Source organism: Saccostrea echinata, unplaced genomic scaffold, assembly GCF_033153115.1.
Source record: "Saccostrea echinata isolate AGI-Se365-2 ecotype Australia unplaced genomic scaffold, CSIRO_AGI_Sech_v1 ptg000009l, whole genome shotgun sequence".
NCBI classification, from domain to species: Eukaryota; Metazoa; Mollusca; class Bivalvia; order Ostreida; family Ostreidae; genus Saccostrea; species Saccostrea echinata.
This window is the reverse complement of record NW_026889758.1, coordinates 47,136,266-47,200,773: the sequence shown is the minus strand read 5'-3', so window position 1 is coordinate 47,200,773 and position 64,508 is coordinate 47,136,266. Positions and strand designations below refer to the sequence as shown.

Here is a 64,508-nt window from a genome sequence, read left to right as displayed (position 1 = left end):
AAAAAAAAAAAAAACCGGGGCGGGACACTTTGAGAGGGGTGAGAGAGGCCCTAGGGAGTTATGGTATAAAATTTCATTGCAAAAGCTCAAAAGCTTCTTGAGATATCGCCCGGAAACGAAAGTGTTACACACAGATGAAATGTATAAATTTACGACCTTGAACTTTGACCTTTTGACCTCAAAATCAATAGGGGTCTTCAGTAGGCCATAGGGAGTTGCTGTGTAAAATTTCATTGCAAAAGCTCAAAGGATTCTCGAGATATCGCGCGGAAACGAAAGTGTTAAAACAGACAGAATTTATTACCTTGACCTTTGACCTTTTGACCTCAAAATCAATAGGATTCTTCTTTAGGCCATAGGGAGTTGCTATGCAAAATTTCATTGCGAAAGCTTAAAGGGTTCTCGAGATATCGCGCGGAAACGAAAGTGTTACAGACAGACAGAAATACAGGCGGACGGACGGACGGACAGACAGACCCAAATTAATATCCCCCACTTTCAGTGTAAACGGGGGACAAAAAGCGTGTTATATTAACAATTGTTTTCATTATAAAATCCTCCTTAAAATTTTCAGACGTCCTTTCTCGGAATTTAAAAAAATAAATGATTTGTTTTTGTGAAAATAAAATTGTCATTCTGCGTTATTAGAAGAAAGGCAATAAATTCTAGGATTGTGAAAATATCCCAAAGGAACATTTGTAAACCAATAAATCATCAAGTATTTTTAGTGTCTCGCATACAGAAAGCATTTCAGCAAAATTGTTTCGATCAACAGCGAATTCTGCAATTAATTTTTTTTTTCATTTGCAAAGAATCTGCTTTGCTGAGTATTTCTGTGAGGTACCATTTGCTTTAATTAACTCCTCTGTTATACTATATACAGTACGATTTAAGTAAGGAGTTAAAAGCATAATCGTTTTAAAAAAGCAGCTACTCAAACATTCACTTTATATTCTATTCGAATCCCACTGAAACCATTATATAAATGTTCGTTTTATTAGGGAAAAAGTAGCGTTGAATTTTTATTTATTTGCATTCATTTGATTTTTTTTTTTATTATGGTGCTGTAGATATAATAAACTCACAGAATAGTGTTGAACTTCGGTATATCGAAAAATGACATCTCGAATACTATTGATATTTCGAAGTGATTTCGAAGTCCCAATCACTTTCTTTATGTATTTTAATTAACTTCAGTATCTCAAATCTTTGGATATGACGTATTTTTTTCCGCGAATCTATATCGAGTTGAAGATAAAAGGTTTGACTGTATATGAAAAACTACAATTTCAAAATTTCAAAGGAAATGATTACTACCTCGTTTGTTGCAATTTTTTAAACACTGATCTTATCTGGCATATGAACTATGTTGTTTACCGAGTATACTGGTAATTTGGAAATTATTGAGACATTTACTTTAACTACAAAGAGGAAAGAGGTAAATTTATGAAAGTACACCAGAATTTTATCTAGAACAAAAAATACTGATAGGAGAAATATCTTGTTGGTAGCATCATTAGATAAATACCTGTAAAATTCAAAACTTGCATATGTCCACTCTGTAATCTCAAAGTCATTGTTTTTTCGCATTGACATGAGAAAACGTCAACCGTTTCTTTTTTCACTTGAGAAAGTTCTAGGAACCAAAAAGGCACAAATTCTCTCCATTTTTAAGGCCCCTTTATAAACTTGTATGTTGATTTGAACATATTTTATTGTATAATATACCCAATTCAAAAGCTAGGATTGGATACAAGTTCTTTCAACTTAATAAATTGTTGCTACCCCAACGTCAAATATCCAAGCAATATCTCTTATAGTCTGACGCGTAACATATACTGATGGTCGTGCAGCTCTTTTGCTTTCGCTAAATTGTTTATCAGAAAAAAAGTTTAATAACTTCCTGAATCCTTTCACACGTTTCCTCTATATTTTATTTGTTTTAGAAGGTCCTTTGTCTGAATAGGAGTGCCACACAGCTCATAATATCAGAATTAATGTATCCCCTATAATAACGAATAATGAATTTTTATGCATTCTCCGGGTAAACCAGGTGTAGTAAGTAGTGGTTACAGAATTCCTGTATATTATATATACTTTTCTTTGGGTACCATCGTATTTGACCTTGACGTTGACCAGTTTTGCAAAATTTTACCCAACTTTAACCTTGGTCATAACCGTTGAACAATTGGCGCTAGGGCTTTCATACATCACATGTGTAATCCTTGTGATAAGACCTTCCTTTGGATACCAACAACTTTGACCCTTTGACCTTGGAGTTTGACCTTCTTTTGAAAAACTTTAACCTTGGCCACAACTTTTGAACGGTTGGTGCAAGGGCTTTCATATTTCACATGTGTAGTTCTTTTGAGAAGGCTTTTCCTTCGGCACCATTAATTTTGACCATTTGACCTTGATGTTTGACTTACTTTTGAAAAACATTCACCTTTTCCATATCTTTTCAATGGTTGCTGCTAGGGCTTTCATATTTCACAGGTAAATCCTCGAGACAAGACACCAACATATTTGATTTGCGTTTGAGAAAGTTTATCCTTCGCTATAAGTTGCCATTTTGGGGGGAATGTTTCACAAACACATCTTGTTTTGTTTATTGGTTTTTAATTTTGAGTTTCCTTGACCAAGTACCACTAATAGTGTTCGATGCATTCATGTATTCATTCTATGAGAGGCTTATTCCAATTGATAACTTCTATTTCAACCATGTGATTATTGATATAGCCAGAGTGGATAATACTATATCCAGCTATGAGCTTTGTTGTTCACATTTATACATGCTCTCACTATTAAATTTTGCTGTTGGGAATCACCAAAGCTCAACGGGATATATAATTTAGTTTTTATGGCCCAAATTAACAACAATCTAAAACCCAATAGAGAGCCAGACAACTCAACAACAACGAATTTAGCGAACAATCATGAGATTAAAAATATTGTGTGTGGTTTATAAAAATGTTAGTTTTATAATTATTCCTAAGTAGTGACAGTTTTATAAATTTTCTTTAAACATTAGAATTATCAAATGCTTCGTTCATTGATGAAAAGGACTCTATTTCAGATGACTGATAGTTTGTGACCTGCCACAATGTAATAGAGTATTTTTGTCATCATTGGAGATTCAGTTTCTTTTTTTTCCAGGTGAAATTAAATTTTTGCAATTTTTTATTTATGATATCAATGGTATAATCCTGTTAATGATTCCCAACTCCAAAAATTATAATTTAGCATATTTCTGTTTGTTGTTTGGTTTGTTTTGTTTTTAGATTTTGATAATGCACTAGGAAACAACTTGCAGCCTCAGACCTTCCATAATTGGAACTTTTTCCATGCGTATACATATGTGTGTACACTAACTTTGGACACTGTACATTTCTGATTAAATTATAAAATTAATATCACTCCTTTCATCCTTTTGATGAGATCATGGGTGATTAAAATAAACTTGACATAAAATACTTTTTCAATGTTTATTTTTTAAAAATTCTTATACTAGATACTATTCAACATGTTCAACGGGAAACAAAAATCGGTTTCCAGTGATTTACGATCAAGAGGGGCATGGAATTAACGAGGTTTCAAGTTTACAATATTGCAATTTTGCTCCCCATGACACCTTTAGCTAACAAATCCGAAATTTATCCTCCTTCAAATCAATATGGAGATAGAAAGAGCATGATTTTCGCTCATCGCCCATGAGACTATTTCATCAAGAGATGTAACGAATTATGAAACGTTTAATGATTTACATCCATTAGAAATCCCTCGTGTTGATTCAAATTGTCAAATCCATAAAAATCGAATTTCGCCCTTTAGCAATCCCACCTCTTTGCTACAAGTGACGGCGTGGCTGCTGAGACTGACAGCTGGCATATAAAGGAACGGCAATCTGAAAATGACATCACTGATTCATCGCATTGCACCTGCGCAGGAACCAACAGCAGACGACACACACAATGACGGTAAGTTTATCATCTGCTTGTAAAACGAACATTTTGATATTTATTATATTTTTTAAAGAGTTATTGTAATTATAAAAGTGAAGTGTTCAAGAGAATTTCTAGATTTTTCAGCTCAAATTTTATTTTTTATCATTTTTTTTTTTTGTGTGTGTGTGTGTGTTTTTTTTTTTTTTTGTTTTATTTAGTCCTTTTAATTTTTTTGTTATATGAAAGTACAATAAAAGGAAATTTTGAACTATATTTTATGCAGGTAATTATGTAAATATAAACATTAAAACACACCATGATCTCAATATCGACAAATAAGGAAATTTTATACTTTGTTCACATATAGTGTAGCCATTAGGCCTCCATTGTACGCTATTGAAAGTGTCATCCATACTTTGTCGAATTATCTCAATTCATCTCCGTATTGCATATTAGTATAACTTGAACTTTGCAAATGGGCTCATCAAATCAGATAACCTAGGTTCCGACTCTATTTTACAATACAATGTTAATATATGTACTGGTAACCTCTGAGAGATCCAAAGATAGAATTCAAATCCCCTTGGTCAAATACACGTCCTTTTCTCATGATGTTTTTCTTATACTAAGGTTATTGTGCTTGCCTGATTCCACAATAAAACAATGAGTCGATTAAAATGAGCCTGTAAATCGACTTAGGGGGGTCAGTCGGCCACAAATAGAATTAGGCAAAAGAAACAATATACAAGGGAATTTGGCTGCCTTTGGCGAAATTACACATTATTTAGATAGATTTGAAGTATATAGCCATATCACTAGAACATTTCCATATCTTTACAAACCAGAATATGCCAACAACAATACACATAAACGAAGGCAGGATAGAGAGAAATGGGCACTGGCTCTGAGCTTACTTTAAATTGAGTTTTTCACTAATTATGATAACATTCTAACATAAGTTGGAATTGAAAATAAATAAGATTCAAGCAAATTTAGTACACCATGCAGTTCAAAATTTGAGACCAATCAGTATTGGAAATGAAAAAAAAAAGATAATGGTTATATCGAGGATTTTTCAGAAGTATATTTAAGATATCTACTTATACAGCATAACTAAAATCTGGAAAGAAAATTAAGGTTAGAGTGCATATTACTGAGCAACGGTACAATAAGCTTGACCTTCTTCCACTTAAACTTTTATATTAATCACTTTAAACTCAACCATATTTGTTCAGATGTAAGCATGGCTATAAATATAATTTTATTCCATGTAAAATAGTTCAAATAAAATATATGATTGAAAAAAAAATTGCCAATTATTGTGTGACCTTTTTGCACTAATAAAATACCATATTTTGGGTATTTAAAATTTAAACACTTAATATAAGATTTTCTTATATCAAGCTTTTCAAGTTATGAATCAAGTGTTAAGAGGTAAGAAGTATTGTGTAATTTTACAGAACGAAATATACATGTAAAGTTTAGGCCAGTGTTGTAAGTTTGAGATATGTGTCAAATTAAGCAAATTTCAGGCTAAAAACTGAGTTAATTTTATGTTGACCTTTTTAAAAAATATATATCCGCAATTTTTGGCAAAGTATGTCGATAAATGTATAAAATTTATTCTAAAAATATCATCTAAACTCACATTAAATATTCATAGCGCACAACAACGTGAAAATTTCTGTAAGTAAAAATATGTAGGGCCAAAGTTCGAACATTTTCAATAGATCAAATCTGTATATTCTGCGAATTTTCTTAATATCCTTCTACCACAAGAAATAGTCCCCTATAAATCTCATGTCTTGCCGATTTTTAGGGCTTTTTTTTTTTATTGAATGTTGTACAATTTGTATTGTTTTTTTTCAAATATATTCTTTTTCTCAAAGGTTGACTAGTGCCAATCTCCCAGGCATAGTTGTCGTTCGTTACTCCCCAGGCATAGTTGTCGTCCGTTACTCTTTCGGCGATGGTAGTGACCTTAAGTATTAAATTGGGGTTTTATATCAGGACCCTTTTTGCTGTAAAATTTCTATTCATTACATTTTTAACAGTAAAATAATGTTATTTAACTGTTGAATAAAATTCATATTTTCACAAATAATATTTTCACAGTGTGAAACTAACAAGTGGTATTTTCACAGTGTCAAAATAACAAGTAGATATCCACAGACCAATGGCAGCACACGTTCGCCACTGCCATTTGTGATAAGTTTACAAAAAAAATGTTAAATTATTCTTTCATATTTTACCATTAAAGGTATCATAAAAGGTAAAAATAAAGTTATCTAATTGTTCAAACTTACGAGTTCTTTATTTTGCATTCCTCTTAAGCACCAATATTCTACGCAATTTCGTTTTAAATTTTAATAAAGGGACATCTAAAAGGGACAAAATGAAAACATGGAAATGTTATATGAGTATTTGGGTGACACTAAATCATACTGATGAAAAAACAGCTAGGTCATATAAGTCATTTTGATATTCAAATCCCCATGTAGTTTTAATTTTAAATTTGCTTAAGTCATGAATATCCTTTGGGATAAGTAAATAGAATATTCAATATTCTGAATGTACATGGATTATGGACATGGAATTTATGCATGTACATGGAATTTATTTCACTCGTGAGACGAGTTTTTTTGCATCTTCACGAGTGAAATAATTTCCATATTCAACTATGAAATATTGAATATCCTCTAGATATATCCAATAAATTCTTTCTTTGAATGTTCAGCAGATGACTGAATATGTTCAACATTGATTACAGTTATGTGTTGTTATAGGTAAATTCGACCGGAGTTTGGACTGTCGAACGCATCAAAATAACCCAAGAGATGCTTCTGTTCTATTTTGTTTTCCTCCCCGCATGCATTTGTTTGGTTAACGTGAATACAATTCACTTCATTTGGGAAACTTATTATGTCTGTATTCAAGCTACTCTGTGTAAAAGAAAAGTAAAAATATATATATATATATAATACACTCTACAAATGTATAAATCTGACTGCCTCAAGGGTGAAAACGTGTTTTGTTCTACTGTAACATGTAAGTTTCTCATTCGTTATCATTTTCACGCGCCTAATCCGTAACTTTTGTATGAGTCCGTGATTAATACAAGTATAATCCTAACCCATTACCATAAATACTTCTGTGAAGTGCAACACAATTATATCTTATTCTCAGACATCTTGTTATGCATTGTTCCAGATTCCATTATTGGAAGTCATAACTTTTCCTTCTAGTTCTAAGTCTTTTAGTTTACATTGTATGCCTTCCTTGTTCAAATTAAAAAAAAAAAATCCGATTATACACTTCTAGCCATTGGCAGTCGTTTGGACACTTTGTTCATTTTATCATATACATTTACCAAAAAAAAAAAAAATAATAATGATAAATAAATAAATTAAAAAACAAAACAAACCAAAAAAAACAAAAACAAAAACAAACAAACAAACAAACACAAAACTTAAAAAAGTATAATTGAAATCAATTCTGATACCGTTCTGATGAGGACAAATAAACATCATTAACCTTTATGTGGCAATGGAATAATGTCTTTAATACTATACTGAATGATGAAAATAAAAATATATCTCACTATTTTTCAATTGACCATAACTTATTGTCTAATATATTGTTTTTCTGACGATTGTTTTAAACATTTAATATTGTTAAGAATTGCAAGCATAGAGCTGAAACACCACATGATATGTAAGATAAATTGCAATATACCCTCGGATATTAATCGCCAGCAACATATTACGTGATCCCCATAAATGTAGACCTATATTAATATCTATAGATACAAATGTAATAAAGGGATCAAGTTAAATCAATCATTGTATGTAACCGGCCTCTGTGAATTCAGAGTGGGAGTCCATAGATACCAGCAGAGTGATACTACCACACACTGTTTTCATATCCCTACGTATTCTTCTTCACCCTTTTCATTTACTCTATTCAGCAATTTTGATGAACTTTAAAAAAAATTCAGAATTCATGATGTCCTATTTTGATCATTAGATTTATAGCTATTCAAGAACAAAAATCGATTGGAGGAAAACCGCATTTACTCGCTGAATTTTTTATGAATATAAAGGACAATTGCTACTCAAAAATTATATTTATTATACTTGTATTACGGATAATAATACAGAGGAAAGGCATGGCGTCCATTATTAATTACTGAGTATTTTTGGAGAGACACAAAATGGAAGGCCACAATTATTTCTGTTATTAATCTAGATGGTCTAACTCCATTGGGAAATAACTGTCGACCGAATCTCATGATTAAACTTTGTTGAACTTATCCTTTACTTGGAATTCCGATCCTTTTAGAGGGTGATCAGGGTTTTAAAAAGGTTCTACAACTTTTGTTTCCCTGCTCCTACAAGACTAGAAATGTTTTTTTTTTTTTTCATAGTTTAATTTAATGATGATTGGTAAATGTAATCTTTGAAAATTAACGCATTCTGTTTTTTGGTCTAATACTAGCTCTCTCACACATATCCCCCCTCTGTTTAATAAAAATAATTGTAATATGGCAAACATCCAAAGTATACTAGTATTCCAGGGTTAAGTAAATTATATACTTACGTCAAATGCATGCGCAATTTATATTTCAAGGGAAAACAAAAAAGCAAAGAAAAGCATTTTAAAGTTTCATACCATTCTGATCAATTAAGCCTTCATTGCCAGGAATGAAAAAGCAATTTTCAGTTTAAATCGAATTTTGACTAAGCAATGCCATAAAAGTAAGAAATAGATACTCAATTAAAAGATGAATTCCGAAATCCAATCCTAATTCTTTTCACCATATCACCGAAGGTGTTGAAAAAAGTGATGAAGTTTTAAAAATAAATTCATCGTGTTCAGAAAACATGTTATTTTTGTAATCTGATATTTCTTTTATGTTATTGAACACGTTTCGATTTTGAATGAGATTTCTAGTATAATACTGCATTTATTATGCCTTTAAGATCACACATTCTCCCGTCTAATTTACCAAATTATTTGGGAAATGAATCTCTATTAAATTCAGTATTATTTAAAATATATAAGCTCTCTTTTTTGGATAAAGTACGCATTTTTTTTAAATATCAGTAATCAAAAGGTGATAAAAGTCGAATGTAGTACACGTGTACATGTATCACCTTATCCTTGGCCGTTCCTCAGCGTGATTGTATGTGGGGTTTTTTTGTAAAGTATATTTATATCTGATTAATCTAGTTAATATATATATATATAGATATATATATACCCAGGATAAAGTACAAAATGATATGCTAAGTATTGTCTTCAATTTCAAAATTTGCAAATAAAACGCGAGGGTCCTTATATAAAATTAACTTCAACACTATGAAAATGGGAATGTGCAATAGGTTTTTATCTGAATTGTTCTGCGTTGAATATTGCTTTCACAAATTTTAAACAAGATAAAAAAAGGTTTGTCAAATTCATCTAGAAAATACTTTCTCCATAAAATATAGTCCCCTTCAAATGCAAGGAATCATTCTATTATTTTTTAAAGTCATTTGATTTGTTACAATAATGTAGCACAGTGTGTTATAATAAAAAAAAATATTTATTTATTTTTTGACTAAATTTGAAATATGCATTTTTCAATTTCAAAAGCCATGAAGTCTACCAAGTGACTTGATCTAAACACTCCTCACTGAAGAGTTCTAAGTCTATCGTATAGTTTTATGCAGCTACAGTGATTTGCCCTTTCATGTAAAATAGAATACAGAGAAAATCTATCGTGAATGACACAATTTGAAATAGATTAAAGTATTCTCACCATTGTATTAGACCAAGACAAAATAACTGAAAACTTAATTTGCATGTAATTTCTCAATATAAGTAAATAACAATGATTTCCATTTACTAATACTTCATTGTCTTTGAACGTTTTTCCTGGAGAAATATGGCAAGTACCCTATATTGAAAATATAAACAAGATAATCTCAGTATGTACACATTTATTTAATACAATTTTCTCAAAGTCCAAAAAAAAAAAAAAAAACAGTCTTCATTAGTGTTTAAAACTTCCTTAATCCGTACATTCATTCTACACTATATGCGCTTATTTCAATTTGAAAATGCTTTATATAAAGATGTATAAGATACATCAGATTTCATGCATGTCATGTTTAATATCACACTAAAGATATCGAATCTTAAATGATAATTATTTGCTACGTTTATCAAGCCATTATTTCCCCTAAAATACATAATATACACACGTATTATGATTTTATTGAATTCATTCATTTCTTGCCCAAAGTCTCTCTTTTTTAAATGGAATTTCTCATCCTTTTAATCAATTTATTATTTTCTAATGTGGTTTACTTTTATTCCTCAATTGTAATCATTTGAAATTTTGAATACACTTTCGTACAATCGTACTATCATTGACCTTTAAATACGTTTTCAATCCAATACCTACTTAATTATTGTTGAATTTCCCTATCAGAAATCACCTTGTAAAGAGCTGGTTATGAATTCCATCGACTTATTTAAAAATCATTCAAAACTTAGGACAAATGGAGTGCTATATAAAACAGTTGTGATTATACAAATCCAAGAATTTTCAGTCAGATAATTCAAAAGTCAATTTCCATTTAATTTTTATTACAAATACAGCTAAATGTTAAGAATATCATTTGATAATTATTTTTCGAGTAAGAGATGATTAGCTTCATTTTGTGTTTATTATTGGACGATTACAAATGAAGCCATTTATAAATGTTTGCTCTTATACTAAGTGACAGGTGCCAGAAGCAAACCATTCTCTTCTCTAGTTAACATTGCTGAACGAAAAAATAATCATAACAGTTTGTTATTCAAAATAAGCTTGTCATTGCTCCAAAAATTACTTAATTTGTCTTTCTGAAAAATAACGATTCAATATTGCTGGTTGTTATTTTTGAAAAATTGATGATACTGGTTCCCATTACTCGTAAGCTTTAATTTTTTATATTCATTTTCCTGTTAATATGCGTCTGTCCGTTCCTAATCTAAACGATGGTTACAATATTATGGCTTCTAAAGTAAAATATCCTTACCTCTTTCCCAGCGCTTTGCCCTGCGTCTTATGTTAAATAGGCCTATAACAATTGACACTTTGTGTTTTTCTAAATAAGACTAGAGAAATGAATATATATATTTTTTTTACAATGGAAATGCCAATTAAAATTCATATTCGGTCATAAGAAAAAGGTAAGTGTATTACAATGCAGATTAGTTGCAAAGTCCCCCCCCCCCTCCCCCCCAAAAAAAATCAACTGACGAAGATATCTTTTACTGCTTCCTAAGTTTTCTGTTTTTCAAACCACTCTTTTTCATTTCTTTCAGGCTGTATTGAATAGTCTCTGTCTAGCTCTATGCATCGGTGTCTTAAATGCTGCTTTAGTGCCACGCTGCTTCCAGAAGTGCTATGAATGCAAGCACCAAACGGATGATTACGATATTGGTTCTTGCCAAAACAGCTGTTTAAAAGGAAAAATTGACTATCAATGTAGTATGTTCTCCACAGCTACATTCAAGAGAAGTTTTGAAAAACGCGCTCTTGAATGTAAGAAATACTGCTATTACTGCAAACTTACATACCCAGAATATAATGGGAGTAAATGTGTAAACGAATGTCAGATGTCCGGTGGATTGAAAATAGATCTGAACTGTATAAATTATTGGTAAAATTTCTGGAACATTTTGACGATTTTACCTATAAGACTTTTTTAAGTTTGATGATTCGGGCCTTTGGCTTGTTGGTAGCAAGATTGTAACAACTGAAGTGTTGAGGAAATTTCGAATGGATTTAAAGCATCATTTTCTCTACTTATTGACAAACAAATGTCTCCTTTTGCTAGGTTTTAATGTTTTTAATATTCTTGAGAAATATCAATTACAAATGCACATGACTAGCTTTTGTCTGTATGTTTGATGCTATACAATTTTAAAGCATAAAATTTAAGTTGTTAAATGTTTTGAATTTAAGTTGTTAGAAAATAAAGCTATCTGCTTTAGTTGCTTTTCTATTATTTCCTCAGGGGAATTTGAATTCTAAAGAAAAAAAATGAGTTTGGAAAAATGTGATAAATGCCTTCAGAATGACCCATTTGTAATAGAATTCAATTTCTAAATTTAAAATTGCCCAATCGCATCTTCTCGAACTTTTCCGGCAAGCTCGGAAAAAAACCTGTCGGAAAGGTCCGAGAAATTGCGATTGAACATTACCTTGTGTAAATGACAACGTATGTGATCCAGACTTTTATACATACTTGAATAGCCTGCTTATTTGGCCATAACAAAGTAATGTACCGGAGAACAATTCAAATCTCTTGTCCAAATGATGTTTTGGATTCAGGAGAAGTCTTCTGGTTATAAACTGCCTCTGTGCCAAGTATAACGTGTCAGTGTTATGTACTTAAAAATAAAATATGCACAAGGATGAAGTTGTGGACAAAGAGACAGAGGGGCAGATCAAGATCAATATCCCCCACCCTAGATCTTTGATCTTGGGGGGCATTTTTAACAAGGTTATTACAAAACAGCTACACCCATCAAAACTTAACCTGTGTCACACTCACCCAACCACAATAAAATTGTAGTTTCTTTATACACGTATATCCCTATGAATCCCCCCCCCCCTTCAAGAGGTGGCAAAAGCTCTCATTACACATATACTCTCTGATCTCTTGCAGGCACCTTTGTACGCCTTCTTTCTGAGTCTAGCCATGTCTTTTACATCCTCTGAGGCACGTGTGCCACAGTGTCTGGACTTATGTGACGAGTGCAGAGACTTTGCAGATGGGGAATACAATGTTGGACTCTGCCAGAGGAATTGTTTCCTCGGCAGTACGGACCCTCACTGCAGTAAGTTCCTGACTGGCAGTATCAAAATTGCCTCCGCCTTAAAAATCCAAGCGTGTGTCGATTACTGTAAGCTTTGTCAAATCACCTACGAACAGTACGCTGGGGGAGATTGCGTGCTCAGTTGCGAAGGTTCCGGTGGAAGAGAACAGGATCAAAACTGTTTAAATTACTGGCCATGGAAAAAATTATGATAACCATATTTTAAAAAATACAGGATGATATTTGCTGATACTTATCATGCAAAGGATTATAAGTTAAAAAAAAAACAGGTTATGTCAATTGTATTTCTTTGATGGACGACAAAATTTAACAAGGAGGGTTTTGATGATCGCAAATTCTAAATGCGCTTAGTGTCAAATGATGTTCACTGTCAATGTTACAAACTGAATCAATGTGGAGGACAGGACAAGGAGTAATTATGTGCTTAATCTCAATGAATTTATGCACAAAAGCGATCTAATTACCTATGTGACTTTACGTAAGATTCTGGTGGCGTTAATTCCATTTATTACGGGTATCATTTTAACATCAGAAGACAGTGGTTGTCATAAGTAAAATTTATTTCATACACTGAAATAGGCCCATTTTTAATGTTCACAGAGAAAAAAAAACATTTTATTAATAAGTTTTTGATGTATTGGAAAGTGGGTTGGTTATTTGCTTTAATCCCAAATGAATTTTTTCATTCTTGTTTGGTCGCCACCAATGGCCGAATGAAGGCTGCAAATTTTGATCTGTACTCGGCACTTATGGCCATTGAGCAGTGAGGAAACTTTTCGTGCCTACGGGACTTCACCTTACACGGTCTTATCTGAAGGACTGATCTCGTACCTTAGTGAAATTCACGATACGCAAGGATCAACTTCTTACCCTCTAGATTGGACTCTAGAGTAAAACCTCTAACGACTGCTCCACGCGGGCGACTTATAGAATTTATAGTAAACTCTTAGAAATTATAATGAGGATACATGTAGAAGTAAAGTTGTCCGTAGAAGACGCTAAGGGCACACTTATTTAAAATAGCATTTAGCGAAATAAGAATAAAGTTGTAAAAGACAACATGAAATGAATAACAAGTAAAACTTTTTCAAAATAGCAGCAACCTTAAACGGTAAACTGACCTACACCTATCATACTGCATTATTCTTGAGGATTTCTTGGCCTATTATTTTTTCATCAGCTTTATACACACATTATCCCTACCATATGAAAGGCAGTGTAAAACAAAGAAAAAAAAGATAATAAATACAAGTGTAATGTTTCGATGCAATAAAGAACATTTCTTTTGACCATTGAAATATAGAAACCCTTTTTAGTAATTACTATAAAAAAATAAAGTGTAATTAGTTTCATTTATTGCTATATTCTTTTGTTAGTTTTGTAGATTTTTTCAAGATTAAAAATCCTGAAAAATTGTTCAGTCAGAAAATTAAATCACCAGAAAATTATCTCCCTTGCCTTGAACAGCATTTCAACCAATGAAATAATTGAAAATTTTCACATCAAGCAATTTTTACCAATCACATAAGAGATGAAGTGCATATTCCGAAGACTGTTATAAATACTTCAACTCTGTATACCGTCTTCCAAGGAAGAAAATCAGTAAAAGGGCACTATTCAGAGTCTGATAGAAAATTAAAAAAAAAAAAAACTTTATCGTTTTTTTAAATTCTTTTTTTTTTTTTTTTTTTTTTGGAAAACTCCAAACAACTTGTTACCATTCTATGTTATTTTACTTTTTTACTTGGGGTATCCTTGGTAAAATTCTTTGTCTTGTAGACCTTTCTTTTTTTCGCACAACGGACAGACTTAATTTTGAATTTGTCGATCATCCAGAATATGTATCGGTCTCAGGCTTTAAGGTCAAACACTGACTCAAAACTTTGATGCTGATTACGATAGACGAGAGAATTGGAGAATAAAGATGCTTTATTCAGTATGTTTGAAAAAGAAGTCAAAAATGTGACTTGCAACAACAGTTCCATAGACAATTGCAAATACAGCGGATGAAGAAAAAGCTCACACGAAACAAATGACAACCGAAAGCATTCTATAGAAGCATTTATTTAGGTTGCAGAAAGGTTTTTACAACCGATGTAAAAGATTGACTGCGCGTGATGTTATCAGTGGTTTAAAGATCAGATGGTTGTCAATCTGATGCAAAGTTATTTCCAACGTAACGGAGATTTAGCGTCAGCTCACTGTTTAAAATATTGGGAAAGTCGTCCATCCCCATTTTTTTCTTTAGACCAGTGAGATACAGACCTGCAGCTAACAGAATTAGAGAGCGCAAAATTTTCGTCTGGCTCCTAACTTTGTGATAGCGAAATATAAGAATCTTATACCCGACAAAAAAGGTATGTTAGGAAAAGGAGACGCGCCATGGCCCTAGAACTTTGAAATTCTGGTCATAGGAGATATGGGCCAACAAGGCGTGCAAAATGCCTATAGCTTGTGCGTTAATGTTAAATAAAATATCAAAGAAAATTTTATTATAACAAGAATTTAATTTTTCACTCTCTTATTTCTCGCACAATAGGCATTTTTCTCACCTTGTTCACCCATATTCTTTGTTCCTATCACAACTGAACGCCGGTGGACTACACATCTTGACCACAATGGTGATCACGTGGATTTAAATTCCAATAACAGTGTATTTACAATTCTCTTTGTTAATGACTGGAATAAATTTATCAGTTACATGGTGAATTTAGTGTATTTTAAATATGTTATCATGGTTAAAAAGTAAGGCATTAAAGTGCTCAAACTGAAAAATGATTACAGGTTGAAAGAAGCGTAACCATAGCATAGAAATTCCTGGAAAATTATGCTCACACTTTTTTAGGGGTAAAATTCACATTTTCTTCTTTTATGTTTGCATTCATAAAAAAAGGAAAAAAATTGACAGCGTATGCTGTGTTTGACCATAGAACAGCATGGTAGAGAAGTCGGAGTGTTTTCTCTAGGGTGTTTCTTTGGAAAGTTTTTTTTAAAAAAAAAAATCAAAATAAGTTAAAAATATTTGTTTCTTCTGGTAAAAAATGCTGTGCCTAGATTGATAAATATATAATTTATACAGATGTCTTCTATGTGTAACCAAGGCATTCAATATACACCACATGACTATTGCAAGATTGTATCGCAAACTCTGTGCCAATCGGAAGTGTGGTGGACTTGATACAGATGCAAAAGCACTGGGTGACTTCTAGGCGATATGATAAACATATCACTCTTCATTATTAGAGAAACATGGATACCACTGCTGTTACAAACCCACTGACCATCATTGGTAACTTCTTCAACTTCATATCAGTGCAAGGATAAAAGTGCGCAATTGGTTTTGGAAAATTGGTCTGCGGTCATGAAAGCCATTTGGGATCTTCTCTTGAAACCAAGACTTCGGCAAATTCTCCTGCATCGGGCAAAATGGCATATTAGATTTACTCTTGTAGATTAGATAAATGTTCTGTTTTCATATAATATTGTACTGCTGTCTTAAGAAATTTTGTTTAGTTCATATACTACTAGATAAATATAAGAAGAGAAGCAAAAATGTGTAATCATGAAAGACTGATAAATCTTCTCTTAATCTGCCAGAGTAAAGTAATATCCGACAACGATTATTTTCTTGGATCACTTTTGGCGAGTTGAATAAAAAAAACAGAAGTCTCTGATGAGACTGTAGCCCTACTGGTTTGTACTTATAACAAAGGAAGATAAAAGTAGCACTTGGACTTGAAACTTTGCAACAGCAATAAATAGAATAATGATCCTTGGTTAAGTCTCTTTTTGTCGCATTTATTGCAATCATCAAAACTGTAGGAGGAGTAGACTTTTAAAAGAATTTTCTATTTTTAGTAACCATGGCAACACCGTTCAGTGATATCAAAAACCGATACACAGAATTATGTATCTTAGTAAACTCTACTTGTGTGCCAAGTTATACTGAAATCAGACCAAAACTGTAGAAGGAGTAGGGTTTTGAAAGAATTTCACAGAAATTTCTGTTTTTAGTAACCATGGCAACATCGTTCATTGATATCAAAACCCGTATACAGAATTATGTATTTTAGTGTACTCTACTTGTGTGCTAAGTTATATTGAAATCAGACCAAAACTGTAGGAGGAGTAGTGTTTTGAAAGTACTTCCCAGAAATCTATATTTTTAGTAACCATGGCAACACCGTTCATTGATATCAAAAACCGATATACAGAATTATGTATCTTAGTATACTCTACTTGTGTGCTAAGTTATATTGAAATCAGACGAAAACTGTAGGAGGAGTAGCGTTTTGAAAGTACTTCCCAGAAATCTCTATTTTAAGTAAACACGGCAACACCGTTCATCGAAATCAAAATCCGATACACAGAATTATGTATCTTAGTGTAGTCTAACTTGTGTGTGCCAAGTTAAATTGAAATCAGACTAAAACTGTAGGAGGAGTAGTGTTTTGAAAAATTGTTTACAGACGGACAGACAGACAGACGGACGGACGACGGACACCTTACTATCGCATAAGCTTTTCTGGTCTCTGACCAGTAGAGCTAACAAAACAATTTCTTTGAATATGCTAACCTTTATATTCATTGTGTACATGGGTAAACATACTGATATATTGATAAATACCATGCAGTATGATGAGTATCTCAAATAGAGATTGGAAATGTTTAATTGAGTTTAAAAAAAAAACAACCAAAATTGGTTCCATCCCAATTCAACACAAGGTTCAGAACAAGCTAGCATACATTTATTAGTAACTGACTTCTTTCCGTCTTAACACATTCGTAATTCTGATTCAAATTAACACTTACACTTCAAACTCGGTACACATTCTAAAACTCGAATGAAGGCCAACTGTACAAAAAAATATTTTACCAGTATGTCGTATCGTAATTTTTTAATCAATGGATGAACATGAACTGTCATACAAACTTTACACAGGGAAAGAAGTCAAGAAAAATGCCCATGGTTCGACAAAATTAAATCTCAGTCAGGGCAATATTTTCTTTGATAACGTGAATGTATACTTTCTTTAAAATCTTCACAAAGTGCTACAATCTCATAAGTATTGAAATTATCCGTCTATGAAATAGCAAGTACATACCAAAGAGGACAAAACTGACCATTTCCCCCATACAATAACTCAGACTGGGTCATCACTTTATTTTAAGTTTTGAAGGTACATTGTACATGTATATCACCAAAATATGCGTAAAAAAAAATTGATTTTTTAGGGTTAGAAAAACATGGAGTAAGGACCCACTCTACCTTAAAAAGATACCGTATGAATATGTTTTACTATAAAGTAATTTTAGCTTTCTTTAAAGTCGCAATTTTTTTTAAAAAATAAATCGCATTAAATTCCACTCGTCGTTTATCATAAAGATAACACAGATAACTCTAATAATCTAATGCGCGAATTACTAATAACAGTTGTTTCTCACACAGTCTGATTAAAACCAAACCTTAACTAGCTCCTTTTTATTTTGATTGTCTCGAGAAAAAAAAATTAAAGAACTAGTGAAGGTTTGATTTTAATAAGACTGTTTTATAAATATTCTTTTAAATATCGGGTTCGATGCCATATGACAGTGTAGAAATTTCCTTCAAGACTAAGATCAGGGACTGATGAAAACGACTTGCACATTTTGTTTTTTAATCAGTTATTACAACTTATATCTCATATACCACTTTTTATCAAGTTTTAATTGAATAATTCACAAATGATGTATTAACAATCGATTGTTGCCAGTTTCATTAAATATGCTAGTAACTTAGATTCGCCAACCGTAACCACCATGTACTCTCCTATTTCCTATTTCACGGCTGTGTATCGAAGCAGACTTTTAATTAAATTGATTAAGATAATTACTATTCGAGTGAAATCTAAATACACAGACATCATCTTATACCTAATGTAATATAAAAGGAGTAAGTATAAACTCTGGTGTAGGCGTTTCGGAGTTTATTTGCAAAAAAATATCAATTTATAAGTATAGATATTAAACAACTGCATATAGAACTTATTCAGCATATCCTGCAAATTCATTCCCTTATCAGTTCAGTTCAAACAACAAAACAGGACAATTTATTTTTCAAGTTTATTAAAAAATTGTTGAATAATATTTGACCATTTTTACTATTATATATATCTTTTTTTTAATATTGCTATTATCAAGATAAAACATCTGCTTTGGAAATCACTCATTCCAACATTTTGACCTGAACATGCAATTCATTGAAATATACAATATTTAGCAAATGTTGAACAATGTAAATATGTTAATTTCAAATTTCAGGCAATGTTGGTTTCATTGACTGTGTTGCATGGTAACCATGCACCCATGCACCATTGTTTCTTCGCTCAAAGACTCTGATGAGACAAAACATTGTAAATATGTAGATATTCTATTTTGAAATGATGATTACATAAGCTTTTTTATACAATGTTTATTGCATTGCATCAGCAAATGTAACAAAAAATGTGACCTTTTGTACTAACACTGTATATCACTTAATCCTTTATAAAATCTTATTAATATTTAGACATGTCATTAAAACAAATTAAAAAATAGTACTCTTTTAATACATAGAATATGTATTATATAATTTATATAACTTATTCTTCTTCAAGTGTACATTCAAATACTTTGAAATCTTCTATATCAATGATAAAGTAATCCATATTATAATAATATACAGAAAAAGATAGACACAGACTGACCATCAGTATATAAATAAAACATCAGATGTAGAGCAGAAAGCACCCTACTAAGGATTTGATCATTCTATACAAATATAATGATTGCTGTCCACAACTTATGCATATTTACGCCACTTCTCATATCACATGATTAATGCACCCATTCTTTTATCCAAACCATAAAGGCACCATGATAATTAGTTCATTCATAGAGTTAAGAAAATTTCTTTCTAACAGCTCTTGCATAATTTTTTTAAGACCTTTAAGCCAACGAAAATACATATCATTATGAACCATCTATTCATTCAGCTAAATTTGTGATTAAAATTAATTTTATCAATAATCTATATATAACTGGATCTAGAAAATCAAATACATGTATGGTAAAAAAAATTTTGAGTAAATCATAGCTGTTGGAATTTTTATTTAAAAAATGTTAAAATGTTTACAGTCACCTGAAATATCAAATTATACCCTTGAAAAGTATATCCTTATTTCTCAGACATTAAAGTAATCCCTTAATGAGGATGTTAGCCATGAGAGTGTGTGCTGTGGAATGGAATTTGGTTAGGTACTAGTATAAGATTTATCACTGTGGTCCTGCTAACAGTTTATCCAACACTCGGATTCCTTTTTCTTCATACTCTTGTCGTGTCATCCAGAAACTCTCCTTGTCCTTCATAATATCTGCTAAAACTGCGCCTCCAAGGAATACCATGTGTTTTCGTCTTGGGGGATCTTCTATCCTTATTTTGAATTTCTACAAATAAATAAAGTTTGTGTGGAATGCTTTGTAATGTGTCATATTTCCCTTTACACATCAGGAAGTTTTCAAATGAAAATTAAGCAAGAAGCAATTTCTTTATACTATTTTTTGAGCCTGAAAGTTTGATCAAGCACTGATAATAATAATGTTATAAGGAAATACATGAAAATCAAACATGTCTAGGCTAGTCAGCAAAAAATCACTTTACAATACATATACATGTATCTGCTTCCTTAACAATTCATACATTGTGGAAAACAAAAACAAAAAACCCTAACAAAACAGGAAACAGTTTATTAATCAACAGATTTTCATACAAACTTACAGACAGTCTTGTGGTATCCCCCTTCAGTACCCTCTCTAAATAGAGCTGTTTAATTTCCCTCTCTAGTCGACTGGGCAGGCCTGGGTACATGGTCGAGCCCCCTGATAAGACGATGTGTTTATAAAACTCTGGTCGCGTATCCATGTCAGCTGCCTGGATTGTATTGAAGAGAAGTTCTGCCACTCCCACTCCATCGACATTGATAAGATGGGGCTGGAATAAGGCCTCAGGAGCACCGAATCTCTCACCACCGACCCGTATTACCCTACCATCTGGTAACTAAAAAAGAATGATAATTTAAAATAACTCAGGTAACCCTTAGAATTGACAACTTTAACGTCTGGATTCAAACCAATACATTATTATTATGGACCAATATTGAACTTTATAATCACTAAGGTCTGTATACAAACTTTTAAATAAATAACACTTTCTGCCTCTGGCTTACAGATTAATTACATGAAGACTTACTGTGTAAGATTCTACTAGCACAGTTGTTTCCAAAGCTAATTTTTGCTCTTGTTCAATATCATATCCGACATAACATAACTTCTCTTTCATCATTCGAACAGTTTCAAAGTCAGCAGAATGGTTGAATGCATAGCCACGTAATAATAGCAACTGCAAAGAGGAATTAAGGAATAAGTAATAAACTTTGTAATGGTTCTACATGTACCACAATGAAAATCAGTAATTTTACTTTTTAAAGACTAACCTGAACAAAACCTTTGTAAATTTTCCTTTTTTTCTAAAAATCAATAAATCGACTTTCATAGGAATTACTGATAGGCAGTTACCAACTTCCTACCTTAATTAGATATCTAGTGATGTCTCGACCAGCAATATCTAATCTACGGGTTAAATGAGGCAGGGCAAATCCTTCATATACAGGACAGATGTGTGTCACTCCATCACCGGAGTCTACAACCACCCCTGTTAGTAAACCTAAAACAAACAAATAATTAAACTTTGTTCTGTGCTTTTATTTATGATAGGATCTTGTCATCCTAAGGCAACATGGAAAAAAGTTTTCAACCAGTTTAGCTCACTTCTGAGATATAAATAACCTTTTTTAAAGAAATATATATTCAAGTTTTAGACTGCTTTTTAAGTAATGAAAACTATTCTACTTAATGATTTAAATATATTTTTGTCCTTACCTTGGGCATATAATGTCAAAACTGCCTGAATTGCAATATATACACCTGCAAATCCATATTTCTCAAACATAACCTGAAAAATTACAAATACAACCTTAAGAAGACCTGACACATGCACCCATGGAAAGAGGGGGGGGGGGGGATTTGGTTAATGCCTACTGCTCCTTATAATCCAGAAGCAGTTTGCAAAGGGATAAAGAAGTTTTGCAAAGATATAATGTATTCTCACTTTCAATATATGATCACCTGACCCCCAACTAGGGACTGAAGCAGTGATCCAACGGATACCATATATTTTGTTAAGAGGCCTTTAGATCATTATAATAAGGGAAAATGATTTCTGTATAGCCTAATATATTTAGACATCAAACTTATTTTCAATGTATGATCAACTAAGCTTTTCTCTGAAAGTAGAATCAATGCCCTGGGGGATGTCTGTAAAACTCAGTCATGAGATATAAAATTAAAAATTTCGTATATGGATCACAACTCACTTTAAGAAATTAAACAGAATGTAAAATATGATCAACTTTGCTCCAACTTAGTGTCTGAACCAAAGACTCACAGAATATGAAACATTATTTTGGAAGAAGTTTCAGAGCTAAATTTAATCATATACCTAGTTCGTCTGCAAAATGATCATCAGTAAATAAAAAAGGTTTGAAATGGTACGGATTTTTATATTCTGGCCTCAACCCTGAGACATCTGGGGAGCATGGACAATAAAATTGATGAATGTTGTTCCCTTTTACCTATAAATTCTATATACGTTGACACTGGCTCGGTCATTTGAAGAATGAAGCTGAAAATTTTCAATACTGGTAGATTGGATGAATAGACAGACACAGATAGCAAATGCTCACTTAACTGAATCAACTGACCTTAAATCAGCAAGATGTCAATTGGTGACAATTGTGTCATAAAATTAAAATTCATGATTTTTTTTTTTTAATGTGTATCAGCTTTTCCCTCCCTATAATATACCTGATGTAAAATTACATTTTATTCAAGTACCAATTTGTCCAATTACATGTATATTCCGACAAAATCCTTCCATAAGAGGATGTTTAAAGAAACTTGTTAATTCACCAAATTTTTATGAATCTTATTAAAGATTTAATTCAACCCCAATTCCTGCAAATTATCTGTTTTCTGATTCTTTACTGTACCTCTATCATTTTTTCTCTGTTTTTGCTAGGATTCATGGGAGGTTCTGTCAGCAGAACTTTACTGTTCCTGCAATCCAGGTTTAGTTTTTCTGGACCAAATGTGTAGTCATACAGCAACAGCATGTCATCCCAATTCCTGACAATCCCATTCTCCATTGGATAATTCACCTCCAGCATGGACCGTAACTCACTTGCCTCATCTCCAAGCATTATATCCTACAGACATGCACATATATATAAATCATACTGTTCACATACGATTCACGTATCTACATGGTCCATTCAGGATTTATGTAAATGATGATAATTTTATGTACAAACAGAATAAAAGAATTCAAAACATTCTTGGTCTGCACTGTGAAAATTTTTTCCTGATCTTTTTTACTTTAAACGTAATTTTTATAATGTTTTTACCTTAATTTCAATGTTTCCTACTTTGGAGGTGGACCTGATGATTGGTCTCCCCACCAGAGATGGGAAAATGTGTGCAGGAAAGTTAGAACCAGCATATCCACACTTTACAAACTGAAAATACACAATATTACCCCAAAACTGTGAAAATGAATATTCAATATGAAAGCTAAACAACATATCTTCTATAAATAAATAAGAAGAAAACAGTATGCAAAAACAAAAAAAAGATGCTTGTAACATATAAATGTACATGTAAATATATACATGTATATGTAGGCAAAGTCCGATGGTGACGCCAAAGTCCGATGGTCTCGCCAAAGTCCGATGGTCTGCGCCAAACCCCGATGGGTTGACATTTGTACGGACACCAAAGTCCGATGGTCACGCTAAAGTCCGATGGCTCGTTTCGTATGATACACGTGCGCTAAAGTGCGATGGTCTGACACGCCAAAGTCTGATGGTGCGGAGAAACAATTAACATTTTTGATGTCACAATATTCTGACTTCAATCCTCGATGCCACAGTCCGTAATTTCAAAACCAATAATTTAGGATGAGTCATCGAATACAATTGGACTGATTTTTAACTAAAATGTTTGCACTCACTTGAGTTATTAGGATTAGTAATTGCACACCACTTGGCTGATAAGGGTTAGTCCTTGTGCAAAATTACACTGATTATAGGATGGATTGCACTCACCCAAGACATTAATGATTAATCTTTGTACGTGTACACTATTCGATTAAATAATTTTAGCCTCGCACCCCAAAAGAGGTTTGACTGATTAGGGTTTCTCTCCCATCCAGGATGTTACAGACTTTTTGACCGATTAGGGTTAGCCTTGCACACATCCGAAAGATAAGGGTTAGCATCACACCCATCCAAGAGATTAGGTTCAGCCTCGCACCCACATGAAAGATAAGGGTTAGCCTCGCACCCATCCGAGAGATTAGGGTTAGCCTCGCACCCATCCTGCATTCAAAAGCCATCAGTTCAGTATTCGTCCTCGCATACAATTTTACTGATTTTGCTTATTGCTTGCACCCACCAGAGATATTTGTGTTAGTCCTCGCACACCACTCGACTGATTAGGGTTAGTCTTTGCTTTGCACCAACCCGAGAGATTTAGGGTTTGTTCTCACACACTAGTCGAGTGATTAGGGTTAGTTTCGTACCCACCCAAGTTATCTAGGTTATAGATGTTTCACACTTTTCGAGCGATTAGGGTTAGTTTCGCACCTGTCCGAGAGATTAAGGTTAGTTTTCGCATAATGATATTTATTTATACTTATTTAAGACCTTGGCATGGCACGGCATTGCAGTTTGGCGCAGTAGTACCATGACGTCACAAAAGTCAATCGTTTTTCTGCACCATCGGACTTTGGCGTGTCAAACCATCGGGGTTTGGCGCAGGCCATCGGACTTTGGCATAACCATCGGACTTTGAAGTCCCATCGCACTTTGGAGTCCTACATATATATGAATGCATGTCTCAGGTTTGAAAACTTGAGTATATATAAATGAGAGTTTTGAAAAATTTCAGATACTGATAGTACTCTTAATGCCAACATCTTCATTGTACTAAGATATTTTTCAAATAAATAAATGAAACTGAAATTTGAAAGACTCTTACACTATTTTCAAAAATACTGATATTGTATTGATCAAAAATATTCCAGCAGTACAAAAATGTCAATTGATTTATTCAATATAAAATTAAACAGATCTCGGAGAAAAACTATTAATTGCAAAATCCTACAAAATAAAATCTTAAGAATGCACAAACTAATATGAAATTGTAGTCTACAGGGCTCTAAGCCTTGCTGCCACAAACACAATTTCCCTGATCGATCATTTGCAAATGGAATTTACTGAGTAACAAAACAAGGAAAACAACTTCAATAAAAAATTTTAAATGAAAATTGAATAATAATAATGACAAGTCTCTCAAGTATCTCTCATTTGGCAAAAGGTATCTGAACATTTTACATACAAGATTAAGACACAAATTTATCTTAAATTATGATTTACATAAAAGTAATAATAAAACGAGTCTGAATTGTTCTTGTGGATGTACAGAGGAAAGTCAATAAATAGTCATTATTTTTGGTGTGTAGAAATCATTTTGAAGCTAGACGTTTAGTGAGGAATGTACTACTTGTAATTTTTAATGTAAAAATATTAAATGTGTATCAATTGCTTTGAAAAGATGAATTCTTATCTTTACAGGGAAATAATTGGTACATGCATGCATTGTTCAAAAATTAATTCATGATACAGGTTGTATCAATTAATGCTTATCTGTATTACCGGTACATCTCTTTTGAAACTATATTTGATCATTATCGTCATTATAATCATCATTATTATCAATATATAATCCTTAGATATAAAATTCATTGTTTTTGTTTTTCTATTTACATGTATGTTATGTAAATCTTTGTAAATATTCATGGGCATTCAGATATTTTATGTATGGGAAAAGAATTATTACCTATTATTTTGAAACTTGTGTCAAATCCCTTTGACATATTGTCAATAAAAATATGTTCAAAACAAAATATAATGTAGCCTTAAATAACAGTCTGATATTCACAGTGTACTGCTAAACTGTCAAGAATTCTGCAGGATCCATAATGTTTTGTAATGTACTACGCCATGTCATTATAAAGATAAATCACCTGAGAAACTTCAGATTACCCAGTGAATGTAATGGAACAAAAGTGTTATCATCAAATGTTATGGTTGTGAGGAAAGTTCCCCACCAAGCACCATGATTGCAGTGAATAAAGGAGTAACCACATTCAAAATAATAATTAAAAAAAAAAAAAAAAGAGTATAAATTTCAATTTTTTTTTAATAAAAAATTATGTTTTGAGAGAAAATCTTGAATTTGTCCAAGTACTCATGGCCATATGAAAATCTGACACAGAAGGTAAAATTACTGAAAATAACTTAAATAAAATAGGAGTGAATTTATTGAACAGGGGTGACAGGACAGCAAACTCAATCGTACTGATCATGAAAGATGAAGGTCCTGTTATCTTCTTATCAAATATTGTTCACATTAATAATCACATTTTTCACATTAATGTAATTAATGTGAAAAACATTCTGACAATTATAAATTCTAACAACAGTGTCAATATTTTATGGAAAATTAGGGTATTTGTGTAAAGCGTGCAACTTCCCTGCATTTTAAGCACATCTCTTTTTAAAAGTAAAAGCGCTTTGTGAACTGCATAAAGTACACAATAAAAATTGCAAAATGCAATGCATCAGATTTTATGCATAAAGCAGATTTCATCACACTCAGTTGTGAACTAAATGTACCAATCAGTGGAAGAGCAGGAAGGGGGAAGATATATTTCAGTATATTATACTTGACTATATGCAATATAAATCCAATTAATAATAGAAAACAAAACTTAGTCAGACTAACAGCTTTTTTTCAACCAAAATTAAGAAAAACATATAGAATATCATTTGTCGTTTTTAATCAGGAAATGTTTTTATGTGTAGATATAATGCAAGTTAGTCACACTACACTTCCGGGTAATTTTTATAACTTTAAAAGTAAGATTAACATTTTTATTGCACAGTACGTACTTATGAAAATAAAGACTGCATAAAGACCTACCCCTGTGCCATTGTCACACACAACAACCTTTCTTCCATTGCTGTCCATTTCAAAAGTAAAAGACGATTTCAATTTATCGTCTACACCTCTCCTTCGTGAAGTTAATACCGGAAGTTTCCTCCCCTAATTTTCTATGTTAGGTCATCGCTCATTTGCTGAAGTTTGGGAGATAGCCAATCAAATCTCGCGTTTTAAAAATGTTCGTGACACAATACAACATGGAGGATACCGGTAAAGTTATGAAGTGTGCAGAACTGTTTTTGGTGTTCTTGTCTTTATTTTTGTCTACTTCGGCAAAGTATGAGATGAGTAAGATTGAAATTCATGAAAATCCTAGTGGGGAGCCCGCAAAAATCTTCACAGCTGAGGAACTTATCAAATATGACGGTTCAGACGTGAGTTGCATTAACAGCTGTTACTGTAGATTATAGATATATAGTAAATGACCAGAAGTGAGTCATCATTTCATTTTCTCACTTAATATTTTATTGATCTATATTTGTTGATGATATTTGGCTTTAAGTATTTAAGTGGGACTGAATTGTTCGGAATCAAATTCTATCCTATGCAGTGATTCTGTTTTTGTTTATATACAAAACATGTTAGACATTAGTTACGTAGCCTTCATGATGTTTTAATTTTGAAATAATGTTTATTTATTTGGCCCTTTCACGATAAGTGTGGTACTGCTCTTTTGCAGGGCAAATTTATAACTTTTCAGTTTTGGGGAAGTTTTTGCTAGCAGATAAGTAGAGAGAATGTTCTTTCGTTAAAATGAGAAATGTCCTACGAACTCGGTTTAATGATAGAATGCATTCCGTGTTCAATGTAGCAAAACAAACATGGACAATAACTCTGTAGCAAAACAAACATGGACAATAACTCTCAGTGCAAATACTATAATCAATCCGGATGTCAACATGGTGACCTGGTGTAAATGCAACTCCATTTATTTTATCCAAAATCGTTTTGGAGTGATTCTGCAATTTTCTACTACATGGCAGGTACATGGGAGGCATTCTAACTGTTGTGAAGGCCTGTCCCGAGACATATTTAGATTATTCTAACTAGCAGATAATTAAATGATGGTTATTAAAAAATTGCTGTTACCATCATATTTCACCAAATCATATCAATTTGCCCTGCAAAAGAGAAGTACTGCACTTATCTATATGTCCACACAAATATAGTGTTCTGTTCAGTAATAATATGCACACAGTTTGAAGAAAATCAGTTGTGTATTGGTAGAAAAAAGGCTCCATAACATGTTTCTTTAGTTTCCATTTTTTATACCCCTTCCCCTTGAAAAGGGGTTGGTATATAGTGATGGGGATGTCCATCCTTCCATCAGTATGCCCTGCCATCTGTATGTCCTTCACTCCGTAATACATCTGTTATCCACAACTCCTTCTGTGGAATCATCATTGTTTGTGGGAGACCAATGTTCATGGATTTCATGGGTCAACCTTACCCACGAATTTACATCCCCACAAACGTTTATTTGATAAACATACTGATTCATTGAATCTACCATATAAATGAGTAACCCATGAAATTATGTTCCCACAAACAAGTAAAATTTTGCTTGCGCACGAACATTGACCCCCACAAATGAAAATGATTCCACAGTTTCCCACTAAATAAAATTTAATGAGACTCTCACAGAATCTTCATTCTGGGTCCCATTGTGACCTATTTTACGTTATAATCAGATAGATATTTGGGGTTTAGCAAAACATGGACACTGCCATTCTTTCTATTATATTTGGGGATACTCATCGCTTATCTGCAACTCCTCCAGTACCACTGAAGAAAATTTAATGAGACTTTTACAGATTCTTTATTACATAGTGCTATTATGCACCTCCTATTTTATGTTCTGATTGAACAATTATTTGGTGTTAGCAACAAATGGACTTTGTCCTTATTCTAGCTCATATGGGAGCAGGGATATCATTTTTGGAGCTCAGTGCTCACAGTACCTCTCAGTTTTCTCCAATTTTTGTTCATTAATTTTGAAGTTGTCAAAAGGCACTAAACAAGCCTCATGTCCTTTGACAATGAAAAAGATTAGGGAACTTGAGTTGGAGAAAAAACAGTAACTAACAAGCACATGTCATGTAAATTAATAATCTATATTTCCAACATATCAAAGGGTTCGTAGTAATCAATTGTAGAAGATAGTGTTTAAGTGATGGAAAATTCTATTAATGCTTACTAGTTTTGTACGTGCTTTACAAGTGCAATTAATATCATTTGCAAAAATTTCTCATTATTTTGCAGTCCTCAAAACCTCTTTTGATGGCAGTTCGAGGGGTGGTTTTTGATGTTTCATCAGGAAAAGGTAATATCTGTTTCCAGACAGAGTACAGGATACACGTATTGCTCTGTTTTTAGGATTCTACATTTTAAATTCTCTCACAGATAGCAAGGAATCTGACTTCTTACCAATCTGAGTTTAGCGGTCAAGTTCTATTTAAGTCAATTTGCACAATGCACAAATCCTTCAAGTTTCTTATTGGGCATAGTTGCAATTGAGTCTGACAATAAAATTGTTCAAGTGAGGGTTACTCATGATTAGGTATCTAACTTAAGTCAATTGATATTTATGCCACTGTAGAGAGTTATTAGAATATAGAACATTCCAAATCCACAACTAATTTCTTAGCTCTACTGGTTAGAGACCAGTAGAGTTTATGCGATTAGTTAGATGCCCATCATCCATCCATCTGTCTAGGTGTCCATCTGTCGGTTTGTCTGTAAACAATTTTTCAAAATGCTACTCTTCCTACAGTTTTGGTCTGCACACAAGTAGACTACTCTTAGATACATAATTCTGTGCATCAGTTTTTGATTTTGGTGAGTGGTGTTGCCATGGTTACTAAAGATAGAAATTTCTGTGAAATACTTTCAAAAAGCTACTTCTCGTGCAGTTGTAGTCTGATTTCAATATTACTTGGCACACAAGTAAACTACACTAAGATACATAATTCTCTTTATTTTTTTTTTTAATTTTGGTGAGCGTTATTGCCATGGTTACTAAAAACAGAAATTTCTGTGAATACTTTCAAAACACTACTCATACTACAGTTTGAATCTGATTTCAATATAACTTGGCACACAAGTAGTCTACAATGAGATACATTATTCTGTTTATTGTTTTTTTTAATTTTGATGGTCTTACCATGGTTACTAAGAATATAAATTTCTGTGAAATTATGTCAAAAGGCTGCTCCTCCAACAGTTTTAGTTTGATTGCAATAAATCTTGCCACAAAAAGAAACTTAACCAAAAATCACTGATCTATTTTTTGCATATTTTCAAGTGCAAGTGCTACTTTTTCTTTGTTATAAGTACAAACCAGTAGAGCTACATCTCATCAGAGACTTCTGGTTTATATCTCAGTACAATAAAAAGAGTAATTATTATTTAGGCAAAGCTTTTGTTAATTAAAATTTTGTTAACTCTTTAGTTATTTAATCATTGTTCTCATCCATATGCTAATGAATCTTGTACATATATGCCACATTTGTGTTTTCATTAATTGGTTACCTTTTTTTTGTTCTAGATTTTTATGGTAAAGGTGCAGGATATTCCATTCTTGCTGCTAAAGATGCAAGTTATGCAATAGCTAAATGGTCATTAGAGGAGAAAGACATGCATCATGACCTGGTAATTTTTTTTTTAAATTGAGTTATATGTCAAAACATGCACATGCTGTATTTAAAAATGTAATGTAAAAGACAGAAGTATAAAAGAGATGTGAAATTTTAAGCTACATTTATTGTGAGAATCCTACTATACTGTACATGTACTGATTACCTTTGGTAAGGATGTGGATTTTATTTTTGCATGATACACGTTTGTCCAAAAATTATAGCATGTGTTCTAATTCAAAATAATTTGTAATTTTTCTCAAATTTAGAAGTAGAGTCAGCAGTTTTTCTTGGTTTAAAACTGTAAATGACTTTTTTTTTTATTTCAACAGAGCTCTCTATCTGACCATGAACTAGAAGGACTCGATAAAGTCTTCCTGGAGACATACAGGAAAAAATACCCAGTAGTAGGTTACATGGACTATCTGATCGAAGAACATGGGAAAAAGGTGGAGGACAGATTCCAAGGAGAGCTGTAATGTTCATTCATTGTTGAAGAAAAGTTGAATGTAAGACCAACAAATTTGGGTGCTATAGAGAATAGTTGGTTGTGATAATAGCAATGTGCCTTAGCAATATGAATTGTTATTAAATTTGTTAGCATTATATTTATCAATAAATTGTATTAATGAACTACTTAATAGAATCTTACTTCTTACCAGTCTCTGTTTTATCAGATTTAATAAGCTCATAGAAATTATTGAAAAATGTTACTTTATTGTATATTCATTTATGTTATAATATGCACCTGTACAATAAGTTTACAGTTAATCATTCAAGTGTAACTAATTTTTCAAATTTATGTTTAACATGTAGTCAGGATTTTTGTATTTAATATCTACTTTTCTATGTTAATCTTATTTTTTCCTCTGATCACTTATTACTCAACCAGTGATATTGTACGTAAATTTTCCTACTGTGATTAAATTTTGAATATTTATTTTTGAATATACATGTAAGGAAAAAAAGGCACTTGACTGCATTGATGTTTATTTCAGAAATCACATTCCATAAAAACTTAAACTTCCAAAATTATGCATACCAAACAGGTACATGTCACTCTATTTGATATATTTATATATTTATACGTACATGTACATATCTACTTAGAATAACTTTGTTTTTCTGAATTATAAATATATGGTCAAATGAGTCTACTGTAAATGTATAACACTTCATTGTGTGTTCTATTTAATGCCTTTGGAGGAAAGCAGTTTCTGCTAAATTAAGTACACCAATAATGTCTTTTTATGGACATGTAATCTAGCCCATTTAGAAATGCACTTCATAAAATTTATGCTAAATTGCTGAAAAAATATTTAAACAAAAACCATTTGTGACATTCTTTGCAGTTGTCAGAGTGATTTATTTGATTATATTTCTCATCTAATTCACATTAATCAGATAAAAAAAAATATATTGCATTTATCAGTTAGTTGAAATTATTTGACAGATTTCTTTTTCGACAATCATTACATAAAAACTTGAAAAAATTTCATTTACATTGCTTTACAATACATCATTTTATAAACTTCATGATCTACATTGAAGTCTTTGTCTAATAATTCAGATCATATATCTCTATGAATGTTTTATTATCATATCAAAATTTATAATAGAGAGGAGTGGCTGGCTTTGTTTTGTTAGTGTAAATGATTAATTGTTCAAAATCAGAAATATTGAAATGGTCGACACATTATTGGTTTTTTCCATGATATGCTACTTAAAAGTTACATTCAGTTTTATTAATTATGTATTAGCCAAATGCTATTAAATGTTATAAAGTTTTTCATTTGTATTCTGTTTTAATAACTGCATGTGCTCCATAATTTTTTTTTATTTCAAAAGATGATACACTGTATACATGTAGAGAGAAATTACAAAGATGCCAAAAGAGGACAGATTTGAATGATATAATGTTGATTATATGATCAACTTAGAGTCTAACCCTGAGGCCTGAACCCTGGGACAAAAATTCCTGCTAGTATTTATCAATGGGCCCGTAGCTCATTGTCATAATTCCTACAGTTTGCTTGATAATGTCCAGGAGGAAAGAAGAATTTCAAAGACATAATGAAAAATATCCCTAACCATAGAGCTTGAATCCAGAGTTTTTGATCCTCATAATTTTTAGAGAGAGGTAATTTGCTAGAGGAATGAAAACAGGAAAATACTAGCAGGTTTTGTACCATCAACAACCATGTAATTGAAAGGACACTATTATCCCATTAAAACAATCATAAATTTACGTCATTTCCCAAATATGAGAGTGATCCCGTCATAATGACTCAAAATGGAGGCGATCTTTACTGGATATGAGGATAAAGAGAGGTACTAATGCTGACAGTGATCACCACATTGTAACAACAGAGATCAAACTTAAACTGTGTACCAAGTGGGAAAGAACATACCGAGAGAGAGAGAGAGAGAGAGAGAGAGAGAGAGATTTGGAATGAACAAACTTAGAAATATGTTTGACAAGTGTAAGTCACAGAATCAGAGAACATCATAGCATCAATCGTCGGGAAATGAGAAAAGACTTGTAACATCTACTCCGAGTCTGGTCATAATTGTGTTGGAAATAGGCAAATGAAAAGTAGCAGAGACTAGGTAATACCCAGAACACGGACGATGACTGGCTCACTAGGAGATATCAAGAAGAAATTAAACGAGGCAAAATCTGTGAGACTTGCAATGTAGGAATACACTGACATGCGAAAGGAAGTAAGAAAGGCATGACGCGCCTATAAGAAAGCTTAGAAAGATGCCCAAGCAAAAAAAGCCGAAGAGGCAGCCAACAGAGAGCAAGGAAGCCTTTACAAAGGCAGTGTATGACAGGAATAGACCATTTCCAAACATACCAGTCAAAGATACGAGTGGAAAACTACTGTCCTCAGAGAAAGAGCAAGAGAAACGATGGACAGAATAATTTTGTAAATTTTAAACGAACCCTTTTCAGCTTAAAACATGAGATGAATTAAGAGGCAGACTTAATTATAACACTAAATTCAAGAAATTGTCTCTGCAGTAGAAGAGCTTTGAAACACGGCAAAGCTCATCGAAATGATGACTATTAATGCTGAACTCATTAAAAGGGATCCATTTCTTGCAGGGCACTATTTTACCGCTAATTTTCCATGCCATTTGGGGAAGCAACACCAAAAAAGACAGACGTCATTAAAATACCAAAGTAAGACAACCTGAACGACTGCAACTACTTATTGGAAAGGTATAACACATTTTTCCATTCAAAATACATGTATGATCATGGTCAAAATCAGACTGAGTATTAGAAGTCTGATTTCCCATCTCTGAAGATGAGATACCGCCAGAAATATGGGTAAAGTTAAGGCCAGGGCGAGGATATACTGATAAAATATATCGTAGAACAGTACACAGAATGGCAAAGGTAGTTGTATACATGAAATAATTTCTTGTAGATGATGATATTAAAAAAAAGTCTTTCACAGTTTTCATAGAGACAGTCTATGGTAAATTGTTCGATCATATGGCATCCTGCAACTTCTAAAAGACTTCATTAAAAATTCTACATTAATATCAGATGCTTTAGAGTTTTAATTACTTTTAACATTTCAGTCAGTGGAAGTGAATTTGATCTGCGGTACCTATACTTGATTCCAAAAACTTCATAAAAATCCTTACAAACAAAGATGTATTGCAGGGTTCTACCAAGCCTTATTCTTTACTCCTCACAAAATATTAACTGCTGCAGGTGAAGGAGAAACTTCAGACGTACATACTGTGCTACAACTTATCAAGGAGAAGTGGTGTAAATCAAATGTGGATATCAAAAACTCAGAAGAACTCTTGGAAAATTTGCAAAACCTTTCCAAAATCAATAACATCAAAACATGAGACTTTTCAACACTTTATGCAACTATTACTCACGGTAAATCAAAGATAAGAATTTTTGACATCATAGACAAATAGTTTCTCAATACATGTAAAAATGAAAGTAGGAAATTTTCATATCTTGTGATCCGTCACCTACAAAATTACTCTATTAAAACATTCTGATTCTACACACAAGTACTCTGATGTTGATATTAAAAAAGATGCAGGAGTTTCTCATTGACAATGAATGTAAACGACCCACCAGTGGTCACAGTAGAAAATCACATCCTCTCAAGTGTTAAACCTACACTTTTGAGGAAGTAAAATAACAACGCACTACGGAGCAGAGACGAATACCAAACAGAGACTCTTATAGACAAAAGCAGCTTTTAAGAACCTAGCTGCAAGTGAATCAGAGATCATCTGGACAAAACTGAAATAATACAAGAAAGTCCCGGAGTAGGATCCTTAGAATGATTTAGCTATTAAAATACCATCTCAAACAAGAACCTTCTTAACAGGTGCAAACAAGAAGACAAGGCCACGATGGAATGGTTTGGCCAAGTGGTGAGAAGGGACACAGCATCACCAAGACTGTTCTTTTGGACACTAGAGTGAAAACGGAAAAGTCGCCTGGCGAGGAACAGCGTAGACCGAAATAAAAAGTTGTAGCTATTCTAAAAGCTAGTCAGTGACAGAGAAGGGAGGAGAGACTTCGATACTGCTCTATACGCAAAATGTCTTATGGGCAGTAAGTAATTTGCTAGATGTCCAAAAGAAAAGAAAAATTTCAAAGATATGACGAATTTTAATGTACAATAAAGTATCTCCACCTCAGAGCCTGAACCTTGAATCTAAGGAACATGCACTTCACATTCTATTTGCCTACAAAATACCTAGGATAAAGTATCGTTTCTTTTCATTGCAAGTGATGACCAACCATGCACAGTCCTGGAGTACTCATCCTGAAAGCAAGAAGCAAACGTTCTCATCATTAAGAGGTTTCGCATTCCTATGGAATTTCATGAACATACGAAAAAATATGATCTGATCAAAGAGTGAAAAATTTACAGAAATATTTTGTAGATTTTTTTTTTACTAGCAACTAATATAATTTCTTATAATTGTCTTTCATATGGAGAAAAAAGTCGATAGCTTACTTTTTAATTGTAACCCCATTTGCTTAAACTAAACAAATCTTTAAGGAAAGTTTTTAAAAAATATTTTTTTTTACTAGCAGTAAGCCTTATTTCTTATTATTGTCTTTCATATGAAGAAAAAAGTCGATACAATACTTTTTAATTGTAACACTATTTGCTTAAACTAAACAATGTCTAAGAAAAGTTTTTTAAAATATTAAAAACTGAGGCCTTTTTATAACAAGACCTAGTTTTCAATCCATTTAATCCATCAAAACTTACGTGCTTTCAATTACTGAAATTGATCAATAAAATTCAATGAGCTCGTATATTTTAGTGCCTTCAGAAGCTCATTAATTAATGTACATTTCCTTCATAATTCATAATAGGCTGATCAATATCTAATTTCATAATTTACAGATATAGAATTACTATTTCTATATCATTGTCCATTTATTCACACTAAATGATGCATTTCCAAACAAGTCGGGTTTCTCATTGATCATAAAAACATTTAAGACAACCTCAACGGATTCATTTATTTCTTGTCCTATATAATTGTACGTTATGGATGACCGTCACATTCAGAGTGATGTTTTAAGTTTAGAAATAATGACGGGTGTCTGTAAGTTACTGATGAACATTGCATTCAGTATATGAATAAGGATTTTCAGGAATTGAAAGATCTGATAATTGATAATTCCAACAGTTGAAATACAACGTTTGTCAGGACTTCGTATACAGAGATCATAATGTCTTTGGAAACACTCTCACTGGACTCGGCTGAAAAGGATATAAAAGAAAAGGGAAACAAAGAGCATTTCACACCAGTTCAAATACATCTGCGACCTTTTCTAGTTTTATTGCAATGTTTTGCGTTATATTATCCAGAAAATGGCCAAACATTGTCACAAGTGAAAAAAGTAAAAACAGTTCACCCAATGGAGTCACCAGTTCGTCAATCAAAGCATACGAGTCATTACGTGTACTGTTTATTAGTACTTATCATTATGAGTTTAAACGTTCTTCGCTACATTCCATCATTTTGGGTTGGCTTTGACTTTATATCAGACCTTACAACTCCTAGATTGATCAATCTGGGGTGGTTCTGCCAATGTTTCTTCAATTCTGTCTTCATGTTCAAAGCTTGTACCAGATATGGAAACTTACATGCATTCATTCATTTCTACAATACAATATCGACGGATGATATTTCACGTCAATTGAACCTAAAGACGTCTTATGTCAAATTCAGAAAAATTGTGTGGATTGTAATCATCATCGGCAGTAGTATGATCGTTTTCAATGTCATCGGAAGTCTTTTGGTTGTATTTATTGAAGAGAATAAAACTTTTGAAATCCTGCTTACAGATCCTTTTCCGGCCTCTCGACTATCGACTCTGCTGATTTTTATAGTTGGCCTGTATTGCTTTGCAGCATGGCTTCTACCACTTGGACTAGTTGTCCTGCTCCTACTGTTAATAAAATATCAGTTTGATGTCGTAACATCTCGTCTGGAAAAACTATTGAAAGATGAAGGCCAAGAGGCTATTTTCAAAATCAACCAAATACGGTTGAAACATTTGCAGATCACTGAAGCCGTAGAAATACTAGACAATGACATTAAATTGTTTTTTGCAGGTGTCTACTTAACAGGAATACTTATTTGTTGTTTTATTGTGTACAATCTGATAAACAGAGAAATAACAGGAGCATTTGAACTTGTTATGTATTTATACTGGCTAGTTATGAATAAAGTGATAATAATTTCATCGTCAGCTCTAGCTGCTCAAGTCAACGAAGTGGTAAGAAAACGACATAATTTACACCTTTTAATCAATGACAAAATGAACTGGAAGAAGTTATTACTTTTTTATTTTCTTTATTAAGATTATATATTTTAGGCACACAGCCCTCTGAACTATATATACCGGATAGAAATGAACAAAGCCAATCACATGGACTGTTCTAATGTAGGTGTGCTTGTACTTAACCTTGTATATATTTTTTTAATCGGTACATTTTATTTATATTTCAATGATGTACGTTCTGTTGAAAATCTAAAGATTATAAACAGATCCTATTTAGAAGTTTAAAATCTTGAAGAACAAGCATCTTTTTAGTGTTCAAGGCTTTTTACGTCATACATCTAAAAAATAATAATTCACTCCCAGGATTATATGACAAAATCAAATCTAATATTCATTTCCAGGAGAAAAAAATATCTTATTAATCGTAGGTTTTGCAATATACTTCTTTAAAGCCCCCCCCTCCCCCCCCCCCCCCGAATCTCTCTTTAGAACAAAACAGAGACCCCAATAATTTATGTGAACCTTGATATGTTTGATACAGGTGAGCTTGTTTGTCTCTAAGTTGAACGGTCCAGCTGTGGGATTTACTATGATGTCTATGGTTACCATCACAAAAGAACTCCTATTAACGGTAGGAAGAATATATGAAGAAAATTCATGTTTTTGTAGAAATTTGAACAAAAATATTTAAAAAATGCCATGTTAAAGAAGAAGGTACGGATTCAATACAAATCTGGCCCTGTACTTTTTCTAAAATATGAAATTGTTGTGAGAAATTAAAAGTAAGGCTTTTTGATTTGTTCAAGTCCCATGTAGTAAGATGATACAAATCAGTTTTCCTGTATGACCTCCTAAATGCGAATTGTGATGTCAAGAACTTGTGCATATTCCGGTGTTTTCTTAAAAACTCCTTTAAAAACTTCTTAAAAAGACATCAATTTTCAGTGGAATTTTCTTTCAGACAATGTAGACCACATGCCTCGCCCACAAAGATTTCAAGAAATTGATTTTTAAAAGACTTTTACACAACATATCCAAAAAAAAAAAAAAAAATGAAAAAATAAATAAATAAAAAAAAATAAAAAAATAAAGTGGGCGAAGACTGTGGACATTGTTTTCTTAAGGAAAATAATCCCTGAAATGAGTCAATTTGAAGCTTTTTTTCTGTTTAAGACTTAGAAGCGTAACAAATTAAAGACATCATTTCCAGAATTATTTCCAGAATGGTCTTTTTTTATGCCATATTTTTTCATGATTTATCATATTCATATATTCAATTTATATTGAGGCAAATTTCAACACTTTTTAAAAACATCAAATTTATAGGGCATAAAATAGCCACACCGTACCTTCTTCTTTATGAATATCAACAGTAATTCTATTAGTTGTATAAAAATATATATCAATGTATTTCCTGTTAACGGAATAGGTCCTTTAAATTTCCTGCACAGTACATTTTTTTTTCAAAATTGTTTATTGTTTGAGCAAAGTGTATCAGTAAAACTCCAGATAGCTTTTAAAGAACCTGTATTTGAAATGGAAGGAGTGTAGGATGGCATATATACTGTAAATGGATTCTTTGCAAAGTAATGAGAAGTAACTTTTCCACTTCATAGAAAAGCATGTTTATGTATAATCAAATATATTTATTTATTCTTTGCAGTTGACAGGACTTTATATTTCCTATCTATTCCTTCTGATGCAATTTCGACTTTGACTGGGCATTTTTGGATACTAGTATTTCTTAAGCTGGACACAATAAGGATTTTAAACGCCTCAATTGCATTTCATTGAAGTGGCAGAAAAAAAACTGATGTTACTTATTTCAAATGAACAGATAATTCATTTACTGATTTGATTAACCGTATTTTTTTTTTCAAATTAATTTATTTTCTTAGTGTAAAATGAACATGAATTAATACCAAACTTACTTCAAAGTATATCGGTTCTCTAAAACCTCCTGAAATTTATGTCAATAAATTTTATTTGTACATTTTCGTTTAGCAGAAACTCACTACATTTACTGGGATAGAAAGAAATTATTTTTCACAATACCTACCACAGAATTATTATATAACAGAACTTTATCTTCATTAGTTTCTCAGACCAAATATGCAATTGATAAGTGTGGTTTACAGTTAATAAACTTTTTGAACTAGTAATGAATAATGAAACTAATACTTTGGTGTGAGATAGTGTGAAGTGAAGAACTATTGATAAGTGTAGTTTACAACTTAAAAAACCTGAACATATTGCTCTGATTTGAATAGTGCATAATACAGTTCGAAAGGTCTTATCACAGTTCATGTAATGCACATAAGAAAAAAAAATATGAAAGCTCTGTCTCTTCGGGAGCAAAAGTAACGACCAAAGTTAAATAAGTTTTTTAAAAGTAGGTCAAACTTTCTAGGTCAAGGTCACGAAATTACAGGAGGCCCATGGACTTAAATGTTCCTCTGAGTATCATGAATTTTTCAGACTACGACCACTTTGGGCCAACCTGGATCTGTATTAGACTTGTATCATATACATTTAACAGTTTGCTGAGAACTTTTTGTTAACAAAATGCAGCCTGCCCCTTTAAATCCATGACTGAGGAAATGAAATACGGAACATTGTATAATAAATTTCAATGTATGACACTCCTCCTCCTTCATGCAAACATTTTAAAAAGATTTTTTTTCCTATTCCTACATAAAATTTTGATCCCAGATCGTGGCACCACCCAACTCCAGGACCACGACTGGAACAAACTTGAATCTGCATTACATGTAGATCCTGGTATATCATGACCCTGTTGTTCTCGAAAAGACTTTTTCTATATATTCCAATGTAAATATTCAGCCCTTATTATGGCTCTATTATTATAATTATGGCTCCGACCCATCTCCATGGGCCATGATTTGAACAAACTTGAATCTGCACTACCTGATGATGCTTCCACATCAATAGGAATAATATAGCTCTGCCGTCCCTGAGAAGAAATTTTTAAAAGATTTTTCCCTATATATTTCTAAATAAAATTTTGCTCCCTAATTGTGGCCCCAATCCTCCCCAGGGTAGCATGATCGGAAAGAATTTGAATCTGCTTTACCTGAGGATGCTTGCATATCTATGACTAATCATGGCCCTGCTATTCATGAGAAGAAGAATTTTAAAGACTTTTCTTATACATGTATATTCCCTAAAAATCTTTGACCCCAAATGAGGCCAATCCTATCCCCAGGGGGTATTGATTTGAACACACTTTGAATACGCACTGCCCGAGAATGGTTTCATATTGATATGACTAATCATGGCCCAGCTATTGTTGAGGAAAAATAATTAACAAATTTCTTCCTATATATTTCCAATTAAACTTTGATCCTCTGCTGTGGCCTCGCCCTACCCCTGGGAGGGGGCATAAGTTGAACAATTTGAAATTACATATAACTTAGGGCAGGGATGGCCCTAAAAAATCCTATCTTAACATATTCCTTACAACACAACCTATCAAAATATCATAATTTTATTTAGGGGCATGTCGGCCCTGAAGGACTTCTAGGCCAAAATTCATGCAAAAATTGGTGCTTTGACAGACAAAATGCTATTTTGGCCAACTTTGGAGGATAATGTTTAAGTTTGCTAATAATAAATTTTAGGTTCAAAATATAAATTTGAAAATTTAGACATATACACAGTAGAAAACAACTAATGAACATTGATTTTTAAATGTGACCTTTTCCGGGAAATTGTTCTCTCCTATAGGTCAATTCCTTTGAAATTGTGAATACAACCTTTAAAAAAAAATCCTTATTGATAGTTAGATTGAATAAACTACTAGTATCTTGACACTGACTAAAACAGCTTCCAGGGGATCTGGTTAATACTAAAAATACACATACATTACGAGGTACTTGTGACAAGACATTTGTTTTTGGTTTCAATATTTTTGACTTCCTGACCTTGACATTGGAATAAGACCTACTTTTGAAAAACTTTAACATTCGCCATATTTTTTGAATGGTTGATGCTAGGACTTTCATATTTCACATGTGTATTCCCTTTGAAAAGTCCTTTCTTTGGGTACCAACATTTTTTAACTCTTTACCTTGGAGTTTGATCTACATTTAAAATACTTTAACCTTGGCCTTGAGCTACCATATGGGTGCATCAGTGTTTCAATAACACATCTTGTTTATTCGTTTTGATATATACGTATATTGTTATTAAAATAGCCAATATGCTAATGATTTACATCATAAAAATGCTACATAAAAAGTTCATTATGAAGTGTTGGGAAAACATATGCATATGATTTTAGAAGTGGCGTTTAGTTCTGCGCACAAGTATGCCTACATGTACTTCAATCAGATGATTAACTTTCACGAAACAACCGGAAAGAAAAGGTCACAAATGCACTATTTCGATAATTTTACACCTTTTCATCGATTCATTAATTGATGCAGGCAATGTACGTATGTTGCATCTAAATATTACATTTTAACTTTCAACTAAAGTAATGAAAAGTACAAATAAAGTTGTAACTTAAAAAATGAAACAGAAACACATTGTAAAACTTTTGTGACACATTGAACGTAAAGATTATTTAGTAAAATAATGTATTGATAATAAAGAAATGTGGTAAACAATAGGTGTACATTCTAAATGTCATAATTACTAAAGAATTTTAGAATCACAGACTGTTCAAGGTCTTAAAGATCAAATCTGGCATACCCACACAGACACCAATGATAGCCTAAAATGGCATCCTAAAGAACGCAAATGAGTGTACATGTATATGGGAATGCTATCCCACCCTAATTGTAGAACTTTCATCAGCTGTTGCTGAGTCTGGGAATACTAGTGTTTTTGGCGGATCATGCCTATCCATTTTTTCCAATGCATGCTCAATGGGGGTTTAAATCTGGCGATTTAGGTGGCCAAAGCAGAACAGGATGCTGTGGCTAAATGCAATAATGTGCTTGTCAAATAAGCCGTATGTGGCTGTGTATTGTCAGATTGAAATACGACTCCAGGATGCTACATTATTGGAAGATATGTGCAGGTAGAACATCGTAAGAGTACCGTTTTCCGTCAAAGTCCTTTGAATATAAACCATATCAATCCTACATGTACCTCTGTTTTCTACATCATTACACTACCATCACCAAATCTATCAATCTCCCGGAGGCAGTTTTATTTGTAAAAAGTTAATTACGAAGCCTTTGCACTCTGACTTTTACATCAGGCTTTGCAATAAACATTTTGGACTGGTAGCTAACCCAAACTGTTCAGCGGTGTTGCTGTGGCCATATCTGTTAGTTGGTCTGTGACCTTTGAAGTCGAAATTTGCTGTGTTGTGGAGGGGCCAGAACAATGGCATGAATAAGTCCTCTGGCGATAATTCCAGCATTCCGTAGTCAATTGCAAACGGTCTTGTTTGATATTCAACGCAGTTCAGAGATAGCTAATACTGTAAAGGTCGTCGTTGTGAAACGTTGTTGAAAATTAAGCAAACCACTGAAGCGATCCGCCATATTTTTTGGCGATCATTTGTTGTATCATGCTGTTGGTGTCTGTTTTATAGGTTAGATATGGTGTTTTGTGCAACATTAAAACATTTTGCAATTGTAGACTGTGGTACACAAGCTCCCAGTCGCCCAATTTCCTTTTTGCGATATGCAACATTCAGATGCAGCATTTTTAAATAGCGTCAATTTTAGATAAAACCAGAATCAAAATATCGAGAACCCCAGTTTTTGATAGCCCGTTTGCACCTGAAGGAAGTGCATCAGAAGCCAACAAAAGAAAAGTGAAAAAAAGACAAATCTTTAGCATTTCAAAATCAGGTCTTTTTGTCCGAGAGTTTTGTAGAATGGCTGACAAGTTAATAATAGCGTTAAAAAATAATGCATTTTACTCGAATGAATCAAATCCATCTAAAAAAAGTTGTATGACAAAACTATCGTATATTATTCAGGGTATTATCCTATTATATGCGTTTCTTTTCTTGAAGAGTTTTTTTTCTGTATTTTTTTTATTTGTATTAGAAAGCATGGCCATATCAATTTCGATAACTAAATAAATAGAGGATATTCAATGTTTTGTAGTTGGATATGGAATTTATTTCACGAGTGGGACAGGATTTTTGATATTTTCACGAGTGCGAAGCACGAGTGAAAATATCAAATTATCCTGTCCCACGAGTGAAATAAATTCTATATCCAACTACAAAACATTGAATTTTCTGGTTATTACATTTTCTTTGATTTTTCCCTTTACCCCTCTCTTTTCTTTACACAGTGTCATTAATTGTGGCAGTTAAGAAGTCATAGCTTGGCAGTTGTGAGATTGAAAACATTGTAACATAGATTTTAGCAACATATTTGGGAAGAAATTGGCAGTTTTAATCACTGTCAAGATGGTATAGTTTCTATCTCAATCTTGTTACAGGCCAGAAATTATATTTTACTTACTTTGATATCCTTTTACACTGTGACAGAATATCACTTTGGTATCCTTTCACACTGTGAGAGGATACCACTTTTATTCAATGAATAATTCACAGTATTTCACTGTTGAAAATGTAATAAATAGTCTAACCTGTGATATCATTTTAAAATTCTACTTCCTTTGGTTTTTACTCTTATTAAAACAAAATTGATTTATATTTTTGCTATATAGACTGTGCTTGTACTTTCGGCTATAGAATATAATAAAATTTATATTTTTTTATTATGTTCAATATGAATTGAATGGAAAAATACTGACTGGCTGCATAAATAATAATTCTATGTAAAAAGGCGCAAATGATAGATTAAAAAGTAAAGGTATTTTACTTGCTGCTCTGTTTGATTTGATTTTAATGAAGAATTCATGGGCAACCGAAAGAAAACTGGAGAGAGCCCCCCCCCCCTTCCCCTCTAAAGAAAAACCCGCATATTTAAGGCTAAACAAAGAGCTACATCCCAATAAATGATTTCTTGAATATTCTGTTTTCAGTTTTTGCTCGGAAAACCACATGAGTAGTATAAGAAGCCTGGCCGGCCGGGTCAACTGAGTGCACTTTTGTCCCCCCAGATCCTGGATAGCCGGTTCAACTGAGTGCACTTTTTTTTTGGTCCCCTGGCCGGTTCAATCTAGTATACACCCTGGAAAAACCCAAGTAAAGAAGGGGGGTCTACGTTTGATCTACGTATTGTGCTGAGTCAGGTCTAGGCAATACACAATCTTGGCATCGATTCAAGTATACCATTGTGACGTCATGTGTGTCATTCACACAGAGCTCTATTTTCTGAAAACGGAAAAAACAATAACACAGTCAAAAGTGTGTAAGATGATTTATTCAAGTAATATGTACATCATATTTACTTTTTCTTCTGGAGTTTCAGGGTCTTCTCCGTCTGGGTAGTAGTAGGAAGTTTCCTCTTGTTGTTAGCCTGCTTTTGATCCTGTTGACTGGTCTTATGTTGGGTGGTCTTGTTTTCTTGTGCCTTTTTCTCCAGTTTTTCGACTTCTTTGAGTAATTCCATACTGTCATCTGTACACTGATGGGCCCAATGTCCAAAATTTCCACACTTGTAGCATAAGTTCTGTTTTTTTCTGGGACAGTCCGGAGCCCAATGTCCTAATTCCTTACATATGAAACATGGGTCTGTCTGTTTACTTTTCTTGGCAGCTCCTGTGTTTTCATTTTTCTTGGCAGCTCCTGTGTTTTCATTTTTCTCGTTTCCTCTCATTTTTTCTTCCATTCTAGCGACTTTAACTTCTAATCGGGACAATTTCCCACGAATCAAACAAAATTCACTGGTGTTGTACTCTTTCAGTTGAGTCAGCATGTTGACAATACCATCCAAAGTGGTGGTTAAGATGCCCATATCTTCCTTTGTCATGGGTTCAGGCATGTTATAAAGTCCCAGATCAAATCCGATGGGATCCTGCGTGTCAGGCATTGTCGGTAGAGCATATCCTAACCCTTCATTGCTAGCTGGAATATAATTACGATTTTCCACGGAATTCATCATTGCTTGTGCCATATTTCTACGTCTGTCAAGTACCAAGTGCCCAATAAGAATGATCCTAAATTTCCAGTTCTGGTTTATATACCCTTTTGAATTTCGTGTGCAAAAATAGGTTTGACATACGTTTTAGACCCTCGCGCTTACTACCCCTCTCTCGTTTTACCTACGTTTTGCTGAGTCAGTACATTGCTGAGTCAGTACATTGTACGTTCTGTGTACGTCTTGTATAGATAACAGGGGTATAAATAAGAAAACATTTCTGGTCATTTCTTCACAATTGATTATCATGTCAACACATAAACACACTCACTCTTTAGTGTTGGAAGGGTATGATTTTTTAATGCGATGTATCGAGAAAAATCCAGCAGCTTTACCCCCGGAGGCGGAACCAGTGTTCCAGAGAGCGACGACCATCATAGAAAATACTCAGGACTTGTGGTTACAATGCCTGGCTTTATTACATCATCCGACACTGGGGAGACTAGCCATTATACATTTCCTTTGTCAACGGATCAAAAAGACTCTACCAGAAAAAATGTACGGGATGAAAATGAGCGACTATTTAGGAAAACCTTACAGTTTTCTATGTCATCCCGAAGGGACCAAAGTATGTCTACTCTGGAAGGAAATAGAAGCGGTAGAGAAAATATGCATCCAATACGGGATGAAATATGTAGAAATTTCAGACATGTTAAGAAATGTGTAACTTTTGATACCAGCCTGAATGAAATTTATCATTTACCACCCGAAGATCGAAAAAGTCCATGGATGGCTATAGTAGCCGATCGATTACGATTTCAGAGGAGAATTCGACAATTTGAACAATTATTAAATAAAAAATAAAAGGATGTCAACCACAATAAGTCTTTTGTTATGATTTCTATACAAATAGGACGCCATCTTGTGCCCTGGTTTAGACGCTGAGATTTTTTAGACGCTGAGATTTTTTTTTTGTTGTTTAGTCAGAATAAAAAAATCTATTCCCATTTCCATTAAAGTAGATATAGATTGATTTTAAAACTAATCTGTTTTATCTCAAAATCTTTCAGGATTTCTAAAAAAAAAAAAACCATGCCTATGTGTATAGAATGCTGTGCCTTGTAATAAGACGCTGTGTGTTGTATCAATATTTATAAAACATCTAGACCTTCCCACTGGAAATAAAGTGGATTCAAATTGTTTTTTAACTAAACTGATTTGATTTATTTAAAAATTCCAGTCAGAAAAGGTCACGATTTAAAAAAATCCTATATTCTCTATACAAGTCATTACAGTGATTTTCTACAAAAAATGGCCGACCTTCGCCTTCTTGTGTCTATACCTAAACCGACTCTGGCTATATTTTTACACTTGAAACCATTCATTTGATTTAAAAACAGTATCAACACTTTTCTCTAGGTTTAATCTCATTGTATAGATTAACTTTTCCTTGTATCACACTTTAAAAAAGGTAAAAATACTTATTTGATGTATTCAGGTGACCCGATTTTACCCCTTCGGTTCAACATCAATACTTCTTTTCTAGACGACAGATAAATGTCATGCATCAAAAATACTATGAAATCATGCCTGAAACTTACCTTCATCTGATGGGTAAGATGTTTGAAAGCATTTCTAATCCCATAATAAGTTATTCACTCCAATGTATAGTTTGTGAAGCACAAAATAACACAATTTGACGTCGCCATGATTTTTTTGGCTCTCGGTTTAGGGGTGCTCTCTTTTACGCTCGCGCTGTGCGCATAAATACGGCAGCTTGCCAGAGCTCGGTGTCATTCTGTTAGTATCAGTTCTGCTGGCACCGTATCAGTATGGCTGAGGACGACGTTCCCAACTACTTTTTGGTTGATGGCGTTGAGGTCGTAAATGTCTGGATTGTGCGGGACATCAACACCGGGACGGAGTTAGCTCGCTGGCCGATAGCTACTCTGGGCCTAGCCAGTGACCTGTTGAACAGGATGAGAAGAAGTAGACGGCGACGACGACAAAGACATCGTAGAAGAAGACGAAGATCGCCGTCTACCAGTGAAGATGACCAGCCAAGGAGAAGGAGGAGGACAGATTCAACACCACCTGCTGCTTCTTATTCGGCCCCTCTGAGTAGTCCGGAACTACTCGAGGACCACCCGAGAAGCCCGTCCCCTCCAAGAAGACCACCAACTCCTACCTGGTCACCCAGTCATCCCCCGGGAGCAGCTGCTGGACAGTGGGATTCCTCCGTAGATTCGGATTGGACCCCTCCCGTTAACAACGATTGGGCTGGACAGGGGGCTTCATCATCCGTTGATTCGGATTGGCACCCTCCCGTCAACGATGACTGGGCACCTTCCCCGGAACTGGCTAGACCACCACCACCACCACCTTCCCCGGAGCTGGCTAGACCACCACCACCCCCGACCCCGGAGATGTCACCAGGTGTGAGTACTACGGGGCCAATTCCTAGATGGGGGATTCAAGTCGCAGCAGCCAGGATGGATTCCTGTGCAGTTTGCTTGGAGGAGGATCGGATGTCCAATTACATCTGCTGTCAGTGTCGCCGTCGACCGGCTTGTCTCGAGTGTTCAGCTGTGCTGGTACAGATGAACCAATGTTGCCCCCTGTGTAGACGCAGGCTTTCGAGATATGCAGCTCGCGGGCGAGGATTGAGACCCCCTCCTCCAAGACAGCCATCTCCACCCCGACCCGGAAGACCAGACTTTATGGAGCCGTTGACCGGTAACCAACGACCTCCCCTCTCAGACCGAACAGAGTTCGCTGGCAGAGGCGTAGGCAGAGGTAGAGGCAGGCCTCTCAGGGAGTAAACCCTTGATAAAAAAAATCAACCAACGGCCCTTTTAAGGGCCACTCCAATGATTCGAAAAGATACCTCTTATACATTCAAGGTTATAGAAACGTATCAACGGCCCTTTTAAGGGCCACTTATTTTGAAAAGATACCTCTATGAAAAGATACCTCTAAAACATTCAAGGTTATAGAAACGGCCCTTTTAAGGGCCACTTATTTTGAATAGATACCTATACGAAAAGATACCTAAAAAACATTCATATAGAAACGTATCAACGGCCCTTTTAAGGGCCACTTTAATCATTCGAATAGATACCTTTTTAAAAACATTCAAGGTTATAGAAACTTATCAACACCAGGTCACTATTTTTTTTTTTGTAAAACATGAATCTTTTTTTAAAAAAATAAAATAACATAAACACATTTTTTATTTTATTTATATAACACAATCTTTATAACACACACACACACAATCAATGTTTATGAAGAATGTACACTTGTTTTTGATAAGTGTGTACAAATTGTTCAATATATTGTCTATAATGTGTCCAATTTCCTCCTGCTAAACCACATCCTATTTTATAAGGAAAGGCATAAGTCTGGTAAGGTAAAGTGCCCAATTCTTGTAAACAAGCTTGAAACCATTTTTCTCTATTTTCTGGTGTATCTTGATAATAAGGTAGGCGATTATAATGTCCTGTGCCATAATCCCATTGAGCTAACAGACAAATGACTACAGGTTTTTGTAAAGAAAACACTTGAAGGGTGCCTGGAATTCCTCTATCTTCTTCTAGGGCTAAATTTCTAGACCTTAAAGGTCTGCGGGTCGCATAGAGATTAGCTCTGGGGTATTTCATAGCTATACTTTGACTCAATCCATGAGCTTTTACAGTCAAACAATTACATTGATGTACAATAGCTTCTACAGGAAAGTTTAATAAATCTCCTGGTATCTCCTGTAAACTCATGTTTAGGAATAAATTTTTTTTTTCATTGTCACACCTTTTTATATATACAACCTGAACAAAATAACTAACAACAATAAAACTGTTAAAAATAATTTTAATCTGAATTTTCCATATACTCAATCATTTCTCTCTCTTTCTTTCCAGGAAACCTCTCCAGGCACCAATTTCCCATTTCCCGAATTCATCTCTGGACTCTAATTCTTTGTTTCTCTTCTCAGGTTTCAGAATTCCATATTCTTCATAGTTGTCACCTTGCCTGTAAAACAATCTTTCTAATTCTGGTGTACTGTGAGACATACAAAAATCTGCAAACCAGTGAATTCTAGCCACATTCAGTCCTCCTACAGGTTTTTTCATTTGAATGAATCCCCTGATTTGATGCACTTTTCCTGTCCAGGGATGAATTTCCTTTTCTAGGATCAGGTATTGAAATTGATCTTCACAGCTCATGAACATATCTATGTCTTCTTCTTCCCTCACATCATGGATGACAAATGTCCAATTAGTGGCTACTCTGTAACTTCTGTATGAGTCCTTTGGGTCATGGATCTCATCATACTTCTTGTAAACATTACAAGGTTCTTCATCCTCCTCCAGAGTTTTCACTTCCATTCTTCTTTGAGGACTGTAATGTTCTTCTTCCATAGGCATGATCAATCTTTTTTCTAATAACTGTTGTTTTTCCTCATCTATATTCATACTCTCTATTTTTTCTAATAACTGTTGTTTCTCCTCCTCTATATCCATAGTCTCTGTTTTTTTTCCAAACTGACTTTGACTCATGGTTAGGGTCAACTGATCATGATCCTATACACACCTTTGTATTTATACCCTCAGAGGTGGTGGTGTGCAAAAATGTGTTGGACCTACGTTTTTTTTTTACTGAGATACTACTCTGTACGTTTTGTTTACGTTATGCTGAGTCAGTCACTACACAAAACCTTAGATTATGACGTCATACTGATTCACAGTCTAGGGAAAAACCTTACACACACAAAAGCTCCATGTTATTTATTCAAGTAAATCTACAATCTCTTGGAATTAATTCTTTGTTTCTCATTTCAGGTTTTAAAGTCCCATATTCTTCATAGTTGTCACCTTGCTTATAAAATGTTCTTTCTAATTCTGGTGTGCTGTGAGACATATCAAAACAGGTTAACCCATGAATGATTTTGTACATGTTTCTCTCATGGGTCCAGTGTTTCATTTGAAGGAATCCTCTCACATGATGAAGTTTTCCTGTTTCTGGATGCATTTCTTTTTGTAAGATCAAGTATTGATAATCACTTCTAATGATTTGATCTATATCTTCCTGGTGACCTCCAGTTAAATTAAATATCCAATTAGCAGCTCTTCTAAATCTCTCCTTTTTAAATTTAGCAATATAATGATTGCCTGGATCTTCTTTATGTTGGTTCTCATAATGAGTTTTAATATCTTTCAACAATTGAGTTCTGATTTCCATGATACATCTTTCTGTCAGACTCATGTTTGAAACAATGAATTTTTTTTGGTGACACTTCTTTTTTTATATAGATAACAATTCAAAGATAATTTTAAATGATTTATTCAGATTCTACCATGATTCTTTCTCTTACAATCCTGTGTCAATCTTTTTTTTCTCAAAATACTTTTTTTGGACACAGCTTCTTTTAGGTCTTTCAGGATAATCTGTTTTTGGTAATAAATGGGTATATTCTTCTTCTGCAGTCAAGGGTCTTTCAATGTAATCTCTCCCATCATTATCCTTTTCTGGACATAATTGATTATATTTTTCATGAGAAAGGATTTCAATAGTTCCATCCTCCTGTATTTGAATTGGTATACCTTTATCCACATCTTCCTCTCTCAGAACTCTCTTTCCAAATTGAATTTTACTCTTTTCTTGACTAGACGTGTTACCCATGATTAAGACACATCAATAACTGATATTTTTTTCATTTTACACCTTGTATTTATACCTCTTTTTTTTTCTATATTTAGTATCATGGGGAAACCCCTTTTTATAAAAAAAAACAAGAATAGATTTTTCAATTCTTTTAATGATAACAAGAACAACAACAATTACAATACATTCTGATAGAAACATTGACAAGTTTGTCCATGACCCGTAGGTCTTTTATGATAAGTGTCTTTAAACCATTCAGCTACATAATGATCTCTTTGTAATGCTGTACTATGGTCAAAGGGGAATAACCACTCATCTGCGGTTTTTCTCTTCTTGTGTCTTTGATGTAAATAATACACGCAATATTGTCCACATACATCTGTATTCCAAGCTTGATATCGGTACGGATTATAAATCCATTGTTGAGCATGACGATGGATAAAATCTTGAATTTCTTTTTGTAAGGGAGGAAATCCATAAGAATCAAAATATTCGATGACTGGACTGGACAAATACAAACATACCCAATGTTCTCCAGGTTTATCTTGAGGATCCGTATTCACCACAATGGCTTTTTCTTGAGGTCTTAATTGATCCGGTAATAAATCTAAAGGGTACACACCACCAAAAGAACTCTTTAATTCTCTGGATAAGACTTCTTTTAACTGCCCTGTATCCATTAATAATCAATACTGACTTCTCTCTGTTTGTTGATTTCTAACAGATTATCGAATTCTGCATAGACCACACAATTTAAGGTGTTCACCGTATTGTTCGTAAATTGGACTTCTACTCTCAGATTTCCGGTTTCTATGATGTGGAATTTATCCGATTGCGCTTCTTGATCTTTCGTGAAATCCCAGCCCCATAAAGTGTATCCGTTTTTATACTCTTCTAGGGTGATGTCCGGGGCCCAATCTTCTCCTAATTTTCCCAGTGCTTGATATAAACTCAGATAAGATCTCAGATATAAATCTTCATTGAAATTAGGTTCGAAACAACGAGTACTCATGGTCTCTCCGTTGATACTGACATCTAATTTCTTAATTCCCACGTTTTGAAAATGAAACGGATTTTTAGTTTTATCTCCGTTAAATGCCGCATTGTCCACAAAACCTAAAATGATGCGTTTAGGCATCTGGCCTTGAAACAGATGATCTGTGATTTTAGATTGAGTTCCTGTGAGTATGGTAAAGGTTTTCACTTCGACTCTTCTCAATGGATATTTAGCTCTGTGAGTGTTCAAACTTTGATTAATACCATTCATCATGACGGCCGTGGGTTTGACTTTTCTCACCCACAAGATCATGCTCAATATTTTAACTTTTCCCGTACTTCCATCTTTGATCATCATATAGAACTGAGGTTTAGCTCGATTAAATCTCAAACGGATATCTACTCCATTCGGTAGAAATCGGTCTTGTTGAAATAAATCCAGATGTAAACGATCATACAAGGTTATTTTCTTACTATCTTTGATAGCCTGGTGACGTTTTCTAAATCCTTCGTTTTTAGAATTGGCCGGTAACTCTGGGACGATAGGTTGGTTAATGGTCACAGTATCGGGACCACCATTTCCACTTGGGGTTACATCAAATGTCTTATTCTGAGCCACTCCAAGGTCTGCTACCCCTACTTCGTCCATGTGTCCTGCTGTATCTTTTTCCCACAGACTACAAGCTCTCATCTGGGTCATTAAAGTTCTGGGTTTGTAAGAAAGTAATTTCTCCAGATAAGCTTTGTAAGGATAAGTATCGGTGCCCGGAGTCACTATTTTTCCATTGACACTGAGATCGATTTCCGTAAACAAAGAATGGAAGATATTATTCACCGGGGCACAAGTACTGCCAGCTCCAGTCAGATTAGTACCATCCTCTTTGGTAAATTTACACACTATTTGAACATACGTTTGAGATAAATCCAGATATTGATCTCCTTGTCCATTAATTTCAAATTCAATAGGAGCCGTATCCGAATCTAAAGTACTGGAAATAGGGTAATATTCTTCCCATTTGGAGTCTTCTAAAGCAATATTAGTCGGGGGGACTTGGAACAATTCTAAATTGTTCATCCCACACGCACAGGAATCTGGTTGCAACATGATGTCTGTCTACTAGGATGGATTTTTCACAAATGAAGGTCAATCTCACTCGACTCCTCTATTTATAGTGTGTCAATCAAAGATATCTAAACCCCTTTTTCTCTTCTTAGGACCTCCTCTGGCTAACACAGGTGTCTTTTTTCTTCTTTTCTTACCGAGATTCAATCTCAGGGCTTGTACTCCGTGTGTTTTAACAGCGTCTTTTAAAGATCTCTTATTTTCTAACACATCTAACCCCGTTCTAGCAGCAGCAGTCAAGGCATGTTTAGCTGCCGTTTTCAATAAATTTCTCAAAACTCCTCTCCCTCTCTGCCGTCTTCTTCTTTTTCTTCTCCCTTTACCTTTTTGACCTTTTTTATTCATCTTTTTAAAAGCTAAACTTCCTCCTCTATTGAGAGCAAATAAGCCTGTATTTTTAACGGCATTGAGTCCATGAGTTAAAAGAGCATTTTTGATATTTTTCCTTTTTTTAATCACATCTGCTCCTACTTTAGCTCCGGCAATCAAGGCTTGATTACGACCCATTTTGACTAGATCTTTAAGAAATCCTCGACCTCTTTGTCGCCGCCGGCCTGAGCCTAATTGGACAGCTTCTTTTAAAGTCATCCCTATAGGTAAGTTCGGTACCATTCCCGACATGAAGTCTATAAAATTTCCTCCTCTTTGAGATTTTTTATAACTCGGGGATATTATAGGTAAGTTCGGTATCATTCCCGACAGGAATTCTATATAATTTCCTCCTCTTTGAGATACAAATAGCGGTGGAAGCAAACTGCGTGGAATAAGATTTAGTAATGGAAATCCAGTAGGATTAGGGGTAAGGGCTCCAGCCAATCCAGAGAGAATTCCACCTACAACACCGTGTCCTTTTTGACGTAATAAACCTTTATGATAGACAAATTGTCCGTGTCCTCTTTGTCTCAATAATCCGGGATGATACTGCATGTTTCATGACTCGTGTCAGACTGACTTAAATGCACTCCAGGGACTCCTTTTATACCCTCCTGTCTTAAGGTTGAATACAATACAGACAGCATATCAGACAAGTGATCACTCCCAATAAGATGTAACAAAAAAGATGTACACTCATCTCAGTACACTTTTCTGAAATGAAGTTTCACCACTGATTTTCCATTTAAAAAAGGCATGGGAGTCCCTAAAGGAGTCATGATATGAATCTCAATGCTATCGAAATGTTTTTTACTCAGTTTCAAATATTCCGCTCGAACCGGTTCCCATTTAGCTTGTTTTTTATCTTCCAGATTGAGTGTACAAGGAACCACTCTTAATAATTTCAAAGCATTGGATCCTACCGTCTGGGGTTCAATCAAGTCACAATACACGTACATGGATTTCAGATTTTCATATAAATCTACGGTATTGTTGCCCATGTAACTCACATTGATCCATTTGGTTTCTGTATCGTTCTGAAGCATCACTTTCTTACTTTCTATTCCTAGCTTATAAGCTAAAGCTGTGGGGAAACGAATGCATAAGGGATATTTTTTAAGTTCTCTCCCGTTAAAGTGATACATCACTTTATCATATTTGTCATGATAGGTTAATTTCATCTCACTCTCTTTTTTAGAATCAACAGAATCACCTAAAAACTTCCATAATTTTTTCAAAGTTCTTTCCAGTCCAAGACTGATTTCATTTGTTAAAGCCATGGGATGAATGTAAGGCCCTGGTCTAAAGTGAATTCGCTTAATTTCCATTTTCTGGTCTTTTGTTATGAGATTACCAAATTCAGTATGGACCCAATCTAATAGGACAGGACATTGACTTAATGGCATCGCATCTATGGTTTTCATTTTAAATCTATCCCATTTAAACACATTAGGTTGTTGGACTTTTGAACTATAAAATTGAGGAAGCAGGATGTCAAAATAAGCTTCCTCTTCTGTGATGTTTTTCAATGATATGGGATACATCAATTCTGTTAAAGCCACTTCCCATTGTCCATCTGTTAAATCCACTGTTTGTGGTAATAAAGTTTTAAATTGAGCCGTCGTATTACTCGGAAAAGATTGCATGGACCCATCACTGGGTAGAGTCATGTAAAAACTACTGCTCTCGACCATGTTCAGTGAGATACTGAGACAAAATAACTTAAGACCCTTCTATTTATAACAACAAATTTTTGTTTGTTTTTTAAAATTTTAATTGGACATATTATTACACTACTTCTTCTTCTTCTTCGGATCTGTAAGGAATCACCGTCTCAAAACACTGGCCCTCTTCGTTTTCCAAGCTATCTTTAATCTGGGAAAAAGGAATACGACAATACAGGTACTCTGTAGGACAGTAATAGCTAGGAATCCTCAGTCCATCTTTTTGCTGGTTCCAGAACAAATCACGAAGACAATGTTCTATATTCCAACACCATTCACCTTCAGCCAGAACCACACGAGTCTGGAATTTACAACGACCTAGGATCAACCATTCGTACTGCTGATAATGATGGTATATTTTGACCCTCACCTTAGATCCTTTAGGATGCAAGAATTTCTGTCTTTTTTCCAACCACACATCTTGAGTCGATGTTCCTGGATGATTTTCAAAATAATCTAGGATGGCTCCTATTTTAGTTTTCATCCAGGGTCCCTGCATGTAAATACATCCAAATAAAGTCTCACAATACCAACGATACTGCATATTTTTTTTTGGCGTCTGACTTTGAGACTTGACTTTTTCAGAATGAATAATTTTTTTGGTCATACCTCTTTATATATAACCTTATCCAATCTATTTTTAGTATCCCAAAAAAACCCAACAACATTTTTTTTTATGATTCATTTCCTTCATATCTACATAAGGGACAAAGTTTGTAACAAGTCTTGACAAAGTTCTCAATACATTTCCCACAGCAAGGATACTGTCGACATTGTTGACACTTCCATCTCCCCTCCGTATTTTCCTCCCAACAGGTCAGGCATTTCTTTAAAGCTCTCTTTCTCGTTACTTTGACCCATAAGGGTACCATATTCTCTACCCCGTACTTCCATGTGAAATATTTCACACACCAGTTACATCCACAGGTCTCCATAGAAGGGGGATCATCCACAAACCAGTGAGGAAAAGGCATTTCACAATGCTCGCAAATTCGATAAGTTCTGTGATGCCATCCGGGATAATCATACACCGTAAATGTACGCCATTGGTTTATTTTCCTATCACAGTAATGACAGTAATACTTTTCTACGTCAATCAAATAAATCAGTCTCCACGAAAAAATCATGATTGTGCTCAGTGTACTCAAAGCTAAGCTTTATATACCTTTTATTTATAGGGGGTGGTGTGCAAAAAAAATGTGTTAGACTTACGTTTTTTTATTGAGATACTACTGTTTACGTTTTATTGACGTTATGCTGAGTCAGGCATAAGCAATACACACAAAATCTTGGCAGAGATTCAAATCACAGCTCGGTATGCATTGTGACGTCACAAAAATGTTATAGTTGAAGAGAGAGAGAAAAATAAGACATTTTTTTTTCTAGGTTTTTAATTCACAATAACATTAAAGTAACAAACATGGAATACTTTGACATAATTCTTTTTGAATAGGAAAAGTTCTCCTCATGTACAAATATTCTGTTTCACAAGCACAGTCCATGATGTCGTATCCTTCTTTGAGGACTTTATTTACATAATCTTTGATACAATCACGGATTTCTTCCATCCATTTCCCTTGAATCCAAGTCCTTGCTGGTCCCTCTGGTTTGTGAGCGAAAACATATTTTACTTTCCATTTGAATTCCTGATACTGGGGTCGCCATGGTCCTAATATTACTTTTATAAGTTGTCCACATTCATGGTCCGGTAATTTGATTCTCTTATACAGGTACACATCATTGACTCCTGTTTCTCCCGGATTCTTATCCATGAAATCTTGGATACATTCATCTTTATTTTTCATCCATTCTCCTTTTTTAGTGGAACCTGTATGTTCTTGCATTTTCCAACGATACTCTGAGCTTAAAAAATCCATGTTGCTCTATCCTCAGTCAGATCAGAAATGAATTTTTTTTTGTTTCCCCATTTTATATATACTCTGTGATGTATCTATTTTTTTTTAAGACATTACCCCTGTGTATTGGTGGTCTTCTTAGGGGTATGATGCATCATTGTAGGACTAGGCATGATATAACCTACTGAAGAACTGACACATACCATCCAATATTCTCGATTAGGATCATGTAAAGCTAACATGACCACACTGGTAATGATAAGAGAGACACAGATAAATAATTGTGCGAAATAAACGATTTCTTCGCGAGGAATATTCTCTCCACAAAATTTCCAATGAGGCGTTATTTGATGAGATCCGTTTGGGGAATCCATGAATCAAAACTAGGAGGATATCCTTTCCACCGAACTTTGACTTCTTGAATGATTTTTTTCCCGACGCGTCGCTTTTTATACCCCAAGATTTCCTCCACTTCGTACACGTCGTCTTTTTTAATGATCTTTTGTAATTCTTTTTCGTAAAAAGTCCCTTCTAATTCTTCTCCGTTATAATCTTGCACTCTATACACGTAAGGATACCTTCCAGGAACTCTTTTAGAAATGGTAAACAGTTCTGTGGTCCAGTTAGGTAAATATCCTTTTTCAAATGTGCGTTTGGCTTTACTGATGCGGACCTGATCTCCTTCTTTAAACTGAGGTTTAAGAAACTGTTTTGGATTCGATGTCCCATATAAAGTTTTCCAGACTTTTAACACATTAGAAGCATTCACTTGAACTGGGGCTCTTTTGATACTCCGATGATAGGTATGATTGTAAGCATACACTAAATCCGGTAAAACTTCTACATACCGTCTGGTTTTATGACGAGTGAAATAACGCCACATGCGTGCTTTGAGTGTACGCTGAAATCGTTCCACGATACTGGCTTTAGTGTCCGTATTACGAGTAGTAAAAAAATGAATGGATTTAAAAGCTTGTAAGAATTCTCGATTGGTAAATTCTTTTCCTTGATCGGATTGAATGCGGACGGGACGTCGACCGTCTTGTTGAAAAATCTCTTGTAATCCTCGAATCATTTCTTTTCCTGTTTTCTGTTTTAAAGGCACTACCCAGGCATATTTAGATAAGACGTCAATGGCACATAATAAAAACGTATATCCATCATTATGTTTCTTTAAACTGGACACATCTGCTAAATCTAATTGCCATTGTTCATCAATATCGGTCACTCTAGTCTGTTGTCTCCGGAATTTTCTTTGAATGGGTTTATGTAAAGTATAAGTATCTTGCTCTTTTAACCATTCTCGAATCTTTTTCAGGGAAATTCCTAAAGGTTTGACCTGACGATACAAAGCTTGTATTCCCCCGTACCCTCTTTTAGGATCATAATAAATCTCTTTTAAAATATCTTCCACTTGTTTCTTTTTCATATTTTAGGCAATGAAAGCCAATTTTCATCAATTTGTCCTAATTTATTTTCTTCTTCGAGTTTGGCTTTTAATTCCTTTTTAGCTCTAAAGGGACTATATTTGGATCCTACCCTTGTCCCTACAGGAGTTGAAATGGATTTTTTAATGACGGTTCCTCGATCTTCTATAGGTCTACTCACTGGAGTGTCAAAAAAGGAAGAAAATCCACTATCGTCTATTTCGTGACTTTTAGGAGTACTGATTTTTCCAGGTCTCTGCATGGCTTTTATAAGGTTTCCATTGCTCACGTATTCTAGAGGAGTACGCGTTTCTTTTAAAGCTTGAGCAAATTGTTCTAATCCTGTAGGAACCGGATGATGCTTACGAGACTGAGATCTCATACTATCAGCCATTAAATCCACAATGTTAGAATCGGGAATTTTTTGACCTCGATAACTAATTTCACCTTCTTTATTCCAAGTTAACACTTTAGGGTTTTTCTTTAAATGATTTAATAATAATCCAGCTTTTCTTTTCATGTTTTTATTCACTGTTTCAAGAATTTCATCGTCAATTTCAGCTGCTGGTAATGCTGCTGCTGCTGCTGGGGCTGGAGCTGGAGCTGCTGCTGCTGCTGGAGCTGCTGCTGCTGCCGGAATTTTCAGTTTAGAAATAGGTTCCTGTCTAGCTTGTTGTAAATAATTCCTATATCGATGAAGTTCCTGGCCATATAAAGCGACTTTTTCTTCTGGGGTTAAATCTTCACGTCTTGTAATCTCGTCCAATTCCTGACCTAAACTGATGGTGGATTGAAATTCCGGAGGTTTGGGTAATTTGGCCTTGAGATCATTTAATAAGACTTCGGGAACTAACACCATTTTACGACTCATATTTTCTTCTTCTTCTTTTTCTTGAAGACTTTATAGACGGATTGACCGGCATCCAACAATAAAGGTGCTGCTGAGATTAATAAGGGTAAAATGTTTCCTCCTTTTTGTTGAAGTAATAAAGCTCGTCTTTTCTGGACAGATTGAGGTTTGACCAGTCTCCTGAAGATGTGTTTCTTAGGAGCTAGTTTTCGTTTATGAGCCGAACTAAGAGGTAACACTCCTTTTAATAGGTTATACACGATCTCGCAGATTTTGAGAATACAATCTCCAGAACAATGTTTTAAAATACCCGTCTTTAATGGAGAGGAATAGTGAGGGTCCGATAACACTCTTAAAAGAGGCCAATGAGGTTTTAATCGTGTAGAACAGCATCTTTTCTTCTTCTTCTTCTTAGCCATCCTGGGGTTAAAATGAGGACATGTCCTAGGTTTCTCCCCTTTTTATTCTCTCAAGGAGGAGGAGCATACATGTCGTGTTTGGCCTTCTCGTGTTTGTCTCTATTTTTCTGGGTGACGTAGAATTTAGAACAATATCGGCATTTATATCTCATTCCTTTAGGAAGTTGAGGTGTAGAAGCGGTCAGAGGTTGAAAGCGTGCTATTTTAGGAGTGTGAATGGGTACTTTAATTCTAGGAGTGTGAATGGGTACTTTAATTCTAGGAGTGTGAATTCCCACATTGACTTGAGGAAACATTTCTAAATCGGGAGCTCTTTGACTGCCTATGGGTCCCATAGGACGATCCATTCTCATTTCAGCTTGTTTTTTTAATAATTCCCCAATAGTTTTTTGTCTTTGTTCTTTATAATACTGATTGATTTCGTTTTTTAAACTTTCAGGCATGGCTTTTCGTTGAGCTGGAGTTTTGGGAGTCGTTTTTTTCTTTCTACCACCTTTTCTTTGAGCAGCAGGTTTTCTCTTTTGAGGTTTTCTCTTTTGAGGTTTTCTCTTCTTTCTGGTCTTTTGAGCTGCTCCTCCTACTCGGACCATCCAATCTGGAAACACTCTTTGTTTCTTATTATTGACTCGCACTACCACACTTTTTAAACGACGAACACGTCGTTTCTTAGGTGCATTCCATTTAAATAAATGACGAATAATGACTCCGCCTAGAAATCCGGCTCCTCCGCGTTTTAAAATGGCATTTTTTCTGTCTTCATCACTCGCCGACTTATCGGCTATGATACTTAAATCTTGACGATGATTATTAATAAACTTTTGAGTCTGTTTATTGATAGGTAAGACCCCACGTATCAAATTTCGAGCTCCCATAGCAAACCAATTCAATAAAGCTTTACGCCCTAATTCGATTAAATGGGCTCGCTTGGCAGGATCTCGCTCCTGCTGTAAACGTCGTAACGTTTTCACTAATTTACTCTTGGCTGAGAGAGGTCGACCCATGACGACTGTATAATGATAAATGACAAGTTTAATGTTGATACATTTTTATTTATACTCTTGTGGCATGTGTATAGTTAACAATTCAAACAATCGACTTCTCAATCTGTATTCGTCTGGAGTGTGTGGATTCAAGTCCACCAGGAGATACCCGTGAGGAACACTGGTGGCTTCTTGATAGGCTGACATCAAATGAGGTAAGGCTAACTGTCGACTCAAGACACTGATTTGAGATTTGTCTCTGGGATTTTTAAACAACACTAAATAATGAGCATTCAAACTAATAGTGCGATGCTGTGGTGCCCGATCAAATAAATTCTGAGTAATGTAAATCACACTGGTATTCCGATGATGCGCTTTCCGGGTAAACCAATCCACGATCGATTCGATGGCTTTTCCTCCCATCATGTCGTCAAAAATGAGTAAGTGAGGAATACTTAAATTGGCTACTAATTTCTCATCGTCTTCTGGAATATTTCGAATGAAGGAGACCTGATCTGTTAAAGAAGTATAAGCCGGTTGCCATTCTCGATAACACCAGACAATTTTTTGTGGCATGGGGGTAATCCAATGTAAATTTTCCACTAATTTCTTAACAAATTCCGTTTTCCCCGATTTAGATGGTCCTGCTACCACCATGGTAAATTCGTGTTTTAATTGAAAAGACGGGAGTGTCTCGTCAGGTTGCATGATGATAAATGAAGAAAAAAATAGGGTTTCAATCCTTTTTATTCAACACAGAAATATACGTTGAGTTCTCTTCACATCGGATCGACAGATGGGGCAATACCGGAAGGTGGGAGCACATAATGAACAGCAACATACGTGTCCACAAGGGAGTAAAGCCATTTGTAATTCTCCCTCTAAACAAATGTGACATTTTCCTGTGGCCTGAATCTCTGTAGAGGTTTGCTCTAGTAGAGGTTTAATTTCAGGTGAAACTTTGTATCCCACCCGGAGTAAATGGTTAATAAATACGATCATCACCCACTCACGTCCTTTATAGGTATTGATGTAAGGACAATTAGGGTTCCAATAAGCATGTTCTACATAAGGATCGTCTGTAGGTTCCCAGTTGGTAAAACCCATACCACAATGAAAACAAGTGGTCTTATCACTCACTCCCCTGTAAAAAAATCCGGCTTTGGCTAGGTTGGGTAATAATCCTTTTAAAGACTCGGGCCATCCCTCTTTAAAGGTAGCTTCTCTCTTTAAGAGCAGAGCATAGTTAGGGTAATGAGGAACCCCCTCTGGCTCCCTAGAATGAACAGCCATGACTGAAGTGTTCAAATATGTTTGCCCCCTTTTTATAACCCCTTCATATTTTAGGGGTTTTCCCCACATAATAATAACACATTTTGAAATACAGTATGTTTTAATAACCATAAGGTAAAGTATTATAATCATTCATTAATTGTCTCTTATCATAGACAATTCTATATTGTTTTTCTAAAGGTACTGTCTTGACTTCATGTTGACGAGTCCTCTGTATTTTGTAGGGATAGGAGACTTGGATTTCATCCATTTCTTTCTTGAGCATTTTTTCTAATGTCTCTGGTGACACGATATTGGAAGCCCGATAATTAAGAGTCAATCCTTTGACTTTACACACGGAATTTCCCTTGGATGTGAGGTAAGCATAATTTTTAGGACCTCCTGACATGAATTTGATAATGTGGTCCCCGTCTAATTCATCAGTCCATTCTCCTAAACTGTGGCCAAGGGTAGGATTAAATTGTCCCTCCTTATGTTGGTATATAATACTGTCCGTATCGAAATAAAGGACCCGATCTCCTAAAGGTTGTAAAGTCTCGTAGAGGTGTAATCGGGCATGAGCGGTAGTGAAACAGGCCAGTACCACGTTTCCGAAGGGACACTCTTCTACGAATTCCTGTTTCTCTTGATAATTCACCAGCATCATGTCGGATTCGGGCTGCTCTTTATTTTCTAAGAGTTCTAGCCCTTTGATGTCAATGGTCGAATCTTGTAAGAGTTGCTGTACTTCCTCTTCTTCGGTCAAGTATCGAGTTTTAGGTAATAACAGGCGTTGAGCGAATTTTCCCCACAAGCAATTTAAAAAGAGTTTGGCTATCGTTCTTCGCACAGGATTTTTTTCTATACTTAATAGGTCCATTCTAATGCCTTCTCTGTCTATGACTTTACGAATGTAATCTAGTTTCTGTTCCTCCGTCTGACAATCAGGTGGGAATCCAGAGGCTTCCTGTTTGATCTTTAAGAAGGTATCGATGTAAGATCTGAATAAATCTTGACTGCTTTCTGGAAAATGCCAAACTTCGTAAATCCGCTCTAAAGTATATCCCATGTCTAAGGCTTTATGTAATTCTGTAGTCACCCAAGTACCTGTAAGACTGCGTTCCTGGTCTGTGTGTTGACATCGATGTTTAGAAGTAGAGTCCTGTCGTTCCGCACAGGTTCGACATAATGGAAATAATAACTTGCCTCCTGTGCGATAAGGTAAAACGGGGTGATAGAGGCCTCGGGGTGGTAAGACCCGACAGTGAATGAGGCCGAAATAAGTTCTCACGTCCTGGAATTGGTCTGTTATGATCTGAGGATGGCCTAGGGGAAAAGGTCTGTGTTTTAATACGTAAGGGTATAAGGAACAGACGTCCACGTATCTCATGTCCCCCTCCTCACAATACAATCTTGTAGCATTCGTGCGGCCTCCGTACAGGGCTTCTCGGGGGTTCAAAGGATCTGGAATGTCCAGGTCTCGAACATAATTCTGTAATGTCACCTCTCTTTGTACTTGTTGATCGAAATCGTGTTCCCAGATACTATGTACGGAGTACCCCATTTCCTCTAAGACCGTATTCCTCCTTAAAGTTTCCTCGTGTAATTCCTGGTAAGTAAATTGTGTCCGGTGAGGATGAGTTTCGGTCTGTAGATTGGGATAGCAAGTAGGGCATCCGTGCCAATAGCATCCGTAAAATTCGTAGATGGTGCCAGTAGCTTCCTGGTATCCATCTACAGTATAACTTCCGATCTTCACTTCTCCTCCGTTTCTAGCATGTCGTATGTGAGATCCGCTCTGGTGACTCATCCAGCTTAACCAACGACAGGCTTTGGCGGAATATTGACGTGCAGGCTGATACCCCATGTTGGGAATGATGGCAATGGTATCTTCGGGCATGAATCCTCGACGGTAAGCTAAATTGGCCGCACTGGCAAAAGTGATGGATTCCTGGAAGGGGTCTACATGGACCAAGCTCTTGAGAGTGGCTCGAAACTGAGCACAGCATCGTCGTAAAATATCGACGTCTGAAATACAATAGTCTAAAAATTCCTTCTGGAAATCAAACACTTTTCCGGCTTGTTGTTCGTACCATTGGTAAAAAGCCTGTCGTCCACTTATAGACATGTCGTCCGGATTGTAGAATGCTGCCGGTGGATAAGGCCCCACATAATTCTGGTTCTGTTCTGTATTAAAAAAGTGAGGGAAATACCCTTTTTTCAGTTCGGTGAATCCGAAAGCAGAGGGCATTTTAGACAGAGCAAAAGGTAAAAAATTGTAAGAGTCGATGAATTTCAATCCGCAGATTTGCATGGATAAGATTTTAGTGCCGTTCATGATGACTGTAGGTGTCATGCAGGCGGAATGCACCAGGTAATTTAA

General features: G+C 34.5%; 4 protein-coding genes across 5 annotated transcripts; 2 read left to right on the top strand and 2 right to left on the bottom strand.

Moving 5' to 3' along the window:
• The first annotated feature begins 3,829 nt into the window (after window positions 1-3,829).
• Window positions 3,830-13,355, top strand: LOC133183838 (uncharacterized). 2 transcript variants are annotated; one of them, XR_009720742.1, is made up of 2 exons: window positions 3,830-3,977; window positions 11,304-11,974. XR_009720742.1 is itself a non-coding variant. In XM_061318739.1 (2 exons), exons 1-2 carry the CDS (start codon window positions 3,972-3,974, stop codon window positions 13,013-13,015), a joined length of 369 nt encoding a protein of 122 aa, XP_061174723.1. In that variant the 5' UTR covers window positions 3,830-3,971; the 3' UTR covers window positions 13,016-13,355. The 2 variants fall into 2 exon arrangements, 1 of the variants encoding a protein (XP_061174723.1); XM_061318739.1 differs by lacking the exon at window positions 11,304-11,974 and adding an exon at window positions 12,653-13,355.
• A 5,557-nt stretch (window positions 13,356-18,912) lies between these two features.
• On the bottom strand, window positions 18,913-27,149 carry LOC133182923 (actin-related protein 2-A). Its single transcript, XM_061317781.1, has 8 exons — window positions 27,003-27,149; window positions 23,363-23,473; window positions 22,949-23,164; window positions 21,780-21,852; window positions 21,428-21,564; window positions 21,091-21,240; window positions 20,620-20,898; window positions 18,913-20,288 (listed from the first exon to the last, which is right to left on the bottom strand). The coding sequence occupies exons 1-8, from the start codon at window positions 27,048-27,050 to the stop codon at window positions 20,118-20,120; spliced, it is 1,185 nt and encodes a 394-aa protein (XP_061173765.1). The 5' UTR covers window positions 27,051-27,149; the 3' UTR covers window positions 18,913-20,117.
• Window positions 27,150-27,191: 42 nt separating this feature from the next.
• On the top strand, window positions 27,192-31,488 carry LOC133182924 (neudesin-like). The gene is made up of 4 exons (XM_061317782.1): window positions 27,192-27,397; window positions 29,286-29,346; window positions 30,571-30,674; window positions 30,991-31,488. Exons 1-4 carry the CDS (start codon window positions 27,200-27,202, stop codon window positions 31,135-31,137), a joined length of 510 nt encoding a protein of 169 aa, XP_061173766.1. The 5' UTR covers window positions 27,192-27,199; the 3' UTR covers window positions 31,138-31,488.
• Window positions 31,489-51,785: 20,297 nt separating this feature from the next.
• Window positions 51,786-53,207, bottom strand: LOC133182812 (uncharacterized protein F54H12.2-like). The gene has a single exon (XM_061317657.1). The coding sequence runs from the start codon at window positions 53,205-53,207 to the stop codon at window positions 51,786-51,788; it is 1,422 nt and encodes a 473-aa protein (XP_061173641.1).
• Window positions 53,208-64,508: the final 11,301 nt, after the last annotated feature.

What these genes read in the sequence shown, in the direction of transcription:
- LOC133182923 (XM_061317781.1), bottom strand. Translation starts at nt 27,050, where the DNA reads ATGGACAGCAATGGAAGAAAGGTTGTTGTGTGTGACAATGGCACAGGG. An exon ending in TTTGACATTATATGCCCAAG is followed by an intron (nt 21,565 to 21,779) that starts GTAAGGACAAAA and finishes TGTTTGTTTTAG; the next exon opens with GTTTACTAACAGGGGTGGTT. An exon ending in TGCTAGTAGAATCTTACACA is followed by an intron (nt 20,899 to 21,090) that starts GTAAGTCTTCAT and finishes ATTCTTTTTTAG; the next exon opens with TTACCAGATGGTAGGGTAAT.
- LOC133182924 (XM_061317782.1), top strand. Translation starts at nt 27,200, where the DNA reads ATGTTCGTGACACAATACAACATGGAGGATACCGGTAAAGTTATGAAG. An exon ending in TCAAATATGACGGTTCAGAC is followed by an intron (nt 27,398 to 29,285) that starts GTGAGTTGCATT and finishes ATTATTTTGCAG; the next exon opens with TCCTCAAAACCTCTTTTGAT. An exon ending in TGATGTTTCATCAGGAAAAG is followed by an intron (nt 29,347 to 30,570) that starts GTAATATCTGTT and finishes TTTTTGTTCTAG; the next exon opens with ATTTTTATGGTAAAGGTGCA.
- LOC133182812 (XM_061317657.1), bottom strand. Translation starts at nt 53,207, where the DNA reads ATGTTGCAACCAGATTCCTGTGCGTGTGGGATGAACAATTTAGAATTG.